The 71,392-nt window shown below is 47.7% G+C and overlaps 3 protein-coding genes across 3 annotated transcripts; 1 reads left to right on the top strand and 2 right to left on the bottom strand.

Moving 5' to 3' along the window:
- Positions 1 to 13,805: 13,805 nt before the first annotated feature.
- znf668 (zinc finger protein 668) lies at positions 13,806 to 31,032 on the top strand. The gene is made up of 2 exons (XM_072272036.1): positions 13,806 to 13,857; positions 27,069 to 31,032. Exon 2 carries the CDS (start codon positions 27,110 to 27,112, stop codon positions 29,441 to 29,443), a length of 2,334 nt encoding a protein of 777 aa, XP_072128137.1. The 5' UTR covers positions 13,806 to 13,857; positions 27,069 to 27,109; the 3' UTR covers positions 29,444 to 31,032.
- Positions 31,033 to 31,608: 576 nt separating this feature from the next.
- Positions 31,609 to 45,413, bottom strand: LOC140204990 (apoptosis-associated speck-like protein containing a CARD). Its single transcript, XM_072272035.1, has 3 exons — positions 45,089 to 45,413; positions 32,887 to 32,925; positions 31,609 to 32,038 (listed from the first exon to the last, which is right to left on the bottom strand). The coding sequence occupies exons 1-3, from the start codon at positions 45,369 to 45,371 to the stop codon at positions 31,782 to 31,784; spliced, it is 579 nt and encodes a 192-aa protein (XP_072128136.1). The 5' UTR covers positions 45,372 to 45,413; the 3' UTR covers positions 31,609 to 31,781.
- A 567-nt stretch (positions 45,414 to 45,980) lies between these two features.
- Positions 45,981 to 51,361, bottom strand: LOC140205469 (apoptosis-associated speck-like protein containing a CARD). Its single transcript, XM_072273077.1, has 4 exons — positions 51,069 to 51,361; positions 50,301 to 50,339; positions 48,126 to 48,158; positions 45,981 to 46,604 (listed from the first exon to the last, which is right to left on the bottom strand). The coding sequence occupies exons 1-4, from the start codon at positions 51,343 to 51,345 to the stop codon at positions 46,345 to 46,347; spliced, it is 609 nt and encodes a 202-aa protein (XP_072129178.1). The 5' UTR covers positions 51,346 to 51,361; the 3' UTR covers positions 45,981 to 46,344.
- Positions 51,362 to 71,392: the final 20,031 nt, after the last annotated feature.

Raw genomic sequence — 71,392 nt, 5'->3', positions numbered from 1 at the left:
GAGGGAGTTGTATGAAATGTATAGGAAACAGGGGGTAAATCAGGTGCTTGAGGAGTATAAGAAGTGCAAGAAAATACTTAAGAAAGAAATCAGGAGGGCTAAAAGAAGACATGAGGTTGCCTTGGCAGTCAAAGTGAAGGATAATCCAAAGAGCTTTTACAAGTATATTAAGAGCAAAAGGATTGTAAGGGATAAAATTGGTCCTCTTGAAGATCAGAGTGGTCGGCTTTGTGCGGAACCAAAGGAAATGGGGGCGATCTTAAATAGGTTTTTTGCGTCTGTATTTACTAAGGAAGCTGGCATGAAATCTATGGAATTGAGGGAATCAAGTAGTGAGACCATGGAAACGGTACAGATTGAAAAGGAGGAGGTGCTTGCTATCTTGAGGAAAATTAAAGTGGATAAATTCCCGGGACCTGACAGAGTGTTCCCTCGGACCTTGAAGGAGACTAGTGTTGAAATTGTGGGGGCTCTGGCTGAAATATTTAAAATGTTGCTGTCTACGGGTGAAGTGCCGGAGGATTGGAGAGTGGCTCATGTTGTTCCGTTGTTTAAAAAAGGATCGAAAAGTAATCCGGGAAATTATAGGCCGGTGAGTTTAACGTCAGTAGTAGGTAAGTTATTGGAGGGAGTACTAAGAGACAGAATCTACAAGCATTTGGATAGACAGGGGCTTATTAGGGAGAGTCAACATGGCTTTGTGCTTGGTAGGTCATGTTTGACCAATCTGTTGGAGTTTTTCGAGGAGGTTACCAGGAAAGTGGATGAAGGGAAGGCAGTGGATATTGTCTACATGGACTTCAGTAAGGCCTTTGACAAGGTCCCGCATGGAAGGTTAGTTAGGAAAATTCAGTCGCTAGGTATACGTGGAGAGGTGGTAAACTGGATTAGACATTGGCTCGATGGAAGAAGCCAGAGAGTGGTGGTAGAGAATTGCTTCTCTGAGTGGAGGCCTGTGACTAGTGGTGTGCCACAGGGATCAGTGCTGGGTCCATTGTTATTTGTCATCTATATCAATGATCTGGATGATAATGTGGTAAATTGGATCAGCAAGTTTGCTGATGATACAAAGATTGGAGGTGTAGTAGACAGTGAGGAAGGTTTTCAGAGCCTGCAGAGGGACTTGGACCAGCTGGAAAAATGGGCTGAAAAATGGCAGATGGAGTTTAATACTGACAAGTGTGAGGTATTGCACGTTGGAAGGACAAACCAATGTAGAACATACAGGGTTAATGGTAAGGCACTGAGGAGTGCAGTGGAACAGAGGGATCTGGGAATACAGATACAAAATTCCCTAAAAGTGTCGTCACAGGTAGATAGGGTCGTAAAGAGAGCTTTTGGTACTTTGGCCTTTATTAATCGAAGTATTGAGTATAAGAGCTGGAATGTTATGATGAGGTTGTATAAGGCATTGGTGAGGCCGAATCTGAAGTATTGTGTTCAGTTTTGGTCACCAAATTACAGGAAGGATATAAATAAGGTTGAAAGAGTGCAGAGAAGGTTTACAAGGATGTTGCCGGGACTTGAGAAACTCAGTTACAGAGAAAGGTTGAATAGGTTAGGACTTTATTCCCTGGAGCGTAGAAGAATGAGGGGAGATTTGATAGAGGTATATAAAATTATGATGGGTATAGATAGAGTGAATGCAAGCAGGTTTTTTCCACTGAGGCAAGGGGAGAAAAAAAAACAGAGGACATGGGTTAAGGGTGAGGGGGGAAAAGTTTAAAGGGAACATTAGTGGGGGGGCTTCTTCACACAGAGAGTGGTGGGAGTATGGAATGAGCTGCCAGAAGAGGTGGTAAATGCGGGTTCTTTTTTAACATTTAAGAATAAATTGGACAGATACATGGATGGGAGGTGTATGGAGGGATATGGTCCGTGTGCAGGTCAGTGGGACTAGGTAGAAAATGGTTCGGCACAGCCAAGAAGGGCCAAAGGGCCTGTTTCTGGGCTGTAGTTTCTATGGTTCTATGGTTTCTATGGTCTGTATGTGAGTGTATGTCTGTCTGTCTGTGTGTGTCAGTGTGTGTGTGTCAGTGTATGTGTGTGTGTCTGTATGTGAGTGTCTGTCTATCTGTGTCTGTGAGTGAGTGTGTGTGTGTGTGTGTGTCAGTGTATGTGTGTGTGTGTCTGTATGTGAGTGTGTGTGTCTATGTGTGTGTTGGTGTATGTGTGTATGTGAGTATGTGTCTATGAGTGTGTATATGCATGTCTGTATGTGAGAGTGTGTCTTTGAGTGTGTGTGTGTGTGTGTGTCTGTGTATGTGTGTGTCTGTATGCCAGTGTGTGTCTATGTGTATATGTGTGTGTGTCTGTGTATGTGTGTGTCTGTATGTGAGTGTGTGTCTATGTGTGTGTGTCTGTATGTGAGTGTGTGTCTGTGAGTGTGTTTGTGTGTCAGTGTATGTGTGTCTGTGAGTGAGTGTATGTGTGTCTGTATGTGAATTTGTGTCTGTGTATGTGAGTGTGTGTCTGTATGTGAGTGTGTGTCTGTGAGTGAGTGAGTGTGTGAGTGTGTCTGTGAGTGTGTGTGTCTGTATGTGAGTGTGTGTCTATGTGTGTGTCGGTGTATGTGTGTATGTGAGTGTGTGTCTGTATGTGAGTGTGTTTCTATGTGTGTCTGTGTGTGTGTCAGTGTATGTGTGTATGTAAATGTGTGTGTGTGTGTCTGTATGTGAGTGTGTGTCTGTGAGTGAGTGAGTGTGTGAGTGTGTGTGTCTGTATGTGAGTGTGTGTCTATGTGTGTGTCGGTGTATGTGTGTATGTGAGTGTGTGTCTGTATGTGAGTGTGTTTCTATGTGTGTCTGTGTGTGTGTCAGTGTATGTGTGTATGTAAATGTGTGTGTGTGTCTGTATGTGAGTGTGTCTATGTGTGTGTGTGTGTGTGAGTGTGTTTGTGTGTCTGTATGTGTGTGTCTATGTGTGTCTGTGTGTGTGTTTGTGTATGTGAGTGTGTGTGTGTCTCTCTCTATGAGTTTGTGTGTGTGTATGTGTATGTGAGTGTATGTGTGTGTGTGTCTGTGAGTGTGTGTGTGTGTATATCGGTGTATGTGTGTGTGTCTTTCTGTGTGTGTATGTGTGTCAGTGTATATGTTTGTGTGTCTGTATGTGTGTATCTGTGTCAGTGAGTGTGTCGGTGTATGTGTGTATGTGAGTGTGTGTCTGTGTGTGTGTCTGTATGTGAGAGTATGTCTGTTAGTGTGTGTGTGTGTCAGTGTATGTGTGTCTGTGTCAGTGTATATGTGTGTGTGTATGTATGTGAGTGTGTGTCTATGTGTGTCGGTGTGTGTGTGTTGGTATATTTGTGTATGTGAGTGTGTGTCTATGTGTGTCTGAGTGAGTGTGTGTGTCAGTGTATGTGTGTGTATCTGTATGTGAGTGTGTGTCTGTGTCTGTGAGTGTATCAGTTATGTGTGTCTGTGAGTGAGTGTGTGTGTGTCTGTATGTGATTGTGTGTCTATGTGTGTCTGTGAGTGTGGGTGTGTGTGTTTCGGTGTATGTGTGTATGTAAGTGTGTGTCTATGTGTGTGTGTATGTGTGACTGTATGTGAGTGTGTGTCTATGTGTGTGTGTGCGTGTCAGTGTATGTGTGTGTGTCTGTCTGCGTAGTTCAGACGCTCTCCCTGTGACCGTGGGGGGTTTCCCCCGGTTCCTTCCCACATCCCAACGTGAGGGGACAGTGGGGTAATCACTCGCTGTCAATCTCTCCTGTGTATGGGTGGGGGTACAATCTGGGGGGGGCAGATGTTTGGAGGAATAAGGGGAAAATAAATGGGATTAGATCTGATCACGGGGTTCTGCATTTGTTGGAAATCTAATAACAAAAATTCTGGATGAACACAGCAGGTCAGGCAGCGACTATGGAGGGGATGTTTCAAAGTTGTGCTCATTTTCAGGTGAACTGCTATGTATGTACGTGACGCGTAATGGAAGTCCTGCGTCAGCCTCATAGGCACAGGGCTTCACGTGAAAAATACACATTATGGCGAGGTTCCGGCGAGAGTCAGGGGTCAGATGTACCCACACTGTCGTGCGTTGTTCCCGCCCAGGAAACTCGAAGCGGTGATGAGTGAGATCTGTCCCCGGCCTTGGTCTCGGAAACCTGGCTGAGCCGGTGACTTTGGGCTCTGACTCAGAGCGGGTGTGAAATCCGGCTGACTCAAAGCCGACTCCTGCGCCGCATCACATCCCGGCTTCAGCCCCGAACTACCCCTGACGACAACGAAACCCTACACCTCCCTCTGCATCTGCAAGTACGGTCCAGCGTGTTGTACCAAACTAAATTGCCAGTCAAATGTACCCAGTCGCTTTACACAGTTAAACAAATCTTTTCTGCTTACACAGTTCATTGCCCTGCATTCTCTGCACATCCACGTGCCCACGAGCCTCTTGAACACTTCTCTATCATATCTGCCCCGTCCTCCACATTCCAGGCACCATCATCATCGGTGTAAAACATTGCCACGTACATCTCCTCTGAGGTTTCCATTTCCCATCTCAAATGCGTACCACGTACAGAGTTGTGGACACGGCTCAGCACATTCACGGAAACCAACCGGTCCGCACTTCCTGCTGCCCCGGCAAAGCAGCCAGCAGAATCAAAGACCTCGCCCACCCCGGACGTTCTCTCTCCTCCCCCTCCCCCTTCCCCCTTCCATCGAGCCTGAAAACACGTCCCACCTTCTACCCCGCTGTTTGAATGTCCCCTAGATTGTAAAATGGACATTCGACCTCACAATCTACCACGTTATGATCTTGCGCCTTATCGTTTACCTGTACCGCCCTTTCTCTGCAGCTGTTACACTTAATTCTGCATTGTTATTGTTTTAGCTCAATACACTGTGAAATGATTTGACCTCATCCAAGACAAGCTTTTCACTGCAGCTCAGCACACATGATAAAACTATCCCAATTTTAGGAATAGAAATTTCAACCGTAGGGGAAGGGATACTGCCTGCCTACTCTATCTGTTCCTCCCATAATCTTACAAACATGCATCTCTGCGCAGCCTCCCCCCATCCAGAGAAAACAACCCAGGTTTGTCCAACCTCTCCTGATAGCTCATGCCCCCTCCCCCGTAAAGCAGGCAGCATCCTGCACCCGTTCCAAAGCCCCCACGCCTGTAACAAGATGGCCAGAACTGAATGCAGTACTCCGGGGGCAACCTGACCAGAGCTATATGAAGCTGCAAGTCATCTCTCAACTCTTAAAGTTGCCTACTTGGCCAAAGAAGCTAAGCATGCTACACACCTTCTGAATCAGCCCTATTAAACTGCACAGTCACACTCAGGGAGCTGTGAACTTGGACCCCTACTCCAATTGATTAAACTTCATCCACTATACAAAAAGAAAAATTAATGCAAGCATTTCTAACTCCCACACCTCATCTAAACATCTCTTCTTAGTCTCCCAGTTCAACCCCTTCATGTTCTAAGTTTGACCTATTACCTCAACACATCTCTTGCTCCCCCTGCTAAGATAGATGGACACCAAGCCGAGGTCATTCAGTGAAAGCCCCAGCCTGCACCATGTCCAGTGTCTGACAAAACATGTACACTGACAGGACACACCATGATAGAAGTTACACAGTGAATGGTAGAGCACTGAGGAGTGCGGTAGCACAAAGTGATCTAGGATAGAGATACATCATACCTTGAAAGTGGCACCTCTGTGGATGGTGTCATAAAAGGGTCTTTTGGCACATAGGCCTTTATCAAAGTGTTGAGTACAGGAAATGGGATGTTATGTTCAAACCGTATAAGACATTGATGAGGCCCAATTCGGAGTATCGTGTGCATTTCTGGTCACCTACCTACAGAAACAATATCAATAAGCTCGGAAGAGTGAAACAAAATTTACATGTATGTTGCTGAGACTTGAGTTCCTGAGTTGTAAGGAAAGTTTGAATGAGGAGAGATCTTAATGAGGTATACAATATTATAAATAGAGAGAGTAAGTACATGCAGGGCTTCTCCTTCTGAGGTTGGCGGAGATTAGAACTCGAGGCCAAAGGTTTAGGGTGAAAGTTGAAGTATTTAAAGGGAACCTGAGGAGGAAATTCTTCATGCAGCGAGTGGCGCCAGTGCGGAATGACCTGCTGATGGGAGTGGTGAATGGTGAATGCAGTTCACTTGTGACTTGGACAGGACATGGACGGGAGGGGTATGGAGGGATATGGTCTGGGTAGATCAAGCTGGCATGAATTTTATGGGCTGTAGGGCCTATTTCTCTGCTGTAGTGCTCTACGTCTCAGACAGTGGAGAGCATTCTGACCAGTTGCATCCCGGCATGATATGGGAACTCCAACCGACAGGAATGCATGAGGGTACAGCAAGTGGTGGAACTCTGCAGCCAGCTCCATAAGGGATAGAGCTCTCCCTACCCTCCAGGAATATCTACATAAGGTGATATCCCAGGAAGGCAACATCAATGATCAGGGACCTCCACCAACTGGGCCCTGCACTCTTTTCAATGCTACCAGCAGGAGATGAAGACCCACACTTCAGATTTCAATAACTGCTTCTTTCCCAGTGCCTACAGGCCTTAAACCAACTTGAAAATCCGTAATTCCACCTCAGACAATGTTTCCCTCAACTTATACCAACGTCAATATGCTTGACTTTATTGCATAATTTATGTTGAGGTAGTTAATATTCGTCATGTACTGCTGTAATGTAATGGGGTAGTAGAGAAGATTAAAGAACACTTACCCTATTTGTCAGGACATTGAGTACAAGAGTCATGAAGTTATCTTGCAGCTTTATAGAACCCTGATCAGGCCCATCTGGAGAACTGCATTTAGTTCTGGTCGACCCATTACAGGAAGGGTGAGGGGGTTTTGGAGAGGGTGTAGAAGAAGTTCACCGGTATGCCACCTGGACAGAGGGCATGAGCTATAAGGAGAGATTGGACATATGTAGGTTGGTTTCTCTGGAACGGCAGACACTAAGGGGGGAAATGATGGAGGTTTATAAGATTATGAGAAGTACAGATAGATTAGACAGCCAGTACCTTTTACCCAGGAATGAAATGTTTAAATTTCAAAGTAAATTTTATTATCAGAGACCATTTATGTCACCACATACAACCCTGAGATTCTTTTTCCCGAGGGCATACCCAGCAAATCTACAGAATAGTAACTAAAACGGGATCAATGAAAGATCAACCAGAGTGCAGAAGACAACAAACTATGCAAATGCAAATATAAATAAATAGCAATAAGTAACAAGAACATGAAATAGCAAGATAAGGTGTCCTTAAAGTGAGATCATTGGTTATGGGAACATCTCAGTGGATGGGCAAGTGAATGTAGTTACCCCATTTTGTTCAAGGGTGTGATGGTTGAGGGGTAGTAACTGTTCTTGAACCTGGTGATGTGAGTCCTGAGGCTCATGTACCCTCTACCTGACGGCAGCAGTGAGAAAAGAGCACGGCCTGGATGGTGTGAATCTCTGATGATGGATGTTGCTTTCCTATGACAGCATTTCAAGTAGAGGTGCTCAATGGTTGGGTTTTTCCCGTGATGTACTGGGCAGAATCCACTAACTTCTGTAGGATTTTCTGTTCAAAGGCATTGGTGTTTCCATACCAAACTATGATGCAGCCAGTCAGTACACCCTGCACTACACAGGTATAGACGTTTGCCAAGATTTTTGATGACATGCCGAACCTCTGCAGAGTTCTGAGGAAGCAGAGGTGCTCTCGTGCTCTCATCGCAAATATATTTATATGATGGGTCCAGGACAGGTCCTCTGAGATAGTAACACCCAGGAATTTAGTTACTGATCCTCTCCACCTCTAATGAGGACAGGCTCATAAACCTCTGGTTTCCCCCTCCTGAAGTCTACAATCAGTTCCTTGGTCTTGCTGATATTGAGCGAGAGACTGTTGCTGTGACACCACATTTTTTAATCTTCCTCCTAAAAGCTGAGTCATTACCATCTTTGGTGCAGCCCACAACAATGGTGTCATCAGCAAATTTGAATATGGTGTTGTTGCTGTGCTTAGCCACACAGTCATAGGTGTAAAGCGAGTAGAGCAGGGGGCTACGCATAGAAACTTGTGGTGAACTGCGCTACTGCAGATCATGGAGGAGCTGAACTGACCGGGGAAAACAAGGGAGGAAAACTAGGATCCAATTGCACAAGGAGGTATTAAGACCAAGGTCCTGGAGTTTTTTGATTAGTTTTGAGGTGATCATGGTATTAAATGTTGAGCTGTAACCAATAAAAAGCATCCTGATGTATGCAACTTTGCTGTCCAGATGTTGCAGAGTTGCATGAAAAGCTAATGAGATGGCATCTGCCGTGGATCTGTTGCTCCAGTTGGCAAATTGGAGAGGATCCAAGTTGCCTCTCAGGCATTAGCTGATAAGTTTCATCACCAACCTCCCAAAACACTTCCTCACTGTGGAGGTAAATGCAACTGGGCTTTAGTCATTGAGGCAGCTCACCACACTTTTCCTGGGCACTGGTATGATTGAAGCCTGCTTGAAGCAGGTGGGTAGTACACACTGCCAAAGCGAGAGGTTCAAGATATCAGGGAACATCAGTGAATCTGAGGGAAGCATTTAAGATGAGAGAGTTAAGTTCAAAGGAGCAATGAGAGGCAAGCTTTTGCACAGAAAGTGGAGGGTGCCTGGACTGTGCGAATATGATAGAGGTGTGGTGAGAAGGGAGTGACATTCTGTGGGAGGGGTTGGAGTCATCTGCAAACATGTAGACAGAGTTAGAGTAGAGCGCTAAGTGTGGTAGTCATCATGGAGGAAGTGTTGCTGCTTGTCCTCAATCTTTGTGTCTGCTGGTCAGGAGTTGTAGAGGGAGTTTGTTTGGAATTAAAGTATTGAAGCAGAGCTTGTAGTCTAACATAGGTGTCTTTACTATCCAGATGCTCCATAGATGAGTGTAGGGCCAGGGAGGTGGTGCCTGCATTTCACCTGCTCCAGAAGTAGGCAAATTGCAGTGGGTCAAGATTGCCTGGGAGACAATGTGCCATTTCCAGCCCCACAAACCCACAGGGTTTTATCCCAATCCAAAAGGTTTTACCCCAAATCTATAGTGATTTACCCCAATCCACAGAGCATTACCCCAATCCAGTGTTGCACCCCAAATCCAAGGGCTTTACCTCAATCTACATGGCTTTACAGCCAATCTACAGGGTTTACTCCAATCCACACCTTTATCCCAAAACTACAGTTTTAACCCAAATCCATAGGACCTTACTCCAATCCACAGGACCTTACCCCAATCTAGGTTTTAGCCCAAATCAGAGGGTTTTAATCTAATCTACATGGTTTTACTCACAATCTACCATGATTTCCCCCAATCCACTGAGGTTTACTGCCAATCCACAGAGCTTTACCCTAAAACTACAGAGGTTTAACCAAAACTACAGGGTGTTACCCCAATCCACAGGGCTTTACCCTCCATCTATAGGAATTTACCCGCAATCTACATGGTTTTACTCTGAACCTACAGGGATACCACCCAATCTACAGGGTTTTTGACCAATTCACGTGGTCTTTCCCCTAAACCACAGGTCTTTACCCCTATTCCACAGAGTTCCCTCCAACGTACAGGGACTTATCGCTAAAAAGGAATGTGCTGGCACGTGGCCAAGTGGTTAAAGCGTTCGTCTAATGATTTGAAGGTCGCTAGTTCGAGCCATGGCTGAGGCAGCGTGTGTGTCCTTGAGCAAGGCACTTAACCACACATTGCTTTGCGACGATACTGGTGCCAAGCTGTATGGGTCCTAATGCCCTTCCCTTGGACAACATCGATCGCATGGAGAGGGGAGACTTGCAGCTGGTCTTCCATACAACCTTACCCAGGCCTGCGCCCTGGAAACCTTCCAACGCACAAACCCATGGTCTCACGAGACTAACGGATGCCTATATGTCCCTAAAAAGACCTTAAGACATAGGAGTAGAATTAGGCCATTTGGCCCATTGTGTCTGCTCTGCCATTTAATCGTGGCTGATCCTTATTCTCCCCTCCTCAGCACCACTCCCCGGCTTTCTTCCCATAACATTTGATACCGTGTCCAATCAAGAACCTATCAAGCTTTGCCTTAAATACACCCAACGACCAGGCCTCCACAGCTGCCTGTGGTAATAAATTCCACAAATTCACCACCCTCTGGCTAAAGAAATTTCTCCACAGCTGATTTAAATGGATGTCCCTCTATTCTGAGGCTGTGCCCTCTTGTCCTAGACTCCCCCACATGGGAAACATCCTTTCCACATCTACTCTGTCAAGTCCTTTCAACATGTGAAAGATTTCAATGAGATCCCCCCCCAATCATACTAAATTCCAGCAAGTACAGACCCAGAGCCATCAAATGTTCCTCATATAACCCTTTCATTCCCAGAATCATCCTTGTGAACCTCCTCTGGACCCTCTGCAATGCCAGTACTTCTTTTCTTAGATGAAGAGCACAAAACTGTTCACAATACTCGAGGTGAGGCCTCACCAGTGCCTTATAAAGCCTCAACATCACATCCCTGCTCTTGTATTCTAGACCTTTTAAAATGAATACTAACATTGTATTTGCCTTCTTCACCAACAACTCTACCTACAAGTTAACCTTTAGGGTGGTCTGCACGAGGACTCCCAAGTCCCTTTGCATCTCAGATTTTTGGATCTTCTGTCCATTTAGAAAATAGTCTGCACATTTATTTCCACTACCAAAGCAAATGACTATGCATTTTCCAACATTATATTTCATTTGCCACTTTCCTGCCCATTCTCCTATCTGTCCAAGTCCTTCTGCATCCTACCTGTTTCCTCAACACTACCTGCCTCTCCATCAATTTTTGTATCATCTGCAAACTTGGCAACAAAACCATCTATTCCATCATCTAAATCATTAATATACAGCATAAAAAGAAGTGGTCCCAACACCAGTCCCTGCGGAACAACACTAGTCACTGGCAGCCAAAAGGATCCTTTTATTCTCACTCGCTGCCTCCTACAAATCAGCCAATGCTCTAACCATGCCAGTAACTTTCCTATAACACTATGGGCTCTTAACTTGGTAAGCATCCTCATGTGTGGCACCTTGTCAAAGGCCTTTTGAAAGTCCAAATATACAACATCCACTGCATCCCCTTTATCTATCCTACTTGTAATCTCCTCAAAGGATTCCAATAGGTTTGTCAGACAGGATTTTCCCTGAAGGAAACCATGTTGACTTTGTCCTACCTTGTCCTGTGTCACCAAGTACTCCATCACCTCATCCTTAACAATTGTCTCCAATATCTTCCCAACCACTGAGGGCAGGCTAACTGGTCTACAATTTCCTTTCTATTGCCTTCCTCCGTTCTTAAGGAGTGGAATGACATTTGCAATTTTCCAGTCCTCTAGCACCATGCCAGAGTCCAATGAACTTTGAAAGATCATTACTAATGCCTCCACAATCTCTACCGCTACCTCTTTCAGAATCCTAGGGGGCAGTTCATCTGGTCCAGGTGACTTATGTACCCTTGGGTCTTTCAGATTTTTGAGCACCTTCTCCCTTGTAATAGTAACTGCACTCACTTCTCTTCCCTGGCACTCTTCAACAACTGGCACACTGCTAGTGTCTTCCACAGTGAAGACTCATTTTCTAGCAGTCCTGTATCCACATCATCTTTATTTTATTTTTTACATACTTGAAGAAGTTTTTACTACTGTTTTTACTATTGTTTGCTAGCTTGCTTTCATATTTCATCTTTTCCCTCCTAATGATTCTTTTAGTTGACAAAGTTTTACCCCAGGAACCACGGGGTTGTACCACCAATCTACAGGGATTTCCCCCAATAGAACATAGAACATAGAAATCCACAGCACGTTACAGGCCCTTCGGCTCACAATGTTGTCTTGACCATGTAACCTACTATAGAAACTGCCTAGAATTTCCCTACCACATAGCCCTCTATTTTCCTAAATTCCATGTACCTATCTAAGAGGCTCTTACAAGACCCTATTGTATCTGCTTCCACCACTGTCACTGGCAGAGCATTCCACACACCCACCACTCTCTGTGTGAAAAACTTACCCCTGACATCCCTCTGTATCTACCTTCAAGCACCTTAAAACTATGCCCCCTCATGTTAGCCATTTCAGCCCTGGGAAAAACCCTCTGGCTATTCACACAATCAAAGCCTGTCATCATCTTATACACTTCTATCAGGTCACCTCTCATCCTCAGTCACTCCAAGGAGAAAAGGCCAAATTAACTCTACCTTTTCTCATAAGGTACACTCTCCAATCCAGGCAACATCCTTGTAAATCTCCTCTGCACTCTCTCTATAGTATCCAAATCCTTCCTGTAGTGAGGTGACCAGAACGGAACACAGTACTCCAAGTGGGGTCTAACTAAGGTCTTGTATAGCCGTAACATTACCTCATGGCTCTTGAACTCAATCCCACGGTTAATGAAGGCCAACACACCGTACACCTCCTTAACAACACTGTCAACCTGCACAGCAGCTTTGAATATCCTATTGACATGGACCCCAAGATCTCTCTGATCCTGCACACTGCCAAGAGTCCTACCATTAATACTATATTCTGTCTTCAAATTTGACCTACCAAAATGAACTACTTCACACTTACCTGGGTTGAAGTCAATCTGCCTCTTCTCAGCCCAGTTTTGCATCCTATTGCTGTCCCACTGTAACCTCTGACAGCCCTCCACACTATCCACAACACCCCCAACATTTGTGTCATCAGCAAACTTACTAACCCATCCTTCTAGTTCTTCATCCAGGTCATTTATAAAAATCATAAAGAGAAGGGTTCCCAGAACAGATCCCTGAGGCACACCACTGGTCACCGACCTCTATGCAGAATATAACCCGTCTACAACCACTCTTTGCCTTCTGTGAGCAAGCCAATACTGGATCCATAAATCAAGGTCTCCTTGGATACCATGCCTCCTTACTTTCTGAATGAGTTTTGCATGGGGAACCTTATCAAATGCCTGAGTGAAATCCATATACACCACAATCTACGGGGTTTCCTGGTTTCTCCCAATTGACTGGGTTCTACCTTAATCTACAGGCTTTACCCAACCTATCCACAAGGTTTACCCATCTAAAGAGGTTTTTACCCCAATGTAGAAGATTTACTCCCAATTTACGTGGATTTACACCAATACACAGAGGTTTGCTTCCAACTGTCAGAGCTTTACCCTCAACCCACAGGGTTTTAACCACCACTCTACAGCGTTTTACCCCAAAACTACAAGGTCTTATCCTAAAACTACAGGATTTTACCCCTAAGTACAAACTTATCACCAATCCACAGGATTCTACCCCAATACACAGGATTTTACATCAATCTTCAGGATTGTACCTAAAATCTACAAGAAGTTATGCCCAATCCATGGGGCTTTTAAAACACAGGGTTTTATCCCTAAAATCAACAGTGTTTTACCGCAATCTACAGTGTTTTACATACATTCCACTGGATTTTTACCTCAAATCCTAAATTTTACCCCAATCCACAGAGTTTTATCCAAATCCACGGGGCTTTACCGCAATCTACAGGGGTTTACCCCTACCCACAGGATTTTACCCCGATCCACAGCTTTAACCGCAATCCATAGACTTTTATCCCAAGTGAAATTCTTTACCGCAGTCCACAGTTTTACCCCAATCCACAGAATTTTAACCCAATCTACAGTGTTTTGCCCCCAGTCCACAGGATTTTACCCCCCAATATACAGAGTTCTGTCCCAAATCGACTGGGTCCCTGCGTCTTTGTGCCGATGATCTCCTCCCCGGAACGTTGCTTCGTGGAACTTTCGTGCTGCGGCGATGAATTGCCGGGAACATCCGGTTTGCGGCTAAGGAGGCGGTGGAGGGAGAGAACGGTGAGTGAGGGGGAGGAGGCAGAGAGTGGAGTAGAGGGAAGCAGGGGGTGGAGTGGATAAAGAGGGCACGGAGGAGATGAAGGAGAACGGTGGTGGTGGGGGTTTCGAGAAATGAAAGCGGAAGGAGGGAGGGAGGGAGGGAGGGAAAGTGTTATGAGGGAGTGGGGTGACGTAGGAGTTGGGTAGGGAGGGGTGGTGTAGAGAGAAAGAGAGGAAAGGGGGAGCGGGAAGGGGAGGGATGGGGTGGGCAGGAGAGAGCAGGAAGGGAAATAGGGGGTGAGGTGGAAGAGAGTGTTGGGAGGGAGGGGTAGGAAGGGCAGCGGTGGGGGAGGGGGAAGAAGGAGGAAGGGGAGGGGTAGGAAGGGCAGGGGTGGGGGAGGGAAAGGAATTAGGGGAGGGGTGAGGGGAGGAGGTGGAGGGAGGAAGGGGAGGGTAAGGAGTTCAGGGGAGGGGAGGAGGGAGGGGTTGGGGAGAGGTGGGGTGGGAGAGGAGTGGGTGGAGGAAGAGGAGGGGTGGGAGGGGGAGATGGGGTGGGGAGGGGGGAGAAGGGGAAAGAGGCGGGGGAGAGGGGAGAGGAGGGAGTGATGGACATGTGGAAGTAGTAAAGGTGATGAAGGAGGGGTGTGGGGTGGATGTGAGTGGGAGGGAGGGAAGGAAGGTGGGCAGGTGCATACAGTGAGCGAGGTTGCGGAGGCAATGAATGGGGGATTGTAGGGGTGGGACTGAATGAGGGATTGTAGGGGGTGGGACCTGATGAGGAAGGGGAGAGCAGAAGGGAAAGGAATAGGGAGTGGAGATGAAAGAAAGGTGATTTTGGGGTGAGGGGGATTGAGGGGTGTGGGGTGGGAATGAGGAGAGGAGTGTGAGATGTGGAGAATGGAGGAATGGGGAACAAATGAATGAGAGATAGTGGAGGGTGAGAGGGAAGTGGAGTGAGTTTGTTGGTGAGGGGGTCAGTGTTTGATAAGGGGGATTTCCATGAAATTGTGGCGAGAATGGGATGTGTGTGTGTGCGCTCAGTGGCAGGGTAGGGTGCCACTCTGGGACAGGAAGCTACCATCACTGATTTTTCGTTGTCCTCTGTACTGTGGAAAACTTCTGTCTGCCTGCCATCCAGGCAGCTCCGTCCATACTGAGGTAGTGGCCTAGCTGGAGTGAAGGGTGGTGGACCAATGGAAGGAGCTCGAGTGGGGGAGAGTGGAGTTTGAGACACGTTGTGGGTGATAGGTGGAAGCCAAGAAGGAAGGAGAGAAAGGATTAAGGAAAAAATGACAGAAGGAGTCAGTGGTTGAGAGATGAGGTGCAGGTTCTGGGGTCTGGTAAGGACAGTGGCTAATGGAACCAGATACGAGGGGTTGGTGGGGATAGGAAAAGTGTATTGGTGATGATGGACATTATCTTGGAATTAGTGCCAATTTCAAATTGACATTTATTTATCAAATGTACAGAAACATCCAGTGAAATGCACTGTTTGTATTAACAACCAACACACCCAAAGATGTACTGGGGCGGCCCACAGGAGTCACCACACATTCTGGTGTCAAGATAGCATGCCCAAAATGTTCACCAGAACAACATGCAGCCAGCAACTCACCCAGCCACCCACACAGACAGACAGACCCCCAACCCCAGGACAGGCTGATTCCAGTACTTGACCAGAGAGCAAGTTAAGTACAACAGCAATGACAAGAACAACAAAGCAAGCCCCTTTCCCTCCCACCCACACAGACAGATCTCCAACCCAATACTTGGATGGCATTAACCAAACAGACAAACTTTACAAGAATGTTGTTGTTACCTCACAGTGCTGAGAGCCTCATTCAGAATAATCACACTGTACTGATGTGAGACCAGGGTCCTGCAGATCCTGCTGATGCAAAGAACCATTGGCCACGTACGAGTGGTCATTATAGATGGTGGGACGACGAGCCTGTTTTCATGCTGGATGACTGAAGCAAAACAGAATTCAAATCTAGTGTTACCGCTGCAAAGAAATTGCAGCTTGAAAAATAAGGTGCCGGGGCCACAGTGAGGTGATTGGAAGTTCACATCTGAGGGATCCACTCAGGAGTCTGATAACAGCAGAGCAGAAGCTGAACTTGAGCCTGGTGGTACTTGCTTTTGTACCTTCTGCCCGAGAGGTAGGAGAGGGCCTTGATTATGCCGGCTGCTTCCCCAAGGCAATTTTAATTGTAGATGGAGTTGAGGGAGGGGTGGTGGACATCTGTGTCCACAACTCCCTGCAGTTTCTTCAGAGATACAGAACAACACAGCATGGGTATACGCCCTTCTGCCCAACCAGTCCCTGCTAACCACTCAGTCCCAATTTTGTGTGTTCAGCCCATATTGTCCTAGGCCCCACCCATCCAAGTATTTCATAAATTACCCTATTGTACCTGCCTTGAGTACTTCCCCTCATATATACTCTACACCCTCCGCATGAAAAGTTTGCCCCTCAGGCTCCTTTTAAATCTTTCCCCTTTCACTCTAAATCCATGCACTAGAGTTTTGGAATCCCCTACTCTGAGGAGAAGACTGTTACCATTCACCTTAACTGTGCCTCTTCTAACTTTAAACACTTTGGTAAGGTTGTCTCCCATCCTCCTACGCTCTTAGGTATAAAGACCCAGTCTGGCCATAACTCAGGATCTCTAGATCCCCCTATATCTTGTGTGCCCTCTTTTCAGTTTTGCCATGTGTTTCCTATTAGAGTAAAACTACGCAATTCTCCAAGTGTGGCCACACCAACAGTTCATACAACTGTAACATAATGTCCCAACTCCTATACTTAATGGACTGGTAATGCTGCCCAATCCGCTACATTGACAACTGCATTGGTGCTGCTTCATGCACCTGTGCCGAGCTCATCAATTTTGTCAACTTTGCCTCTAACATCCACCCTGCCCTCGAATTTACTTGGTCCATCTCCGACACCTGTCTCCCCTATCCCTATCTCTCTGTAGTCTGTCTACTGATGTCTTTTATAAACCAACTGACTCACACAGTTATCTTGACTGTACCTCTTCCCACCCTGTTACTTGTATAAATGCTACTCCCTTTTCTCAGTTCTTCCTCTTTGCCGCACCTGTTCTCAGGATGAATCTTATCATGCTTGAATATCTGAGATGTCCTCTTTCTTCAAAGGATGGGATTGCTGCTCCTCTGCCTTCACCCGCATCTCCGCATTTCCCAGACATCCTCCTGCCACCATAACTGTCCAATATCCACTCTTGCCTCCCTTTTACTCTTTATAAATCTGAAAAATATTGTGGTATCCTCTTTTATATTATTGGTTAGTTTGCCTTCATATTTAATCCTTTCTCTCATTGCGTTTTCCATTGCCTTCTACTGGTTTTTAAAAGCTTCCCACTAATTTTTGCTATATTATATGCCTTCTCTTTTACTTTTATGCTGTCTTTGACCTCCTTTGTCAGCTATGGTTGCCTCATCCTCCCTTTTGAATACTAGTTCATCTTCGGGATGAATCTGTCCTGCAACTTCCCAGAATTGTTCCCAGAAACTCCAGCCATTGCTGTTCTGCTGTCATCTCTGATAGTGTCCCCTTCCAATCAACTTTGACCAGCTCCTCTCTCATGCCTCGAATTCCATTTGCTCCACTATAATACTGATACATCTGATTTTAGCCTCTCTCTCTCTCAAGCTGCAGGGGGATTTCTATCATATTATTATCACTGTCTCCTAAAGGTTTCTTTACCTTAAGCTCCTTAATCAAATCTGGTTCACAGCACCTGATCCCCTGGTGGATTCAGCCACAAGCTGCTCTGTTGTAGGCATTCTACAAATTTCTTCTTGGGATCCAACACCAGCCTGATTTTCCCGATCTGCTCACATATTGAAATCCCCATGACTATCACAAGTTTGTGCTTTTTACCTGCCTTTTCTATCTTCTATTGAAATTTGTACCCCAGATCCTGGCTTCTGTTGGGATGCCTATATATAACTCCCATAAGGGTCTTTCTACCCTTGCAGTTTTTTAACTCACCACAAGGATTCTGATCCTATGTCTCCTTTTCTAAGGATTTGACTCTTTTCCTTAACCAACAAAGCGCCCCACCTCTCCCCCCCCCGACTACTCGCCTTTCAGTAAAAATGTGAATGGTAAGTTCCCAAGTATGATCTTCTTTCAGTCATGACTCAGAAATGCCCACAATGTTGTACCTGCCGAACTCTAACTGCGCTACAAGATAATCTACTTTATTCTGTATACTGTGTGCATTCAAATATAACATCTTCAGTTCTGTGTTCATCACTTTGTTTTTTTAACTTTGCCCCCATGTTACCGAAAGTTTAATTCTTATACATTTCTAAACTTGTGGGTTTTTCATTCTGGAGACTTTGTAATCTCTCCAGCACTCTCCTTCCATTTCACTGTATCCTCAATTTTCCAAACGGTTGATCGTTCTATTTAGTTTAAAGACACACTTCAACCCATCCCACTGGCTGCCTATCCTTACTGACAGTCTCAGTACACGCTGCATCTCTTTGTATACCAACTGCCCCTCTTCCATGGGTTCACTCTCCGGAACACTAATCTTCCATATACAATGCTGACTGAGCAAGCTAGGGTTTTTCTCTTTAAGGTGAAGGAGACTGAGAGGTAACCTGATAGAAGTGTGTAAGCTGATAGGAGGCATAGATAGAGTGGATAGCCAGTAGCTTTTTCTACAGGGTGGCAATGGCTAATATAAGAGGGCATGATTTTAAAGTGATTGGAGGAAAATATAGGTGATGTCAGAGATAGTTTTTTTATATTTAGATCTGTGACTGCATGGAACAGGCTACCGAGGGTGATGACAGAGGCAGATACATTAGGGACATTTAAAACACTCGTAGATAGGCACATGACTTGGCTGTGTCATCCCACTGAGAAGCACAGAATGCATTAAGCTCATCGGGGAGCTATACTGCCCAACATTGCTCTGTAAACTGTTACAGTACACCTTTGAGGATTATGTGGTTAGTCCGGGACTCTGGAACTCCAGCTTTTCTTTTGGCATCTCTACAGGTTTTGAGAAGGAAGTGAAGACATTACAGTACAGCACCAGGACATGCCCTTCGGCCCACCATGACCTGCTGAACTAATGACCAGAGGCATAGGAGCAGAATTAGGCCATCAAGTCTCCTCTGCCTGATTTATTTTTACTCTCAATTGCTTTTTCCTGCTGTCTCCCCATAACCTTTGACGCCCTGACTAATCAACCTGTCACATTCCACTTTAAATATACCCAATAACTTGGCCTCCAGAGCCGTCAGTGGCAATGAATTCCATAGATTCAGCACCCTCTGACTAAGGAAATTCCTCCTCATCTCAGTGTGAGTCATACTGTCATAGAAACAACACTGCCCAGAAACAGGCCCTTTGGTGCGTCTAGTCTTTGCAAACGATTAATCCATTAGTCCCATCGACCTACACTGGACCATAGCCTTTCATAACCCTCCCAGCCATATACTTATCCAAACTTTCCTTAAATGTTGAAACTGAATTGCATCCACCATTTGTATTGGCAGCTCCTTTCACACTCTCACCATCCTCTGAGTAAAGAACTTCCCTTAAACATTTCAAGTCCTCCCAAAGTGTAATACCTCAAACTTGTCTGCATGAAATTTCATCTGCCATTTTTCAGGCCAGTGTTCCAGCTGGTCCAGATCCTGCTGTCCGCTGCACCCCCAATCCTGGTATCAGATAGTTGATGTAGATGACGAACATCAGTGGACCCAGCATCCATGCAGCACACCACTAATCACAGCCTCCATTTAGAGAGGCAACCATCCAATTCCTCCCACAAAGCCAATGTTGAATATAATTTACAAGGGACTGTACCTTCTTGACCAAGCTCCCATGCAACACCTTGTTAAAGACCTTGCTAAAGTCCACGTATACAATAGACAATATCCATTGCCTTTCCTTCATCAACTTTCAGGGTAACCTCCTCAAAAAAGCTCTATAGGATTGGTTTGACTTGACCTACCATGCTGCCTATCCATAATCAGTCTCTGTCTATTCGAATACTTACATCCTGTATATCTTCCTTTAGAATGTCCTCCAGGCTCACCGGCCTATAATTTCTCAGCTTATTCTTAGAGCCTTTCTTAAACAACAGAACAACATTAACCATCCTCCAATCGTCTGTCACCTCACCTGTGGCTAAGGACTTTTTAAATACCTCTGCTAGGGCCCCTGCTGTCTCTGCATTAGCCTCCCAAAGGTCCAAGGGAACACCTTCTCAGGCCCTGGGGACAGCAAACACCTACTCCTCCGCAAACTGTATACAGTCTATGACTTCACTGCTCTTTTGCCTCACTTCTATAGAATTCGAGTCCGTCTACTGAATAAATACAGATGCAAAAATTACTTTTAATATCTCCCCCATCTCTTTTGGTTAAATCCGTAGATGACCACGCTGATCTTCAAGAGTACCAATTTTGTCCCTTTCTATCCTTTTGCTTTTAACATATCTGTAGGAGCCCTTAGGATTTTCATTCACCTTGTCTGCTAGAGAAACCTCATGCCTGCTTTTTGCCCTTCTGATTTCCCTCTTAGGAGCACCCTCTGAGTCCTGCTAAAGGGTTTCGGCCCAAAATGTCAATTGTACTTTTTTCCCATAGCTGCTGCCTGGCGTATTGAGTTCCTCCATCATTTACTGTGTGTTTCCCTCAGGTGTTTTCTTGCATTTCTTATACTCCTCAAGCACCTCATTTGTTCCTACCTGCCTGTACCTGCTATGCACCTCTTCCTTCTTAACCAGGGCTTTAATATCTCACCGGAACCAGGGTTCCCTGAACATGTTAGCCTGGCCTTTTATTTTGACAGGAACATATAAACTCCGTACTCTCAAAATTTCACTTTTGAGGATGTTCCACTTATCAGACATACTTTTGCCAAAAGACAAACCATCCCAATCCACAATTGCCAGATTCTTTCTGAAACTATTAAAATTAGCCTTTCTCCAATTTAGAATCTCAACCCATGAACCAGACCTATCCTTTTCCTTAGTTATCTTGAAACTAATGGAATTATGATCACCGGATCCAAAGTGATCCCCCGCACAGTCTTGATCTGACTTGATCTGTCTTGTTTTCAACTAGGAGATTCAGTATTGCACTTTCTGTCATTGGGACCTCTTGTATATTGATTAAGGAAACTTTCCTGAATACATTTGACAAACTCTTCCCCATCTAGTCCTTTTATAGTATGGGAGTCCCAGACAATATGTGGAAAGTTAAAATTACCTACTATCACAACCTTCTGTTTCTTACAACAGTCTGCGATCTCTCTCCAAATTTGTTCCTCTAAATCCTACAGACTGTTGGGTGGTCTATAATATAATCCCATTAACGTGGTCATACCTTTCTTATTCCTCAGTTCCACCTATATAGCCACACTAGATGAGCTCTCCAGTCTGTCCTGCCTGAGCACTACCATGACAAGTAATGACTACCTGATGAGGAATGCCACCTTTGCCCCTTTAATTCCTCCCACTCAATCATGTCTAAAACAATGGAACCTTGGAACGTTGATCTGCCAGTTCTGCCCCCCCGCCCCCCGCAACCAAATCTTACTGATGGCTATAATGTCATAATTCCATGTGCTAATCAATGCCCTAAGCTCATTTGCCTTTCCTATAATACTCATTGTACTGAACTAGACAGCTCAGAACATTATTCCCACTGTGCTCAACCTATCCACTCCTGTCTTTGTATGTAGGCTTAACATCTTTCCCCACAATCTCACTATTTGCCCTGTCGCTCTGATTCCCATCCCCTTGCGACTCTAGTTTAACCCTCCCTGCCCATGCAGCACTAAGCAAACCTTCCCAATAAGGTATTAGTCCCCCTCCAGCTCATTTGCAAGCCATCCCATCTGTGCAGGTCCCCCCTTCCCTGGAAGAGAGCCCAATGATCCAAAAATCTGAAGCCCTCCCTCCTGCACCATCTCCTTAGCCACGTGTTAAACTGTATGATCTTCCCATTTCTGACCTCACTTGCACGTAGCACAGGTAACATTTCTGAGATCACAACCCTGGAGGTCCTGTCCTTTAACTTAGCATCTAACCCCCTGAACTCACTGCAGAACCTCGTCACCCTTCCTGCTCATGTCTTTGATACTGATCCAGACCATGACCTCTGGGTGCTCAAGAATGCTGTGGACTCGATCTGAGATGACCCTGGCACCTGGAAAACAACATACCATCCAGGAATCTTGTTCTTGTCCACAGAACATCCTTTCTGCTCCCCTAATCAATGAATCCCCTGACTCAGTGCCAGGAACTTGACCACTGTGGCTTTCCTCTACTAGGTCACCTCCCCATTAGTATCCAAAGCGATTTGCTTGTTATTGAGGGGAATGGCACAGGGAATGGTTACCCTGCACTGACTGCCAATCCCCCTTTCCCCCCTTCTGGTGGTCACCCATGGTCGTGCATCTTAGGTGTGCATTTGTTAATCAAGCCCACAGCCTCCCGAATGATCTGAAGTTCATGCAACTCCAGCTTCAGTACCCTTACATGGTATGTAAGAAGCTGCAGTGAATGGTCTCTGCCTTCACACATCGCATAAGAGGAGCGTTGAACTATCCTGCCTGGCATCCCGAATGTTCTCACTGTGCAATGAGAAAGAAATTAAGCTACCTGGACAATCTACCGAGAGCCTCTGTGTCTCCTCGCCAAAGCTCTAACACTGGCCCACTCACACAATGGCCGGTCCACTAAACTTAACTTTTATTGGCCTTTGCCATGTGCTGATTTAACCCAGGATCTGCGACCTGCAGAATGTCTCGAAAGGCAGCTGTCCCCCAAATCTTGCCCCCAGTACACAATCTGTGGTGTTCTAAAGGGACGTTCTTCTATTCTGTAGCTGTGCCTTCAGGTCCTAGATTCTCCCACTGGAGCTATAGGAAACATCCTCTCCATGTCAATTCTATCTAGGTAAATATACGGTGTGTTTCAGTAAGATTCCCCCTCATTCTTCCTCATACGTTAACACTTTCATTCCTAGTGTCATGACACCCAATTCCTTCTCACAGGCAAATCGTACCAGTTTGGATCTCCTGGTCAGCACAGTTGTGTTGGGCCGAAGAGCCTGCTTCCTGCAGTGTAGTGACCTGGACTCAGACAGTGGTATTGGTTTACTTCTGTCACATGTATCATGATACAGTGAAAAGCTTGTCTTGCATATTGTCATACAGATCAAAGCATTACACAGTGTATTGAGGTAGAACAAGGTAAAATAACAATGCAGAATGTAAAAGGTACCGAAAGGTACATACAGTGGATGTAAAAGATAAAAATGGAAGATTATAACGAGTTAGATTCTGAGGCCAAAAGTCCATATTATTGTACGCAACGTCAGTTCAAGAATCTGATAATAGTGGCTGTCCTTGTGCCGTTACAGTGCCAACAAAAAGTATTCACCCCTCTTGGAAGTGTTCATCTTTTATTGTTTTACAACATTGAATCACAGTGGATTTAATTTGGCTTTTTTTTTTACATTGATCGACAGAAGACGACTTTTGTGTCAAAGTAAAAACAGATCTCTACAAAGTGGTCTAAATTAATTACAAATATGAAACACTTGGATAAGTATTCACCCCCTTCAAGTCAGTATTTAGTAGATTACCTTTAACAGCAATTACAGCCTTGAGTCTGTATGGATAAGCTTCTCAGCTTTGCACATCTGGATGCTCCAATTTTCCCCCCATTCTTCTTTCTAAAACTGCTTAAGCTCTGCAGCTCTGTCAGATTGCATGGGGATTGTGAGTGAACAGGCCTTTTCAAGTCTAGTCACAAAATTTCATTTGGATTGAGGTCTGGACTCTGATTTGGCGTCTCCAGGACATTGTTGTTTTTAAGCTATTTCTTGTGTAGTTTTGGCTTTATGCTTGAGGTCATTGTTTTGCTGGAAAACAGATCTTCTCCCAAGTCACAGTTCTCTTGCAGACTGCATCGGGTTTTCCTCCAGGATTTCCTTGTATTTTGCTGCATTCATTTTACCCTCTACCTTCACAAGCCTTCCGGGTCCTGCGGTAGCCACCACCATGTTTCACTGTACAAAAGGTGTGTTTTTGATGATGTGCCAAATTTTGATTTATGTCAAATATAGCGTTTAGTCTGATAGCCAAAATACTTAGTTTTGGTTTCCAGCTGACTTCAGAGTCTCCCACGTGCTTTCTGTTGTTGCATGTGCATTCTCTCCCTTCTCAACCACCGAAGCTTGTAACTCCACCAGAGTTGTCTTGGCCTCCCTCATTAGTCCCTTTCTTGCATGCTCACTCAGTTTTGGGGGACTCTGCCATCCTAATTCTTCTTGACCTCAGCGCAGGATTCGATACTGTGGATCACACCATTTTAATAGACTGTCTTCAGTACAGGGTTGGTGTTGATGGCACTGCCTTGAACTGGTTTATATCCTACCTCAAAAATAGAAGCTCCTCCGTCAACATCGGCAAATTTTCTTCTTCTCCAGCTCGTCTCTCCTGGGGGGTCCCACAAGCTTCCATCCTAGGTCCCATTCTTTTTTTCTCTCCTCTCCTCTGCCCTCCCCCTCCCCTATTTATATATAATATTTTATATACTTCCCCCTCAGCCAAATCATTCAAAACTACATTTCTTTCCACTGTTGTGCTGATGACACACAGCTTTATCTCCTCCTCAAACCAAACGACCAGTCAAATCTAGTCAGCCTCATGAACTGACTTGAGGACATAAAGTGTATGGCACAAAACTTTTTACAGCTGAACGAAGGCAAGTCTGAAGTTGTCCTATTTGGCTCCCCTGACTCCATCAAAGTGATTACCAACAGTCTTGGTAACCTGTCCACCCTTGTAAGTCCCTTGGTGTGATATTTGATTCCACCTTTAAGTTTGACAAGCAAGGTAATGCAGTACTAAAAGCCATTTTTTTCCAGCTTTGTATTATTGCCAAAATCAAGCAGTTCTCTCTTTCAAAGATCTCGAGAAAGTCATCCACACCCTTATATCCTCCCACTTGGACTACTCCAATTCCCTGTATACTGGGATTAGTCAGTCGTCCCTGTCCCGTCTGCAACTGGTCCAGAATGCCGCAGCCAGGCTCCTGACAGGTGCCCGGAAGGAGGACCATATTACTCCTATTCTGGCCTCCCTCCACTGGCTGCCAATACGGTTTAGAATTGATTTTAAGATTCTCCTGTTTGTTTTTAAAGCCCTAAATGGGCTGGCTCCCCCTTATATCACAGACCTTCTAACCCCTTATTCTACTTCCGGGTCCCTCAGGTCGGCTGACTGTCCTGCGATCTAAACTTAAGCTCAGGGGTGACCGCGCTTTTGCTATCTTTGCCCCTAGACCGTGGAACAGCATTCCCCTCCCTATCAGATCTGCCCCCTCCATCGACTCTTTTAAATCCAGGCTCAAATCTTACTTTTATTCACTAGTGTTTGAATCCTCCTGATGTGGCTGATTTTTGACTTGTGCCTAGGCCCTTGTGTTGTTTCTTTTGTGCCTATAAGCTGCTTGCCTTGTTGGTTATGTCTGCGTTTCTCGTATTTGTAATTTTAGCTATTCTGCTGTGATCTGTACAGCACTTTGGTCAAGGTGGGTTGTTTTTAAATAAATAAATTTGGCTTGACTTGACAGCTTGCTCTAGGCAGATTTACAGCTGTACCATATTCTTTCCATTTCTTGGTGATTGACTTACCTGTACTCCAAGGGATATGCAGGGACTTGGAAATTTTTTTTGTATTCATCTCTTGACTTGTACTTTTCAATAACATTTTAGTGGAGTTGCTTGGGGCGTTCTTTTGTCTTCATGGTGTAGTTTTTGCCAGAATACTGACTCATCAGTGGCTGGGCCTTCCAGATACAGGTGTATTTTTACAATAATCAATTGAAACACCTTGACTGCCCACAGGTCTCCAAAAACAGATCTCCATTTAACTAATTATGTGACTTCTAAAACCAATTGACCTCACCAGATATGATTTGGTATATCATATTACAGGGGATGAATTCTTACACAATCAATTATTTTGTGTTTTATATTTGTAATTAATTTAGATCACTTTGTAGAGGTTTGTTTTCACTTTGACATGAAAGAGTATTTTTTTGTTGATTAGTGTCATAAAAGCCAAATTAAGTCCACTTAATAAAACATGATAACTTCCGGGGGTGGGGGGGTATACTTTTCATAGGGTATGTATGTGCTTTCAGGCTATTGTATATTCTGCCCAAAGGGAGAGTGGGAAAGGGACAGTATCTAAGGTGGGTGGGGTCTTTGATTATTTACTTATTGATGAAGCGTGGAATAGGCCATTCTGGTCCTTCGAGCCATGCTGCCCAGCAACCCCTGATTTAATCCTAGCCTAATCACAGGACAGTTTATCCTACATCTTTGGACAGTGAGAGGAAACCAACGTGGTAGTGGGGAGGATGTGCAAACTCCTTACAGCCAGCAGCATGGTGTATAGTGCCCCAAGTTACGATGGCTGCTTTACAGAGGCAGTGGGAAGTGTAGGACAGAGTCCATGGAGGGTAGGCTGATTTCCGTGGTGTGCTGAGCTAGCGTTCCGGCACGTTGGGATTGCTGTACCGGACCATGAGGCAGCCAGTCAGGATAGTACAGCTGTCAGTGTTTGGTGATGGGTGTCAGGCAGTGATTCTGGGGCATTGTGGTGTGTCTGAGTGTGAGTGCGTGCACACATTGTCACTGTGTGATGCTGGGGATATCGCGAGAGAAGTGGATTGTTCACGTTTTTGTTAGTCTGCCCATTCCCTCTCCCTTCCCTTCCCCTCCCCCTGTCTGTCTCCTCCTCCCCTTACACATTCCCTCCTCCCCGTCTCCCTAGCCACTCCACCCTGATTCACTGCACCCCTTCATGTCCCACCGCCCTGTCCCCGTCCCCTACAAAGCCCAGGCCCTTCCCTTGTCCCTTACTCCATTCACCCCAACCCACCTGCCCAATCCCTCCTCCCTGTTTGCCCCTCCAGCTTTCCTCCTACGCATATCACCTCCCTTTCCATCACCCTCCCCTCTCCTCAATCTCTTCCCGTTCCCCATCTATCTACCTTGCCACGTTCTCCCTCCCACCTTCCTTGCCACTCTCCACTCTGCTTCTCCCACACTACATCCTCCCTTCCCCCCTTCCCATTCTTCCCCCATCCTCACTCCCCGCCCTGTTTTGCTGACCAGCTGACCTTTCTCTTTCCAACCCCCTACAGGTTTCCCGTCGCCCCTGTCCCTCCCCCCACCAGCCAAAGCCATGGCCTTGGATGGGCAGGAGGCTGCTGCAAGCCAGGAGCCCGGGAGGAGGAACCGGAGGCGCGGCCCCTATGCCTGCCCCGAGTGCGGTGAGGTCTCCTCCTCGCTGGCCCGCCTCCGTTCACACACACGCAGCGCCCACCGGCCCCCGGGACCCCCCGCCAAGCCACTGCTGCGGGGAGGAGGTCGGGTGGTGGCCAAGCGCAGCATCAGGGCAAAAGCTGAGGGAATCGCTGCAGAAATCACCAGGACAGAGGCCGAGGAAAATGCCAGGGGAGACGGCGAGCCAGCGGCAATCGAGCGCAGTGCGGAAAGAGGACCGGCAGTGGCAAAGCGAGCCTCCAGGGGCCGACCCAGGAAGGTGGCTGCACTGAGCTCCCAAGCAGAGGCCAATAGTGAGGGCCAGGCGAGGGAAAACAGGACGGTCACTGTGAGTGACAAGGTCATCACTGTGGGCAACAGGACAGTCACTGGGGGTGATGAGACCCTCGCCATGAGTGACAAGATTGCCATTGTCACTGTCGATGCTGGGGCTGAGGATGTGGCAGCAATTGCCGGGGGCGAGGAGATGGCTGCAATGGGCCTCAAGATGGTGGCCATGGGCAACAAGATGGTGGCCATGGGTGACAGGGTGGCCGCCTGCCTCGCCGGGGGCGATGAAGTGGCTGAAATGGGTAGCAAGATGGTCGCCATGGGCACCAGGATGGTGGTAGGGGCCGACAGGCTAGTCACCGGGGGTGATGGGATGGCTGCCATCGGTGATGAGCCAGTCGCTGGGGGTGACGAAACTGCTGCCAGGAGTGACGAGATGGGTGGCGAGTCTGTTGCTGGGGACAACAGGATGGTTGCTGGTGCTGACAGGACAGTCCGTCGCTTTTCCTGTCCGCTGTGCCCCAAGGCGTACCGGACTGCGTCAGAGCTGCGGGCCCACGGTCGTTCGCACACGGGTGAGAAGCCCTTCCCCTGCGGCGAGTGTGGCAAGGCTTTTGCTCGGCCTGTCTGCCTTCGGGTCCACGCTGCCCAGGCCCACGGCCCCGGTCCCGGCCGGGCCTGCCTCTGCGCCCACTGTGGCAAAGCCTGCGCTAGCCCGGCCAAGCTGCGGGTTCACGAACGCCTGCACACTGGAGAGCGGCCCTACGCCTGTCCTGATTGCGGCAAGGCCTTCGCTGACCCGTCAGTGTGTCGCAAGCACCGGCGGGCACACGCTGGCCTGCGGCCCCACGTCTGCCCCGCCTGTGGCCAGCGCTACGCCGAGCTCAAGGACCTGCGCAATCATCAGCGCCGGCATACGGGTGAGCGACCCTTCCTCTGCGCCGCCTGCGGCAAGGCCTTCGGCCGTCTCTCCTCGCTTACCTGTCACCAACGCATTCACGCCGCCGACAAACCCCACCGCTGTGCCGACTGCGGTAAGTCCTTCACCCAGCGCTCCTCCTGGCGCAACCATCGCCGTACCCACTCTGGCGAGAGGCCTTTTCTCTGCCCCGCCTGTGGCCGCCTCTTTGCCGATCCCTCCTCCTTCCGGCGTCACCAGCGGGCCCACGCCGGCCTGAGGCCCCACGCCTGCGACCGCTGCCCAAAGCGCTTCCGCCAGCCTGCCGACCTGGCCTTGCACCGCCGCGTGCACACCGGCGAGCGGCCGCATCCCTGTCCCGACTGCGGCAAGGCCTTCGCAGCCTCCTGGGACCTGAAGCGGCACCGGCTGGCCCACAGCGGCCTACGGCCCCATGCCTGCCCTGACTGCGGCAAAGCCTTCGCTGAGCGGGCTGGCCTCACCAAGCACCGGCGCACCCACACTGGTGAGAGGCCCTACCGCTGTGGCCGCTGTGACAAGGCTTTTGGTGTCTCTTCGGGCCTGCGTAAACACCTGCGCTCCCACGCCCAGGAGCCCTGCCCCATTTGCCCCGCTGTGCTGGAAGGCCGGGCCGCTCTCCGCCGCCACCAGCGGGAGCACCCGCCTCCCCCACCCTCGGATGGGACGCCGGCCCCCCTGCCCTCTGCCTCTTCCCCCTCCAGTACCGCGGCTCCCTGGCGCTTCCCCTGCCTCCTCTGCGGCAAGGAATTCACCAGGCGCTCGGGCCTGCACCGACACCAGCGAGCCCATGCCGGGACGGAGGGTGAGAGGGAGGTGCAGCGAGGAGGAGAGGGGGGAGAGGAGGCAGAGAGGGATGTTCCGCAGCAGGTGTGCCAGGAGGTGGAGGAGGGGGCTACTGTCTCCCCCCAGGTCAAGGAAGAAGAGGAGGAGCAGGGCGAGAGGGGGCACTGGCCAGAGGAGGAGGGGGAAGAGGCGAAGGTCCAGCTGCCGGCTGGGGCTGGATTTCAGGGGGAGGGATGTTGAACCTGAGGGTGGTGTGTAGGAGGAGGAGCCTCTTGTCATCAATTCATCCAGTTGTCCCACCGGCCTCTGCTCTCTCCCCACAGTACCCCGCTCTCTCACCTTGTCTCCACTCCGCTCTCTCCCCACAGTGCCCCCTCTCTCTCTCACCTTGTCTCCACTCCGCTCTCTCCCCACAGTGCCCGCTCTCTCTCCCTACAGTACCCCCCCCCTCACCTTGTCTGCACTCTGCTCTCTCCCCACAGTACCCCACTCTCTCTCTCATCTTGTCTCCACTCTGGTTCTCTCCCCACAGTACCCCCTCCCTTTCTGTCACCTTGTCTCCACTCTGCTCTCTCCCCACAGTGCCCCCTCTCTCTCTCACCTTGTCTCCACTCCGCTCTCTCCCCACAGTGCCCGCTCTCTCTCCCTACAGTACCCCCCCTCTCACCTTGTCTGCACTCTGCTCTCTCCCCACAGTACCCCACTCTCTCTCTCATCTTGTCTCCACTCTGGTTCTCTCCCCACAGTACCCCCTCCCTTTCTGTCACCTTGTCTCCACTCTGCTCTCTCCCCACAGTGCCCCCTCTCTCTCTCACCTTGTCTCCACTCCGCTCTCTCCCCACAGTGCCCCCTCTTTCTCCCTACAGTACCCCCCCTCTCCCTACAGTACCCCCCTCTCACCTTGTCTGCACTCTGCTCTCTCCCCACAGTACCCCACTCTCTCTCTCATCTTGTCTCCACTCTGGTTCTCTCCCCACAGTACCCCCTCCCTTTCTGTCACCTTGTCTCCACTCTGCTCTCTCCCCACAGTACCCCCCTCTCTCTCTCATCTTGTCTCCACTCTGCTCTCTCCCCACAGTGCCCCCTCCCTTTCTGTCACCTTGTCTCCACTCTGCTCTCTCCCCACAGTACCCCCCTCTCTCTCTCATCTTGTCTCCACTCTGCTCTCTCCCCACAGTGCCCCCTCGCTTTCTGTCACCTTGTCTCCACTCTGCTCTCTCCCCACAGTACCCCCCTCTCTGTCTCATCTTGTCTCCACTCTGCTCTCTCCCCACAGTACCCCCCTCTCTCTCACCTTGTCTCCACTCTGCTCTCTCTGCCCAAAGTCCCCTCTCCTCCTGCTCCCCTCACTGCCCTGTCCCCATCTCTCTCCTCCCTCTTCCTCCGTCTTTTGCAAACCGCTCTCCCCGTAGAGCCCTCTCCCCTCCTCCAGCACCCCTATCGACTATTTCCACCTCTCAGTCCCCCTCATCTCCCTCCTTTTGCGCACTTGTCACCCATTCCCCTTCATTTCCCTCACACTCATATACCTGTCTCGGCCCTCCCGTCTAAACTCTCTACACCGCCCCCCCCCCCCCGTTGGTATGTAGGACGGGCTGCTGACAGGTTCTGACACTCAGCGGGGTACATTACGGTGGCAGCTCCCCTCCCGCCAAGGTGCTCTGAAGTGTAAATCTCTCTCGGTAACGGGAGAGGTACGTTGTGTTTGTATCGGGATATGTATTGGTGTTGAACCTACCTTATGCACTTGACACTCTTCTCTAACTTTGCTGTATATTACCGAAAAAAATCCCATGTACATAAGGCATAAATTTGCATTTGCATCTGTTTATTATTTGCCAGTTTCTCCGCTAACGTCATCCAGTTTTTTGACACTTGAACTCAGTGGTTTTGTGTCCCAGTGCATCGATCGCGCCGTCCTCATTAACCCCTTCCCTCTTCCCATCCTCTCTCCGGACACACCATGCTTAACCCCTTCCCTCTTCCCATCCTCTCTCCGGACACACCATGCTTAACCCCTTCCCTCTTCCCATCCTCTCTCCGGACACAGCCTGCACTGTGGAGGGGGTCGCTGGAGAGGGGGTCCAAAGGAGGTTTAGGCGCACTGCCGGCAATGAAGAGGTTAACCGACGAGGAGCTTGTACTTGGAGTTCAGGAGGAGGAAGATCTCATTAAAAGCTCCAGTAATTGAAAGGCCGGATCCGAGTGGATGATTTCATTAGGAGAGTCTGACGTACCGTCCTTCCCACCCGAGACCCGGCGCCGGACACACCGTTCTCTCTACCCCCCCCCCCCCCCACCACCACCACCACCACCCCCCCGGCCGGGAAACCAAGTATCAGACACATAGCCGTCTCTTCCCCCATCTGAGCATTGGGCACACACCAGTCAAATAATACATGCAATAAGTATAAAAGTTTTTAATTGGTTTAAAAAAATGTGATTTTTAAAAAATCTTCCGGGAGCAGTTGGTGCTAGTGTGGGGTGAGACGTGACCCAGAGTCCCAGAGGTGAGCATGTTCCTCACAGTCCCCGCCTGGAGACTCACGGAGATGTGAAGATTCACGGGGGCAGAGCGTCACTGCCCGGTCAGACTTTGGGTGAACATCGCGTCCTCTGATTCCATGTTCCGCCATAGCTGTTCCTTCGCTTCCCTCCCCTTGTCCCCCACAATGCGGAGCAGCGCCCGGTTTTTCTCCGTCCGAGTGGGCTGTGCCCGGGCGAGATCGTACTGCTCGGCCGTGAGCGTTCCGCTGCTGAGCAGCCGGTCCAGCACGCAGTCCGCCGAGTGGAAACGCTGCACAATCTCGTAGTGGTAGAGGTCCACGGGGTGTGCTGAGAAGAGAGGGGAGAGTCGATGAACGAGGAGCCAGTGGAGTGAAGGGAGAGAGGTGAGGGAGGGGCGATGAGGGGGCAGAGGAGTAATGCTGCAAATTGGGAGGCGAGGGTGAGAAGTAGGGTTGGATGAGAGGGATGTAGGAGAGTGAGTGAGCTTAGGGAGGGGAAGGCTGAACGGGGAGGAGGAGCGCCAGCAACGCGACTGTGGTTATAAAGCACCGTGGACCTGCACCTGTGAGACTGCTCTCCCCTTCCCACCGCTCTAATCCCCTCCGCACTCTCTGTGAGACTGCTCTCCCCTTCCCACCGCTCTGATCCCCCCACTCTCTCTGTGAGACTGTTCTCCCCTTCCCACCGCTCTGATCCCCCCACCCTCTCTGTGAGACTGTTCTCCCCTTCCCACCGCTCTGGTCCCCTCCCCACTCTCTCTGTGAGACTGCTCTCCCCTTCCCACCGCTCTGATTCCCTCCGCACTCTCCGTGAGACTGCTCTCCCCTTCCCACCGCTCTGGTCCCCTCCCCACTCTCTCTGTGAGACTGCTCTCCGCTTCCCACCGCTCTGGTCCCCTCCGCACTCTCTCTCTCTCTCTGAGAGACTGCGCCTCCTCTCCCCCTTCCCACCGCTCTAATCCCCCCCCTTCTCTCTCAGACTGCTCCCCCTCCTCTCCCTTTCCCCACACTCTCCCTTGAAACTGCTCCGTCCTCCTTTCTCCCTCTCTACCCTCCCTCCCTTCCCCCACTCTCCCCGCCGCTCTTTCCCCGACTCTCTCAACCCCTCTCTCCGCCACCCTCATCCTCTTCCTCCACTGTCCAAATCCCTTCTCCCACCCCTCCATACTTACTCACCAGTACTGCCGCGGGGTCCGGTTCCTGTTGCCTGTCGCTCTGCCAAATACATAGGAAATGAGAGGCGTTAGTGTTAACCCAGCGGTGGGAGGCTACACACCGTGGTTTCTCTACCTGGGCTCCCCCAGTCACTCCCAACTCCCCAGGCCCAGTGTAACAGGCCCTACCACCACTCTGTTCTTCACCCACCACAGGTTATCCTAACGTCTGATGCACATAAATCATCTCTCTCTCTTTCTCTCTCACTCACACACACACACACGCGCGCGCACATTACACACTCATGCACACCACTCCTCTTCTTCTCAGTCTTGTTTTATGGCGGTTGGCACCCAGTTTAATGGTACATTACCGCCACCTTCTGCTCCGGAGTGTAATAGACTTACATTCTAAATCCCTTCACCCAATCACACACACACACACATACCCTTTATCCTCCCATCTTTGGCCATCCTAGTACCCTGTTCCTGCTTATCCATCATATCCTATTAAAAAAAACCCTGTACCCCTTAATAAAGCTAAAAATACCCTCTCGTGCTTTCTCACCCATGCCCAGCAACCCTTTTAATGTGAATTCCTGCACCCCCAGTTGCCTTAGATTAATTTTCATCTCTCTCTCTCTCTCTCTCTCTCTCTCTCTCTCTCTGTATCCCATACTTCCTACAACTTAAAACTACATGTTCTACTGACTCCTCTTCCTGACATTCCTCACACAATCCTGTATGGTGTTTCCCTATCATTTTCAATGTTTTGTTTAATGCACAGTGCCCCAGCATTAACCTAGTCCACACAATCTCCTCTCTTCTGAATCCACTACCTACTCTAGTACCTGCATTACTCTTTTGATATAAATGCCTCCCTTTCCCCTCCCTGTCCCATCTTTCTTGCCACATTTGGTTGATTTTTTTTCCCCAGATTACACACTTAACCTCTGCTTTACTAATACTAATGTGCATTTCTACATTTTCTTTCTTTAACGCCCTCTTTGCCAACTCATCCACTCTCTCATTCCCCTTCACCCGTACATGTGCTGGAATCCATAGAAATTTTACCTGACCTCCCTGATTTGCAATTCTTGTGACTGACTGAAGGACTTCATAAAGTACATCTTGCCGACTGTTTGAGTGAAAAGACCTTAAAACTCACTAGAACTGAGGATGAATCTGAGCATATCAACACTTTGACTTGTCTAGCTTTCTCCACCCATCTCCACAACGCAAACAACACTGCCAGCATCTCCACTGTATACACCCCTAACTTATTGGATGTTCTTCTGCGGATTCCAATTTCTTTTGCTGGTATAGCCACCCCCAACCCTGTCACTCCTGTTTCAGGTTCCTTAGCACCATCCGTATAAATCTAGCTACAACCGGATAAACTACTGACGAACTTATCCTTAGATCAAATTCTAATCCTTTAGCAAAATCATTCCCTACCCGACTAAAGTTATCCCAATGAAACCTCCCATTTTCCCCCCACTCCTGCAACACTCCCTTTGCAGGGTGAGAATCATTGTGCCCCTGCAAATTAGCCCAGTAGTTTGCCATCGCACGCCACTCATACACCCGCGACCTACGTACGCGTCCCAAGTGCACACGCACTGTGCGTGTACACGACTGCGCACACACAACGCCCATATAAACATCATCTCTCTGCCGCTCTCTCACCCCCTCCCCCCGCACGTTCTATCTCTCTGTCCTTCCCTCACTCTCCTCCGCGCGGTTTTTCTTTTCTTCCACACACTCAAAATCCCCCTCTCTTATATCCGCGACGCAATATCTCACATAGACAATTTCATACAACCGAGATTACAGTCTCAGTCTCTGACATACAAACATTCTCCTTTTCTCCCTCACGCACACAGACACAACTGGAACTGGCCTTTCGACCCACCATAGCTATGCTGACCATTGTGGAACAATGATTCGCGTTCCTCCATTCCCTGCCTGTTCACGTGACTTCCTCTATCGTATCTGCCCCCAACACGACCCCTGGCAACCCATTCCAGGAACCCGCCACTCTGTGTGTCCCACGCATCTCCTTAAAACTTTACCCCTCTGCCGTCTAGTACTGTATTTGAGATTTCTGTGCGGGAGTGGAGGAAAGACTCTGGCTCCGTCTCTGATCATCTTATAAACCTCATTCTCTGCTACTCCAGAAAAAAAAACAACCCACGGTTATCTGACCCTGCTTCTAACCAATTGTCCCTGTACTAGGCTGCATCCTGTTTAAACTCCTCTCTGCTTTTTCTAAAGCCTCTACATCCTTCCTGTGACTATAACTACAAACAATCCCCCAAGTGCAGCCGGGCCAAGTTTTATAAAGTTGCAACCTGGCTTCCTGATTCTTACCCACAAAGCCTGAATGATGAAGACAAGTGTGTCATAAGCCTTTTTACCACCCTATTTACTGTATTGCCATTTTTACACAACTGTGGACTTGGACCCCAAGATCCCTCTGCACATCAGCACTGTTAAGGACCCTGCCATGAACTGTGTCCTGTCCTTTGAACTCCCAAACTGCAACACCTCACACTTGCTGAAGTAAACTCCATCTGCCATTTCTCCGCCATATCTGCAAATAATCAGTCCCATTATATCCCTTGGCTCTCTTCTAACCCACCCACAAAACCACCAATTTTTGCATCTTCTGCAATCTCTCTCCACATACTCACACACAGAATCATTCCCTTACACACACACTATCTGTCCACAAGACATAGGAGCAGAATTAGGTCATTCAACCCAATGAATCATCAAAGGTTACGGGGAGAAGGCCGGGAACTGGCATTGAGGAGGAGATTAAAAAAAGGGATCAGCCATGACTGAATGGCAGAGCAGACTTGATGGGCCAGATGGACTAATTCTGCTCCTATGTCTAATGGTCTTATGGAATCTGCTCGGCCATTCCATCATGGTTAATTTATTATTCCTCTCAACCCTATTCGCCTGTCTTCCTGCCATAACCTTTGATGCCCCTTACTAATCAAGAACCTTTTGAAGGGTGCAGAGGAGATTTACAAGGATGTTGCCTGGAATGGGGAGCATGCCTTATGAGAATACACAGAAAGAGGAAACATACAGCACAATACAGGACCTTTGGCCCACAAAGCTGTGCCGAAAATGTCCCTACCTTAAAACTACCTAGGCTTTACCCATAGCCCTCTATTTTTCTAAACTCCATGTAGCCATCCAGGAGTCTCTTAAAAGACCCCATCATTTCCGCCTCCACCACCACCGCCGGCAGCCCATTCCATGCACTCACTACTCTCTGCATAAAAAAACTTACCCCTGACATCTCCTCTGTACCTATTTCCAAGCACCTTAAAACTATGCCCTCTCATGCTAGCCATTTCAGCCCTGGGAAAAAACCTCTGACTATCCACATGATCAATGCCTCTCATTATCTTGTACACCTCTATCAGGTCACCTCTCATCCTCTGTCGCTCCAAGGAGAAAAGGCTGAGTTCACTCAACCTATTCTCGTAAGGCATGCTCCCCAATCCGGGCAACATCCTTGTAAATCTCCTCTGCACCCTTTCTATGGTTTCCACATCCTTCCTATAGTGAAGCGACCAAAATTGAGCACAGTACTCCAAGTGGTGTCTGACCAGGGTCCTATATAGCTGCATCATTACCTCTCGGCTTCTAAACTCAGTCCGACGATTGATGAAGGCCAATGCACCATATTTCTCCATAACCACGGAGTCAACCTGCGTAGCAGCTATGAGTGTCCTATGGACTCAGATCCCAAGATCCCTCTGATCCTCCACACTGCCAAGAGTCTTACTATTAATGCTGTATTCTGCCATCATATTTGACCTACCAAAATGAACCACCTCACACTTATCTGGGTTGAACTCCATCTGCCACTTCTCAGCCCAGTTTTGCATCCTATCATTGTCCCGTTGTTGTCACAGTCCGGTCCGTTGACTCCTCATTTTCTTTTAATTACCTTGTCCCCATGTTCTACTGGGCTCCTTGATTAAGGCACCTGATTCTCATCTGAACTGGCAGCATAAAAACTCCATCTTACATCTACTTCATTTGTAAGGCCAGTGATGTTGTGGGGATGGAACTGGACTCTCTCACGGTGGTGTCTGAAAAGAGGATGCTGTCCAAGTTGCATGCCATCTTGGTCAATGTCTCCCATCCACTACATAATGTACTGGGTGGGCACAGGAGTACATTCAGCCAGAGACTCATTCCACCGAGATGCAGCACTGAGCGTCATAGGAAGTCATTCCTGCCTGTGGCCATCAAACTTTACAACTCCTCCCTTGGAGGGTCAGACATCCTGAGCCAATAGGCTGGTTGTGGACTTATTTCATAATTTACTGGCATAATTTACATATTACTATTTAACTATTTATGGTTCTATTACTATTTATTATTTATGGAGCAACTGTAATGAAAACCAAGTTCCCCCGGGATTAATAAAGTATGACTATGACTATGACTATGACTACTCAGGGCTGGACCGTCACCTCAGTCAGTGCAGCAATGCACGTTCCGGGCCGCCGAGAATGGTGGATGCTAAGTTGCTTCGGTGCCTGGGGTTGCTTCGGGAATTCCGTCTCTTCATGTCCAGCTAAGTGATTGCCGGCTGTTTGCCACTTCACGTGCTACTCCGAGTCAAGATACGACTTGCCTGCTGTTTGTCTGCGCTATTCTGTGTCGAGATAAGGATTGCCAGCCATTTACCTTTCCAGTTAATGCTCCATGGCAGAGGAGTGTTGCCTGCTGTCTGTCTCCAGTTAGAAGACCAGCTCCACCAATGCCCGGGGTCAAGAAGAGTTTGGCCTGCCTACTACTCCTCTGTCCACCCGCGCTGTTTGCCTGTGTTTACGCCGTCTCTTGACTGCTCAGTGTTCTATATTCTAAGTTCCATTCCTGCGCCAGTTGCCTGTGTTAATTTCCCCCCGTGTTAATAGGAGCAGGGCATTCCGCTCTCTGATCTTTCCCAGCCACACTCATCCCCTGGTCCACATCCCTGCTCCATCTAAGTCTCGCCACTAAATGCCAGGGTCTTGCTGTAGTGACCCAGGTTCGATTCCCGGACCAGCCTTGCTCACTCCCTGGCGCCCTCGGCCTAATCCTCACTCCCTGGACTTCCTTGCAACTATCAATAAACACACTTCTGTTAAGGCTATTTATGTGTCGGTGTCCTGCACTTGGGTTCGCTTCCCACGCCGGTGTAACAGTTGTAACCTCTGCCAGCCCTCTACACTATCCATAACACCCCCAACCTTTGTGTCATCAGCAAATTTACTAACCCATCCCTCCACTTCCTCATCCAGGTCATTTATAAAAATCACAAAGATTAGGGGTCCCAGACAGATCCCTGAGGCACACCACTGGTCACCAACCTCAATGCAGGATATGACCCATCTACAACCACTCTTTGCCTTCTGTGGGCAAGCCAGTTCTGTCCCCTTAGATCCCATGTCTCCTTACTTTCTCAATAAGCATTGCATGGGGTACCTTATCAAATGCCTTGCTAAAATCCATATACACTACATCTACGGCTCCACCTTCGTCAATGTGCTTAGTCACATCCTCAAAAAATTCATTCAGGCTCATAAGACACGACCTGCCTTTGACAAAGCCATGCTGACTATTCCTAATCATATTATGCCTCTCCAAATATTCACAAATCCTGCCTCTCAGGAACTTCTCCAGCAACTTACCAACCACTGAAGTAAGACTCTCTGGCCTATAATTTCCTGGGCTATCCCTAGTCCCTTTCTTGAATAAGGGAACAACATCCGTAACCTTCTAATCCTCCGGAACCTCTCCCGTCCTCATTGATGATGCAAAGATCATTGCCAAAGGCTCAGCAATCTCCTCCCTCACTTCCCACAGTAGCCTGGGGTACATCCCGTCTGGTCCCAGTGACTTATCCAACTTGATGCTTTCCAAAAGCTCCATCTCATCCTCTTTCTTAATATCTACATTCTCAAGCTTTTCAGTCCACTGTAGCTCATCCCTACAATCGCCAAGATCCTTTTCCATAGTGAATACTGAAGCAAAGTATTCATTAAGTACCTCTGCTATCTCCTCCAGTTCCATGCACACTTTTCCATTGTCACACTTGATTGGTCCTATTCTCTCACGTCTTATCCTCTTGCTCTTCACGTACTTGTAGAATGCCTTGGGGTTTTCCTTAATCCTGTCCGCCAAGGCCTTCTCATGACCCCTTCTGGCTCTCCTAATTTCATTCTTAAGCTCCATCCTGCTAGCCTTATAATCTTCTAGATTCATATCATTACCCAGTTTTTTGAACCTTTCGTAAGCTCTTCTTTTCTTCTTGACTAGATTTACAACAGCCTTTGTACACCACAGATCTTGTACTCTACCATCCTTTCCATGTCTCATTGGAACATACCTACTCAGAACCCCACGCAAATATCCCCTGAACATTTGCCACATTTCTTCCGTACATTTCCCTGAGAAGCAACACACATCAAAGTTGCCAGTGAACGCAGTAGGCCAGGCAGCATCTCTAGGAAGCAGTACAGTCAATGTTTCGGGCCAAGACCCTTCGTCAGGACTACAGAAACGTCGACTGTACCTCTTCCTAGAGATGCTGCCTGGCCTGCTGTGTTCACCAGCAACTTTGATGTGTGTTGCTTGAATTTCCAGCATCTGCAGAATTCCTCGTGTTTGTGTTTCCCTGAGAACATTTGTTTCCAATTTATGCTTCCAAGTTCCTGCCTGATAGCCTCATATTTCCCCTTATTCCACTTAAACATTTCCCTAACTTGTCTGTTCCTATCCCTCTCCAGTGCTGTGGTAAGGGAGATAGAATTGTGATCACTATCTCCAAAATGCTCTCCCACTGACAGACCTGACACCTGACCAGGTTCATTTCCCAATACCAGATCAAGTACAGCCTCTCCTCTTGTGGGCTTATCTACATATTGTGTCAAGAAACCTTCCTGAACACACCTAACAAACTCTACCCCATCTAAACCCCTCACTCTCGGGAGATGCCAATCAATATTTGGGAAATTAAAATCTCCCACCACAACAACCCTGTTATTATTACTCCTTTCCAGGATCTGTCTCCCTATCTTCTCCTCGATGTCCCTGTTACTGTTGGGTGGTCTATAAAAAACACCCAGTAGAGTTATTGCTCCTTCCTGTATCTGACTTCCACCCGCACTGACTCAGTAAACAACCTCTCCATGACTTCTTCCTTTTCTGCAGCCGTGATACTATCTCTGATCAACAGTGCCACGTCCTCACCTCTTTTGCCTCCCTCCCTATCCTTTCTGAAACATCTAAAGCCTGGCACTTGAAGTAGCCATTTCTGCCCCTGCACCATCCAAGTCTCTGTAGTGGCCACAACTTCATAGCTCCAGGTGCTGATCCACGCTCTAAGCTCATCCGCTTTATTCATAATACTCCTCGCATTAAAATAGACACATCTCAAACCATCGGACTGAGTGCGACCCTTCTCTATCACCTGCCTATCCTCCCTTTTGCACTATCTCCAAACTTTCTCTATTTGTGAGTCATACTCCCTTTCCTCCATCACTTCAGTTTGGTTCCCAGCTCCCCAGCAATTCTAGTTTAAACTCTCCCCAGTAGCCTTAGCAAACCTTCCTGCCAGGATATTAGTCCCCCTCGGATTCAAGTGCAAACCATCCTTTTTGTACAGGTCACACCTGCCCCAGAGGAGGTCCCAATGATCCAGAATAGGTTGAGTGAACTCAGCCTTTTCTCCTTGGAGTGACAGAGGATGAGAGGTGACCTGATAGAGGTGTACAAGATGATAAGAGGTATTGATTGTGTGGATAGTCAGAGGCTTTTTCCCAGGGCTCAAATGGCTAGCATGAGAGGGCACAGTTTTAAGGTGCTTGGAAGTAGGTACAGAGGAGATGTCAGGGGTAAATTTTTTACACAGACAGTGGTGAGTGCGTGGAATGGGCTGCTGGTGGCGGTGGTGGAAGCAGAAACGATAGGGTCTTTTAAGAGACTCCTGGATGGCTACATGGAGCTTAGAAAAATAGAGGGCTATGGGTAAAGCCTAGTTAGTTCTAAGGTAAGGACATGTTCGGCACAGCTTTGTGGGCTGAAGGGCTTGTATTGTGCTGTATGTTTTCTATGTTTCTACTTTATGTCTTAGCCTCCACAACCATCTGTGGCAATTTGCTGCCCTCTGACTAAAGAAATTCCTCCTCATCTCTGTTCTAAAGCGATATCTTTATATTCTGAGGCTCTGCTCTCACCACCCCACCCCACCCACACCATCGGAAACACATGCACTCTATTTAGGTCTTTCAATATTTGTTAGGTTTTACTGAGATCCCACCCTAATTTTTCTAAACTCCAGCGAGGACAGGCCCACAGCCATCATTGCTCCTCATACATTAACGCATACATTAATGTTTTCCTGGGATAATTTTCACAAAAAACATTTGGACCCTCTTCAATGCAGCATATCCTTTCTTAGAGAGCAGGCCAAAAATGCTCACAATGTTTCAAGTACAGTCTGACCACTGGCTGTCTCGCACAATCTTTCTCTCTTACACACAATCACTCACACTCACAATCTCTCAGAATCAGGTTTAATATCATTGTCACATGTGAAATTGATTGTCTTTGTGGCAGCAGCACATTGCAATACATAATAGAGAGAAAACAGAGAATTACGATAAGGGTGTATATATAATATTTAAATAAGTAGTCCAGAAATACAAATAAAAACATAGTGAGGTCATGTTCATGGTTTCAATGTCCATTCAGAATTTGCATGACAGAGGGGAAGAAGCTGTTCCTGAATCGTTCAGTGTGTTCCTTCAAGCTTCTGCACCTCCTTCCTGATGGTAGCAATGAGAACAAAGCATGACCTGGGTGATGGAGGTCCTTAATGGTGGACATCACCTTTTTCAGTCATTGTTTCTTGAAGATGTCCTGGATACTGCAGAGGCTAGTGCCCATGAAGAAGCCGACCAACTTTACAACTATCTGCAGGTTATTTCAATCCTGTGCAGTAGCACCCCTCCTCCCCCCCCCCCCCCGCCATACCTGATAATGATGCAGCCAGTTAGAATGCTCTCCATGGTATACCAGTAGAAATTTGCAGGAGTCTTTGGTGACATACCAAATCTTCTCAAAGTCCTCATGAAATAGAGCTGCTGTCGTGCCTTCATTGTAGCTGCATCAATATGTTGGATCCAGGTTAGATCCCCAGAGATACTGACACTATGGAACTTGAAATTGCTCACTCTTTCCACTTTCGACCTCTTGATGAGGACTGGTGTGTGTTCCCTTGTTTTACCCTTTCTGAAATCCCCATTCAGTTCTTTGGTCTTACTGACAGTGAGTGCAAGGTTGTTACAGCGGCTCCACTCAACTAGCTGTTATATCTTGCTCCTCTACACCCTGTCATCACCATCTGAAATTCTGCCAAAAATGGTTGTATCATCTGCAAATTTATAGATGGCATTTGAGCTGTGCCTCGCCAAACAGTCATGGACGTAGAGAGAGTAGAGCAGTGGGCTAAGCACACATCCCTGAGATGCGCCAGTGTTGCATGTCAGAGAGGTGGAGATGTTATTTCCAAACAGCACACACCACGGTCTTCTGGTTAAGAAGGCAAGAATCCAGTTGTAGAGGGAGGTATAGAAGGCCAAGGTTCTGGAGCTTTTCAGTAAGAACTGTAGGAGTAATTGTGTTAAATGCTGAGCTACAGTCAATAAACAGCATCCTGACATAGATATTTATATTGTCCAGGTGATGTATGGTCACGTGAAGAGCCAATGAGATCGTATCCTCCGTAGACCTATTGTTGCTATAGCAGATTGCAGTGGGCCTGGGTCCTTGCTGAGGCAGGAGTTAACCCTAACCATAACCAAGCTCTCAAAGCATTTCATCACCACAGATGTGAAGGCTAATGGGCAAGAGTCATTAAGGCAGCTCACCCTGCTATTCTTGGGCACTGGTGTAATTGTCGTCCTTTTGAAGCAGGTTGGAAGTTCTGACTGTGGCAATGAGAGATTGAAAATGTCTTTGAACACCCTTGCCAGTTGGTTGGACCAACCAGCTATAGCATCGGGGCCTGTTGGTTTTCACTCTCTTGAAAGATAGCCTGACATTGGCCTCCAAGACAGATCACAAGGTCACCAGGTCTTGCAGGGATCCTCATACCTGTAGTTTTATCCTCCCTTCCAACATGTACGTAAAAGGCATTGAGCTCATCTGGTAGTGACGCATTACTGCCAGTCATGATGTTAGGGTTTATAGGAAGCAATGCTGATTCCGCCTCCAACCTCATTCAGAATTGCTCCCTTGCTTTTGAGATGGCCCTCCACAAGTCATACCTGGTTTTCTTGTGCAGACCTGAGTCACTAGAATACCACAAATCTAGCCCTCGGCAGACTTCAGACATCCTGGTCCATCCATGCTTTTGATTTGGGTATGTTCAATATGTTCCTGTAGGCACACACCCTCTCTCTTACAGATACAAAACCTCTCTCCCACACACACAACCTCTCTCCCACACACACAACCGCTCTCCCACACACACACAACCTCTCTCCCACACACACCTCTCTCCCACACACACACCCCCTCTCTCCCACACACACACAACCTCTCTCCCACACACACAACCTCTCTCCCACACACACACCCCCTCTCTCCCACACACACACAACCTCTCTCCCACACACACACAACCTCTCTCCCACACACACAATCTCTTCCTCACAAACACAATCCCTCCCTCCCACACGCACAATCTCTCTCCCGCACGCACAATCTCTCTCTCCCATGCACACAATCTCTTTCTCACAAAGACAATCTCTCTCCTACATGCACACAATATCTCTCTGCCACTCACAATCTTTCTCACACACACCACTTTCTGTCACACTCTCATTCACACACTCACACAACATGCATTCTTTCTCCACACTCTCATGTGTATATCATCTTTGTCAGATGCACACCATTCCTTGCAAGCACACCACAAGGTTTGTGGTAAATCTTTCTAACCACTCATTGTTCATGCTTAATTCTGCCTGACTCGCACTTCCATGCACACATACCTGCTTGCAGACTCACAGCAATCAAACCCTCTCTGCCTGCTGTCTACACTTGCCACTGCTGTGACTATTTTGTGAACTCACTTTAAGATAACTTTGCACATTCATTCCATGACTGGCTTGCAGCGTAGTACCACCTTTGCCTTGTATACTCACTGGACAGGCTTTGCGCTATCACACTCACTGTGCAAAGTCACCCACCACCTTGGCAGCATTGCCACCTTGTTCTGCAATCTATGCGCTCTGAGCTGACTCTGCGCACCTTTGCACACCCACACAGGCTCATGTTGCACAGTGACTCTGCCTGTGCAGTTGCACACACATCTCACTTGCCTTGTACACTTGGCCTCATTTTGCACACCAACCCTTACCATGCACCCCACCATATACAGAAACACCCCTTATAATCCTCCCACATTTGCACGTCCTGTTTTTGCATACACACTCACTCTTACCTTTGTGTACACTATACCCTTGTTCACTAGTCTACACCTTGCATTCTCACCGTTACATGCTCAGTAATCTTGCACACTCAGCCTCACCTGTTACACTAACATGACCTTTCACACTTTGCCCACACAACATATACGTTGGACTCCACGCTGTCTGAAACCCTCCACAAGTGTGCACTTTGCACACCCATCCACGACGTGCCTGCCAGCCTCTGTAAACCTTCACACAAATACCTCGCACATTCGATCCAATCACAGATCAGACATGTCTCTGCAAGCCTTCGCACACTACTGTTGAACACTCTCCCTGTCTTGCACAACAATCGTTCTCTGAAAGCGTTCACACAAACACACACTTGGAATTTTCACCCCCACTTTTCACGGGTCGATTCCGTCACTTGCACACCAGCAGCCTCTCGCTGAAAGCCTTCACACACAGTTTGTACATTCGCCCTAAATTTGCATACCAGCCCTCTCTCTCTGCAAGTCTACACACGCACACACACACAGACACAGAGACACACACACACACACACACACACACCCGCCAACTGCACAGGCATCCCACACCTTGCACACCAGCCCCTCTTGCTGCAAACCTTCAAACACACTTTCCACGCTTCTCGCAACACGGATCTGCAAGCACTGCACACAAGGGTGCGCTGCTTTGCCGGGGCTGCCAAGAACAACTCACCGTCCGGGACGAAAAGCGAGCGGCGCAGCGAGTCGGCCACCTCCCGCTCCGGCAGCGCCTCCAGCACCTGCAGCGTCAACTCGGCCGCGTAATCATCCCGGTAGGTGCCGACCAGGAGGCGGCCGAGGTCCAGGGCATCGGCGCCTTCCAGCCGGCCCCGGGGGATGGCACTGAAGCCGGGCCGGTACTGCACCTCGGACAGGTCCTCCTTAAAGCGCCGCAGCTGCGACTTGCCCAGGTTCTCCAGCGCCTCGACAATGCACTGGCGCACTGTTCGGGGCATCGCCGCGTCCTGAGCACAGATGTAAAGGCAGGAGGAAGTCCCCTCGGTTCGGCCCGCCCAGGAAGTGCCGCACAGTCCCCAATCCTCCCATCCCTGACTCTGCACACTCCCCACTGCCCCCGGGAGTTTCCCACTTTCCCATCCGTCCCCCAAGAGTTTCACATTACCCCATTCCCGACTCCTCGCTCTCCTTTTCCTGGAAGTGTATGGTCATGCACTCTGTCAGAAGGTATAAAGTTCCTCCAGGATTCTGTGTGTGTTGCTCGGATTTCAGGCATCTGCAGATTTTGTCTTGTTTCTGGTTGGAGCACTGTGGGCTGTTTTGGGCCCCTCAGCTAAGAAAGTAAGTAGTGGCATTGGAAAGAGTCCGAGGAGATTCACAAGAACGATTCCGGGAATGAAAAGGTTAACGTTTGATAGCTCTGCGCCTGTACTCTCTGTAGTTTAGAAGGACGAGGGAGGTAGGTATCAATGAAACTTACCGAATATTGAAAGGCCTAGCTAGAGTGGGAGAGGACACAGCCTCCGAATAGAGGGACGTCCATTTAGAACGGCGATGAGGAGGAATTTCTTCAGCCAGAGGTGGTGAATCGGTTGAATTCATTGCCACAGGCACAGGCGGCCAAGTTATTGGGTATATTTAAAGCAAAGATCGATAAATTCTTGATTAGTCAGCACGTCAAAGGTTACAGGGAGAAGTTAGGAGAATATGCTTGAGAGAGATAGTAAATCAACCACGATGAAATGGTGGGACGACTAGATGGGCCGAAAGGTTTTATGATCTTAGGCTAGGAGGTGTGTGTCGGGTTGTGCGAATCGATTACAGCCGTTACTGCGTTCAATAACTCAGACGTCTGACTATAAATTCCTTATTTTATTGTCGAGAGGCATCACGTAGTAGAACGGGAATCTCCCGCGGACGTCGGGTGGGATTTAAGCCCCGAATCCGCTCTTGCTGGAACCCGGGACGTTCTCACTGCCGGGTCACGTTTCCGACGAAGTACGGGTCGGCCTCACTCATGGCGCTCCAGAGCTGCTCCTTAGCTTCGAGCCCCTGCCCGCGGATGAAGAGCAGCAGCTCCCGGTTCTTCTCCTGCCGCGGGGCCTTGACGCGGAGCCGGTCGTAGTGTTCAGCAGTGAGAACGCCTTTGCCCAGCAGCTCGTCCAACACCATGTCCGTGGAGTGAAACTGCTGCACAATCTGCGCGAAGTAGCGATCCACCGGGTGGGCACCTGCGGGGCGAGAGCCAGGGAAGAGAAGCGTGTCGCTGAGTCAGGGAGAGCAGGGCAGAAAAGGCGGGTGAAGGGAGAGTGAGAGAGGAGGGAGGAAGGGCGAGGGGTGAGTGAGTGAGTAAGGGAGAGAGAGAGGGTGGGAGTGTGGGAACTGGAGCGGAGAGAAGGAAGGCAGGAGTGTGTAGCACAGGGCAGAGTGAGGGAAAGGGGAGTGACAGTCGATGGGATGCTCTCTAAGATGAAGGAGGGAGGGAGTGGGATGAGGGAGTGACGTTTGATAGGGTTACCTGCAGGCCGAGAGGGGGATAGTGAGTGAGGGAGGGAGGAGAGTGAAAGAGAGGAGGGGAGAGAATGAAGGGATGGGGATTACTAGGGAGAGGGGGAATAAGTGGAAGAGGTGTGAAGGGGATGTTGGAGGGGAAGGAGGGAGAAGGGAGGAATGAAGGTCCTCGAGTGGGAGTCCCTGAAGGTTAATTTGCAGGTTGAGTCAGTGGTGAGGAAGGCAAGTACAATGTTAGCATTCATTTAGAGAGGACTAGAATATGAAAACAATGTTGCAACGATGAGGGTGTATAAAGCACTGGTGAGGCCTCACTTATCTAATAAAGGATGTGCGGATTTTGGAGAGCTTTCAAAGGAGGTTCCCGAAAATGATTGCGGGATTTATAAGGAGCGTTTGGTGGCTCTGGGCCTGGAGTTCGGAAGAATGCCGGGTGACATAAAGCTATCGAATGTTGAAAGGCTTCGACAGAAGCAGGGATCTGTGAGATGCAGGAGCAGGGGGAGAGCCTGCAGAGGTAGCTGAGACGTTTCCTATGGCGAGGGAGTAGAAGACTAGAGGACACAGCCTCAGAAATGGGGCGTCTGCTTAGAACGGGGATGAGGAGGAACTTCTTCAGCCAGAGCGTGGTGAATCCGTGGAGTTCGTTCCCTCAAGCAGCTGTGGAGGTCAGGTCAGGTGTACGTCAGCCGGACGTTGATGGAACCTTGAGTAGTCGGGGCATGAAAGGTTGCGGGGAGAAGGCAGGAGAATTGGGGCGGCCATGATGAAATGGTGGAGTAGACTCGATGGGCCAAATGGCTTTATTCTGTTACTATTTCTTATAGTCCTATGGAGAAAGGAGATAGCGAAGGAGAGGCAAGAGATAGAAGGGTGGCGGTGAGAGAGGGGAGGGAGGAGAAGTGAGCCAGGAGTAGGAAAGGGGCAGTAGATGGGAATGAATATCGGAGGGGATGAGATTGTTGGAGAGAACTGGACAAAATGGAATCCTCCTCCCTCCATCCCCTTCCCCTCCCCATCATTCCCTCCCCACACTTTCCCTCCTCTCCTTCTCCAACTCCCCTCCCCTTCTTCCCCTTCCCCTCCCCGTCTGTTGCCCCTTATTCCACCCATTACCCCCTCCCCTTCTCCCCTCCCAGATCTCTTCCCTTGTCTCCCCATACTCCTTGTCTCTGTCCTTCCCTTCACTGGCGCCTTCTTTCCACGCTCCCACCTGTGAACCCCGCCATACTCACCACCACTCCCGCAGGGTCCGGTTGCCGCGGCCCGTCCCCCTGTCGAAACAAAGGAAATTGGAGAGGTCGGCATGAACCCAGCGGCGGGAGGGGTTACAGACCCCGACCCTTGTACCTGGGCTCCGTCAGAGAAGGCGCCCCACTACCCCACATACCCCTGGTGAGTGAAGTGGATTTCACTGCCTCGGGCAGAAGTCGGTGAGATACAGGGACAGAGGGAGGGTCCGCAGAGGTCGGCTAAGATACTGAGACAAAGGGAGAGGCCGCAGAGGTCGGTGAGATACGGGGATGGACGGAGAGCCCGCAGAGGTCGAGTAATATACAGGGACAGAAAGAGAGCCCGCAGAGGTCGGCTAAGATACTGAGACAGAGGGAGAGGCCGCAGAGATACAGGGACAGAAGGAGAGCCCGCAGTGAGCCTGAGACAGAGGGAGAACCCGTGGAGATCGGTGAGATACGGGGACGGACGGAGAGCCCGCAGAGGTCAGTGAGCCTGAGACAGAGGGAGAACCCGTGGAGATCGGTGAGATACGAGGACGGACGGAGAGCCTGCAGAGGTCGGTGAGCCTGAGACAGAAGGAGAGCCCGCAGCAACCCCACAGGACGAGCAGAATGAGTCAGTCAGGTTTATTATCACTAACAGATGTTTTTTGACAGCACCCCAGTGCAAAACATAAGATTTTCTATGATTACAAAAAAGGTCAATAAATAAATAATGCAAAAGGGAATATTGAGGTCATGTTTGTGGACCGTCCAGAAATCTGACGCAAAGGGTGAGAGGGTTGCAGTCCTGTTTGAGCCCTCTGAAGGGGCGACTCCTCCACGGGTTTCGCTCGCACTTCACCCCGCGCTCCCTATATACGGGCGAGTCACCCCGTAAGGAAGGGGCCAGTCGCTCGGAGGATTTACTGCTGGGCTTGCCCCTGGGCCCGGCCAAGATGGCCATTCACCGGCCCAGAGACTGCCAGGCCCGTCTGCCTGCCCCTTTTCGAGAATACGTTCGTGCGCGGCTGTCTTTGGAGAGGGAGCGTGGGTACAGTATGGGATATCCGGGAGCGGTGGAATTGACTGTTTTATAGACAGTAACGATCATTTAATTTGAGTTTATTCACTGTCTTGTAAATACTTGATATTTGTATTTTGTGTATTGTTGTGTCAGTAAACTTTTGTAGTTTTGATAATTAAAAGATGTTCCTGACTCTTGTGTGGGCCTTCAGACTCCTGTAGCTCCTCCCTGATGGAGAAGAGGGCATGTGAACCTGCATTTGGAGTATTGGGTTCAGCTTAGGTCACTAGATGATAAGAAAGATGTCATTACACTAGAAAGAGTGCAAAAAATATTTACTGGGGTGTTATCTGGACTTGAGTGACGAGGAGAGGCTGTGTAGTTTTCGAACTTTATTCCCTACACTGTATGAGATTGAGGACTGGCCTGATAGGCTATATTGGAATTGGTTTATTATGCCCGTTGTACCGAAATGCATTGAAAAGCTCGCCTTGCCTACTGCTCATATGGTCAAATCATTACACAGTTCACTGAGGTAGAACAGAGCGCAAAAACAGCTACAGCGCAGGTACAGTTCAGGCAGACCATACGGTGCAAGGTCACTACGAGGTGAAAAGTCTATCTTATCCAACTATTCAATGGTCTTACGACACAAATCAAAATCAGCTTTATTATCACCGATATACGCCGTGAGATCTGTGGTTTAGTGGCAGTACATTGCAAGATCCCAAATTACTATAAATTACAATAAATAGGACTGACGAGGAGTAGCGAGGGCGTGTTCATGGGCTCATGGACCATTCAGAAATCTGACGACGGAGAGAGACAGTGCCCAGGATATGAATGACACACAGAACACACACACACACACACACACACACTCACAGAGTCTTGCTGAAAATACAAAAGCCCGGTCGGAGGCTAAGGTCGGCTGAAGAAGTGGGCTCCTGGAGGGAGGGGAGGGAGGGGACTGTGTGTGGGGTGGGGGGGGGGCGAGGAGGTTGTTGGAGAGGATCAGCCACCTGGAGTCAACCTTTTTCTCCCCCTCCTTCCCCTCTCTCCCCTCTCTTCCTCTTCTCACTCCTCCTCTTTCATTCCACTCCTTCCCTCTCCCTCCCTCCTCCCCTCTCTTTCCTTCCCCTACTCTGCCCGCCGGGAGACCCTTCCATACTCACCGGCACTCCCGCTGGATCCAGTCTTCGGGGCCTGTCCGCCTGCGAACAAGAGCGGTCAGCGTTAAGGAGGGGTTGCCGCTGTATCTGGCTCACTCGCAGAGGGCTTTCCCCTAATTCCCCACCCCGACTTCTTCACATCTCCCGCTGTTGCGGTGTAACCAGCTCTGGTGAAGACAGGACGCAAATCCTCTCACCTCTAGTGCGGGCGTGAGGCGTTGCCGAACCCCAGATTCTCCCTGGTCACAGACACTGCCGTCCAGTCACTGTTTTCACTCCCTGGATATTACGGACTGAAGCGCGAACAGGTGCACACAGCGCACTGCCCACTCACTTCCACACCCACACCGACACGCCCAGACTCAAATACACACTCGCTTCCAATCTTACACTTCCCCTCATATTTTTACACTCATTCCCATTCTCACTCCCATCCATTCACTCGCATTCTCTCTCACACTTTCACACGCACTACCACTCTCATTCTCAGTCTCACATTTGCACTCCCATTCTAACGCTTTCTCTCACAATCCCACTCTCTCGCTCGTCCACTTACACTCTCACTCGCTCTCTCTCCCACACCAACTCTCTTACACATTCAGACACTAACTTTAGCACTCCCACTGTTTCACACGATCAAAGGCTCTCAATTTCAGCCACATTTACACACACAATTACAGTCTCTCGCACGGCTCACGGGCGCCCTTGCCCTCAGCAAACTGAGCGCGCAGGACCCCTGAAACAAATCCACGCAGTCCCGGGCATACTCACCGGCCGGCAGATTGTGACGCAGCGAGTCGGCCACCTCCCGCTCCGGCAGCCCCTCCAGCACCTCCAGCGTCAACTCGGCCGCGTAATCATCCCGGTAGGTGCTGACCAGGAGGCGGCCGAGGTCCTGGGCATCGGCGTCCTCCAGCCGGCCCCGGGGGATGGCACTGAAGCCGGGCCGGTACTGCACCTCGGACAGGTCCTCCTTAAAGCGCCGCAGCTGCGACTTGCCCAGGTTCTCCAGCGCCTCGACAATGCACTGGCGCACTGTTCGGGGCATCTCTGCGGTCCTGATCCCAAGTAAAAAAGCAAGAGGGAAGGGCGGGAAGATAGTTCGAAGGAGGAGATGCCTCAACTCCGTCACACATTCCGCCCAGTGTGAAACTCTCGGGAGGAGGAGTGATGTAGGTTCAGGGATAGGGGGAATATGAAACTCCACCCAGGAGTATATGGGATTGGGGATGGGGGGAATGTGAAACTCCCGGAAAGAAGAGTGTGTGGGATTGGGGTTGTTGTCATGGGGGATTTCAGCTTCCCTAATACAAAGTATAAATTGGCACCTTCTTCGTGAAAGGGGTTAAGATGAGGTAGAATTTGTTAAGTGTATCCTAGAAGGTTTCTTAAATCACTATGCGGACGATCCAACGGGAGGAGAGGTCATATTGGACCTAATGCTGGGTAACGAGCCTGACCAGGCGACCGACCTTTCAGTGGGTGAGCAGTTAAGGAGAAGTGACCAGAACTCCTTAACATTCAGGATAGTTGTCGATAAGGTTAGATATGGTCCTGGCGGAAGAGTTTCAAATTGGAATAGGGCAAATTACGAGAGCATTTGGCAGAAACTAAGAAGAGTTCATTGGGAAAACTTCTCCTCTGGCAAGCCCATGTCAGACATGTAAGGGTGTTTAAAGATCAATTGCACAGATTACGGGAAAGTTACAGTGTGTTCCCATCAGAAGGAAGGACGGGAATGGAAAGGTAAGAGAACCTTGGATGTCCAGAGAGGCGATGGATTTAGTCAGAAGAAAAAGAACAAGTATGTAAAGCTTTGAAAGTCAGAGTCTAACAAAGCACAGGACAAGAGTGCAGAAGAGGTACCAGGGCGCTATTTGTTTAGAGGATATGTGCTATCATAAACGTGGGCTGTTTTCTCTGGAGATTCGGAGGCTGAGGGGAGATCTGATTCAGGTTTACAAGATTATGAGAGGCAGAGATAGAGTGGATGGGGAATATCTGTTTCTCAGGGACCAAAGGGCATGCATTGAAGGTGAGAAGGGGGCAAGGGGGATGTGAGGAGGTAAAATTTTTACTCAGAGAGTGGTGGATGCCTGGAATGTACTGCCTGGTATGGTGACAGAGGCAAATACACTAGAGGCTTTTCAGAGAGCTGGATAGGCACATGGATGTGAGGAAGTTGGAGGGATATGGACATGGTGTAGGTAGGAGGGATTGGTGTTTGGGTGTTTTTGATTTGCTTTTTAGTTGGTTTGGCACAACATTGTGGGCCGAATGGCCTCTCCCTGTGCTGTTCTGTTCTGTATCCTGCACTTCAATATCTTCTCCCAGCAGGTAGCAGAAACAAAAGGGCCCATCGCTCTCCATAAACTCTGCCTCCTCCAATGAGATTCCACCACCAAGCACACATTTCCTTCTTCCCCACTCTCTGCTTTCCCCTAGGATCACTCTCTATGTCACTCCCTTGTCCACTCGTCCCTCACCACTGATATCCCTCCTAGCACTTAACCCTGTAACCATAACAAGTGCTACACCTGCCCCAACACTTCCTTCCTCACACACCTTCCATGTGAGGCAATTCTCCACCAGTTAGTCTGTCAGGGTCATCTATTGTACATAGTGCTGGTGAAATCCAACACAGTTTAGAGAATCACTTTGTCAAGCACCTTCACTCCATCTGCCACAGAAGTCAGGCTCTCCTGGTGGATACCTATTTCAGTCTGACTTCCCATGCCCATTCCGACATGTCTGTCCACGGCCTCTTCTACTGCCGTGATGTGGCCAAACTCAGTTTGGAGGCTACCCAGACCAAATATGAGGTGTTGCTCGTCCAACCTTAACATCAATTTCTCTACTTTCTGGTAAATATTGCACCTTCCCTGCTTCTCTCTTTTTTTCATTCTTCATTCTAGTTACCCTCCCACCTCTTCTCTTTTCCTCTCCTGCCCAACACCTCCCTTTCTTTCCCCTCCTCTGTCCCTTTCTCCCGAGATCCACAATCTTCGACTAGATTCCTTCTTTTCCAGCTCTCTACTTGCATGACAGTTCTCCCTTGCTGAGTAAATGTTAGAATCTTTGGGAGTGTTGGGGACCCAGTGGTACATGGCAATTGCTCCCCGAAAGTAGAGACACAAATAGACAGGGTGGTGAAGAAGCTGTTTGGCACGCTAGTCTTCATCAGTCAGGGCACTGAGTACAGAAGTTGGAGCATTATGTTCAAAGTTCAAAGTATATTTATTATCAAAGTACATATAAGTTCGGGTGGCAGGGTGGAAGTACATCTCTACCATAGGAGGTGTAAGGCACACGTTCCCTCTGTCAGGCTGCAGGTCACCCTTGGGCAAGGTGTAGCACCTGCTTAACCCCCGATCACGGTCATGTGAAGCTATGGGGCAGGTGGTGGATGGTCATAAGAGCAGCTGGTGCATATCACAAGTTCTGGTTAGGTGACCACTGATGCCAGGCAGACAATCTCTGAAGAATATTGGCAACGGCTGGGGTCACCCATCTTGTAAAGACACTGTCCAGAAGAAGGAAATGGCAAGCCACTTTAGTAGAAAATTTACCAAGAATAAACATGGTCAAAGACAATGCTCACCCACATCATATGACATGGCACATGATGACAATGACATACGTTACCATATACTACCCTGAGATTAATTTTCTTGCAGGCATTCACAGTAGAACAAAGAAATACAATGGAATCAACAAAAACTACACTCAAAGACTGAAAAACAACCAATGTGCAAAAGACGACAAACCTTGCAAATAAAAATATAACACTGAGAACGAATTGTAAAAACTCATTGAAAGCGAGTCTGTAGATCGTGGAATCAGTTCAGAGTTGAGGTGAATGTAGTTAATCACACCGGCTCAGGAGCCTAACAGTTGTATTATAACTGTGCCCGAACCTGCTGGTGTGGGACTTAAGGCTTTGGTGCCTACTGCCTGATGGTATTAGCAAGAAGAGAGCTTGGCCTGGATGGTAGGGGTCCCTGACGATGGATGCTGTTTTCCTGTGGCAGTGCTCCATGTATATGTGCTCAGTGATGGGGAGAGCTTTGCCCGTGATTGACTGGGCCATGTCCACCCCATCTGTAGCTTTTTTTCTGCTTCTAGGCATTGGTGTTTCTACATAACGGTACTGGAATTGAACCCCGACCTCCGGAACGCCCCGAAGTGTAAAAGCATTGCGCTAACCTCTACAAAGCTATTTCAATTACTTCAATTGGAAAGGTTTAGAGGAATAGAGGCCAAATGTGGGCAAGCCTTTCAGAACGGGGAAGTCAGGAGAATACACACCAATCCTCACTGAGGGGTCAGTGGTGGAAAGGGTGAGCAGCTTCAAGTTCTTGGGTGTCAACATCTCAGAAGATCTATCCTGCGCCCAACACGTTGATGCAATCGAGAAGGAGGCATGCCAGTGGCTCTACTTCATTGGGGGTTACAGCAAGTTTGGTATGTTACCAAACTCTGGCGGATTTCCACAGATGCACGGTGGGCAATTTTCTGAATGGCTGCACCACTGTCTGGTATGGAGGCTGCAATGCACAGAATTAGAAGAGACTTCAGAAGGTTGTAGATTCAGCCAGTTCCATCCCTCCCCACCATTGAGGGCATCTTCAAGAGGTGGTGCCATTGAACCTGAGGGGCAACATCATCACTGAGATTATGGTCCATGTTTAGGCCATAGAACAGTACAGCACAGATCAGGCCATTCAGCCAACAATTTTGTGCTGAACCAGATAAAAAAGCAAATCAAAAACACCCAAACACTAATCTCTCCTACCTATACATGTCCATATCCCTCCATCTTCCTTACATGCATGTGCCTATCTAAATGTATCTTAAATGCATTTGCCTCTACCACCATACCAGGCAGCGCATTCCAGGCATCTGTCACACTTTGAGTAAAAAACTTACCCCTCACATCCCCCTTGAACCTACCCTCTCACCTTCAATGCATGCCCTCTGGTATTAGACATTTCATCCCTGGGAAACAGATACACCCTGTCTATTCCATCTACACCTCTCATAATCTTATAAACCTCTATCAGATCTCCCCTCAGCCTCTGGCGCTCCAGAGAAAACAACCCAAGTTTATCCAGCCTTGCGTGATACCATGAGCCCTCTAAACCAGACAGTATCCCAGTGAACCTCTTCTGCACCCTCTCCAAAGACTCAACTTCCTTCCAATAGAGGGGCAGCCAGAACTGTACACAGTACTCCAGATGTAGCCTAAGAAGAGTTATATAAAGTTGCAAATATACCTCCTGACTTTTGAACTCAATGCCTTGACTAATAAAAGCAAGCATTCCATAAGCTTTCTGAACCTCCCTATCGATCCTTGTAGCCACTTTGAAGAAGTTATGAACTTGGATCCCAACATCTCTCCGCTCAGCAACTCTGTTAAGGATCTTGCCCTTTGCCCTTTACAGTGTACTGTCTCCTTGCATTTGCCCTACCAAGGTGAAGCACCTCATATTTTTCTAGATTAAACTCCATCTGCCATCTCTCTGCCCATTTCTGCAAATGATCTATATCGTACTTTTTTCTTTGCCAGACTTCTACACCATCCACAACTCTACCAATCTTGGTATCATCCACAAATTTACTAACCCACCCATCTATATTTTCATCCAGGTCATTTATATACATTACGAACAGCAGAGGTCCCAGTGCAGAACCCGGCAGAACACCACTAATTACAGACCGCCAGCTTGAATAAGTTCCTTCAGCCACGACACTCTGTCTTCCATGGTCAAGCCAGTTCTGGATCCAGACAGCCAATTTGCCTCTGGTCCCATACATCTTAATCTTCTGTATGAGCTTCTCAGGAGGGACTTTGTCAAATGCCTTACTCAACTCCATGTAGAAAACTGTCCTACCCTCATCAGTCCCTCTTGTCACCTTGTCGAAAAACTCAATCAAGTTGGTAAGACACGACTTGTCTGCACAAAGCCATGCTGGCTCTCCCTAATCATGCCATAGGTTTCCAAATACTTGTATATCCTATCCCTAAGAATTTTCTCCAGCAGTTTCCCTACAACTGATGTGAGACTCACCATTCTATCATTCCCAGGAATTTCCCTTGTTCCCTTCTTAAACAGAGATTCAACATTAGCCACTCTCTGGTCCTCTGAGACCTCGCCTGTGGCTAGGGAGGACGCAAAGATACTGGTCAAGGAACCAGCAATCTCTTGCTTCCTTCAATAGCCTGGGGTAAAGCCCATCAGGCCCTGGGGATTTATCCACTAATACTCATTAGGAGGCTCAGCTCTTCCTCATCCTTGACCTCTAAATGCTCTGAGTGTATTTATACGCTCAGCACTGGTCCTCCGGTCTTTCCTATCCTTTTCCTTAGTAAATACTGAAGCAAAGTACGCAGTAAGTACCTCACTCACATCCTCTGCATCCAAGCAAATATTCAAATATCTACAGCTGTCCTGAAAGTTAAGGAGTTGTGATCACTGTTCCCTAACTTCTCACCCACTGAAATATCAGTCACATAGCCAGGCTCATTACCCAACACCAGGTCTAGTATGGACCCTCCTCTTGTTGGACCAGCCACATATTGATTTAAGAAACCTTTGTGGATACGCTGAACAAATTCTGCCCCATCTAAGCCTCTTGAACTAATAAGGTCCCTGTTTTATATTAGGAAAGTTGAGATCCCCCATGACAACAGCCCTATTATTTTCAAGAGTGTCAAGGGGCAGAAGTGAGTATGTTTGCTATTACTACAGAGGTGATGTTTGGGGAAACTGAAAAGTCTGAAGGTAGATAAGTCACCTGGTCCAGCTAGACTCAACCCCAGGGTTCTGAAAGAGGTGGCTGAAGAGACTGTGGAAGCATTAATAATGATCTTTCAAGAATTACTAGATTCTGGAATGGTTCCAGAGGGCTGGAGAATTGCAAATGTCACTCCACTCTTCAAGAAGGGAGGAAGGCAGAAGAAAGGGAATTATAGGCCTATTGGCCCAACCTCAGTGGTTGGGAAGATATTGATGATTGTTTAAGATGTAGTTTTGGGGCACTTGGAGGCACATGATAAAATAGGTCGAAGTCAACATGGCTTCCTCAAAGGAAAATCTTGTCTGACAGATTTGTTGCAATTCTTTGAAGAACTAACAATCAGGATAGACAAAGGAGAATTGGTGGGTGTTGTTACTTGGATCTTCAGAAGGCCTTTGACAAGGTGCCACACATGAGGCTGCTAAACAAGGTAAGAGCCCATGGTATTACAGGGCAGATACTGGCATGGATAGAGCATTGGCTGATTGTCAGGAGGCCCTTTTGGATTGGCTGCTGGTGACTAATGATGCTCCTTGCTTCCTCAACACTATCTGTCTCTCCACCTATCTTTGTATTGTCCACAAACTTGGCCACAAAGACATCAATTTCATCATCTGGATTACTGAAAAACAGCAGACCCAACACTGACCCTATGGGATACCACTAGCCAACCAGAAAAGACCCCCTTTATTCCCACTCTTGTGGTTGAGTGGTTGAGGCAGTGACATTAACAACGTCTTAAAGGCATTAAGACACTCGGAAAGTCTCAGAGAGATGCGATCAAACAGGGGCAAATGGAACAATCTGAGATTGGATTAGATTTGCTTTATTTGTCACATGTACATCAAAACATAGAGTTAACTGCATCGTTTGCATCAATAAGCAACACATTGCAAGGATGGGGGGCAGTCTGTAAGTGTCGGCACACTTCTGGCACAAACATGGCATGCCCACAACTCACTAACCCTGATGCGTACAGCTTTGGAATGTGGGACGTACATGGAGCATGGGGAGGAAAGCGTATGGTGAGAGGAGGAGAGGAGCAGACAGGCAGCAACAGGGTTCGATTCCTGAGTGCTGGTGCTGTAAATTGATTGCGCTAACCGCTGTGTTGCTGTATTGCGTCTGGGTCAGCACAGATAGACTGGGCAGGAGAGATCTGAACAACCGGGGACTCCACAAGTACCTGGGTGTTTATTGCTCTCAGCAGGATGGTGCTGGCAGAGAGGGAGGCGGGACCTGTCCTCACACCCAGCCCTCCTCAGATAAGCACCTTCTGATTCCTGGAAAAGTCCAAGGGTTACGTTGTCTCAATGGCCCAGTGTGTTTCGCCTCTGCTTCTTCCCGGAGAGAGAGGTAGTAAATGATGGGTGAGGCTCTGCCTCTCCCCCAGTGCCTGTGATCAGGAGGGAGACACGGAGCACCACAGCACAGACACCCACACACAGCCCCTGATCTGAGTCCTGGCGTCCAAGCCCTGAAGTCAACTCGTGTGGGTGTGTGGTAGGGGGAGAGGAAAGGGGTTTGTTTTGCCATTGTTATCACTGGAATAATGTCGATATTGTTCAGCTAGACATGGTGGGCATGCTAGGTTGGTGCTGGAATACGTGTGTTGGCACTTGCTCTGCCCTCAATGGACTGTGTGCTCATCAGACATCAGAATCAGGTTTAAAATCACCGGCATATGTCATGAAATTTGTTAACTTTGCGGCAGCAGGACAATATGATACATGATAATATAGGGAAAAAATAAGTAAATCAATTTCAGTGAATATATATGTATATTAAATTGTTAAATTAAAAATAGCGTAAAAACAGAAACAATAAAAGTGAGATAGTGTTCATGGGTTCAATGTCCATTCAGAAACCAGACGGCAGAGGGGAAGAAACTGTTCCTGAATCGCTGAGTGTGTGTCTTCAGGCTTCTGCACCTCCTTCTTGATGGTAACAGTGAGAAGAGGGCACTTCCTGGGTGGTGGGGATCTTTAATGATAGACGCTGCCTTTCTGAGACATCGCTCCTTGAAGGTGTCTCGGATACTTGGAAGACTAGTACCCAAGATGGAGCTGACTAATTTTACAACTTTCTGTAGTTATTTTCAATCCTGTGCAGTAGCCCCTTGCCCCCCGCCCAGCCCCCCATACCAGACAGTGATGCTCTCCATGGTACATTTGTAGAGTTTTTGAATGCCTTTGGTGACAAACCAAATGTCCTCAAACTCCTAATGAAATATAGCCGCTGTCTTGCCTTCTCTATGACTGCATCGATACGTTGGGTCAAGGTTAGATACTCAGAAATTGCTCACTCTCTCCACTTCTGATCCTTCTATGAGGACTGGTTCCCTCGTCCTACCTTCCTGAAGTCCACAATCATCTTTTGGTCTTACTGATGTTGAGTGCAAGGTTGTTGCTGCGATACTACTCAGCTAGCTGGTATATCTCACTCCTGTACGCTCTCTCTTCTCCATCTGAGATTCTGCCAACAATGGTTGTAACATCAGCAAATTTATAGATGGCATTTGAACTGTGCCTAGCCACACAGTCATTGATGTACAGAGAGTAGAACAGTGGGCTAAGCACACACCCCTGAGCTGCCAGTGTTGATCGTCAGTGAGGTGGAGTTATTCATACCAATCCACACAGATTGTGGTAGAAACATAGAAAACCTACAGCACGATACAGGCCCTTTGGCTCACAAAGCTGTGCTGAACATGTCCTAACCTTAGAAATTACCTAAGGTTACCCATAGCCCTCTATTTCTCTAAGCTCCATGTACCTGTCCAGGAGTCTCTTAAAAAACCCTATTGTATCTGCCTCCACCACCGCTGCCGGTAGTCCATTCCACACACTCACCACTCTCTGTGTAAAAAACTTACCCCTGACATCTCCTCTGTACCTACTTCCAAGCACCTTAAAACTGTGCCCTCTCGTGCTAGCCATTTCAGCCCTGGGGAAAAGCCTCTGACTATCCACAAGAGCAATGCCTCTCATTATCTTGTTCACCTCTTTCAGGTCACCTCTCATCCTCCATCGCTCCAAGGAGAAAAGGCCAAGTTCACTCAACCTATTCTCATAAGGCATGCTCCCCAATCCAGGCAACATCCTTGTAAATCTCCTCTGCCCTCTTTCTATGGTTTCCATATCCTTCCAGTATTGAGATGACCAGAACTGAGCACAGTACTCCAAGTGGGGTCTGACCAGAGTCCTATACAGCTGTAATATTACCTCTCAGCTCTTGAACTCAATCCTACGGTTGATGAAAGCCAATACACCGTATGCCTTCTTAACCACAGAGTCAACCTGCATGGCAGCTTTATGTGTCCTGTGGACTCGGACTCCAAGATCCCTCTGATCCTCCACACTGCCAAGAGTCTTACCATTAATACTATATTCTGCCATCATATTTGACCTACCAAAATGAACCACATCACACTTATCTGGATTGAACTCTATCTGCCACTTCTCAGCCCAGATTTGCATCCTATCAATGTCCCGCTATAACCTCTGACAGCCCTCCACACTATCCACAACACCTTCAACCTTTGTGTCATCAGCAAATTTACTAACTCATCCCACCACTTCCTCATTCAGGTCATTTATAAAAATCATGAAGAGAATAGTCCTGGTTAGGAAGACATTTCACAGTATATCCCAATGTGCTTGTGATTAATACATAAATCTAAATCTAATGACAATTTAAATCTAAATTGGTGCAGAAGGGGGGGGCTTCAGATTTTTGGATCAATGGGCTCTCTTCCGGGGAAGGAGAGACCTGTACAGAAGACACGGTTTGTAACTAAACTGGAGAGGGACAAATATCCTTACAGAAAGTTTTATTAGTACTGCATGGGGGTGTGAGTTAAGTTAGAATTGCAGGGGGTTGGGAACCAGAGTGCCTGAACAGATAATGAGGAGGTTGTGGAGACAGATGTTAGGAATAAAAGAATGAGCCTGGTGGGACTAATGTTCTGAACTGTGTATATTTCAGTGCAAGCGGTATTGTTGGAAAGGCACGTGAGCTCAGGGCATGGGTCAACACGTGGAATTATGATATTGTAGAGAGACTTGGCTGCAGGAGGTACAGGACTGGCAGCTCAGTATTCCGGGGTTCTGTCATTTTAGACACGACAGAGCGGGAGGGATTAAAGGGGGAGGGGTGGCGTTACCAGTCAGGGAAAATGTCATTGCAGTGCTCAGTCAGGACAGACCAGAGAACTTGCCTAGTGAGGCTTTATAGATGGAACTGAGGAATAAGAGATGTATGACCAAGTTAATGGGGCTATGTTATAGACCACCAACAGTCCTAGAGAGTTAGACGAACAAATTTGCAGAGATCACAAATGTTGCGAGAAACATGAGGTTGTGATAGTAGGTGATTTTAACTTTCCACATATGGACTGGGAATCCCATACTGTAAAAGGACTAGATGGGGCAGAGTTTGTCAAATGTGTTCAGGAAGGTTTCCTTAATCAGTACACAGAAGCCCCAACGTGCAATACTGGATCTGCTAGTAGAGAATGAGACGGGGCAGGTGACAGAAGTTTGTGCAGGGGAACACTTTGTATCTAGTGATCACAATGCCATTAATTTCAAAGTAAATATGCAAAAAGATAGGTCTGGTCCACTGGCTGAGATTTTAAATTGGAGAGAGGCCAATTTTGATGGTATCACAAAGGATCTGGCATTGGGACTGGCTGATTTCTGGCAAAGGTGTACTTGGTAAGGGGGGGGCCTTCAAAACCGAAATTTTAAGACTAAAGCTTGTATATGCCTGTCAGAATAAAAGGCGTGGATACCAGGTTTAGGGAACATTGATTTTCAAGAGATATTGAGGCCCTGGTTAAGAAAAAAATAAGGAGATGCACAGCAAGTATAGGCAGGTAGATGTTGAGGTACATTTAAGAAAGCAATCAGGAGGGCTAAAAGCTTTCAAAGGTACATTTAACGTCAGAGAAATGTATACAATATACATCCTGAAATGCTTTTTCTTCACAACCATCCACAAAAGCAGAGGAGTATCCCAAAGAATGAGTGCCAGTTAAATGTTAGAACTCCAAAGTCCCCCCCCAGCTCCCCTCCCTCCCGCGTGTAAGCGGCAGCAAGCAACAATCCCCACCGGCAAAAAAATCATCAGTGCCCGTCACCGAGCACTCAAGCGTGAGCAAAGCAACAGTAAAGACACAGACTTGCAGTTACCCCAGAGACTATGTTATTCACCCAGCATTCAACATACCACAGGCTCTCTCTCTCTCCCTAATAAAGGGGAAGAGATGGCTCCTTTTTCACAGCAAGCGGGGAGACATAACAAATAACTCGCTGGTTTACAATGTTAAAAGCCCGTTACGTCGGTTTTTTTTTAGCTGTGTGCCCAAAGATCTCGAGTCCCTGGACACACAGTCGTAGATATTCCGATTCCCCCGACGACACATGGGTCTCCTGTCATAACACCGACCTTTGATCTGCCCATCTCCAGAGCCACAAGATCCTAGACCTCCAAAGGTGAGCAGAATTCTCAGGCCAAACCCTTGGCGTGCCGAACAACGGCCAGTTATGGAACCCCAAGAGTGGGTCCCCTTCCCGCAAAGAACCGAAGTGAGCGTGTAACTCCAGGTCAGGCTCTTCAAAAAACCCTGACAAGGAAAAACAGAGATATTAAAGATGGAAATAGAGCTGTTTCCGAAGATGCAAACAAAGGAGTTGCCATTTAGCGCCATCATCACTCGGCTGAAGGCATGAAGTTGCCCTAGCAGACAAGGTGAAGGAGAGCCCTAAGGGATTCTACAGATATGTTATGAGCAAAAGGATTGCAAGAGACAAAATTGGTGCTCTGGAAAATCAGAATGGCAATCTATACGTGGAACCAAAAGAGATGAGGGAGATATTAAATGGATTTTTTGCATTGTATTTATTTGGGAGATGGGCACAGAATCTATAGAAGTGAGGCAAAGCAGTAAGGTCATGGACTCTATACAGATTACAGAGCTGGAGTTGTTTGCTGTCTAGAGGTAAATTAGGGTGGACAAATCCCCAGGGCATGACAAAGTGATCCCTCAGACCCTATGGAAAGCAAGTGCAGAAACTGCTGGAGCCCTTGTGGAGATATTTAAATCATCCGCTGTTTAAAAGAGGCTCTAAGAATAAACTAGGAAATTATAGGCTGGTCAGTCTGACATCAGTAGTAGGAAAGTTATTGGAAGGTATTCTAAGGACCAGATACATAAGTGTTTAGACAGGAACTGATTAAGGATAGTCAGTGTAACTTTGTGCGTGGTAGGCCTTGTCTAACCAATCTTATAGAGATTTTCAAGGAAGTTACCAGGAAAGTTGATAAAGGCAAGGCAGTGGATGTTGTTTACCTGGACCTTGGTAAGGCATTTGACAAGGTCCTGCATGAGAGCTTGATCAAGAAGATTCAAGATGAGGTGGTAAATTGGATTGGATATTGGCTTTGTTTGGGAAGCCAGAGGGCGGTAGTAGATGGTTGCCTCTCTGACTGGAGGCCTGGGAGTAGTGTAGTGCCTCAGTGATCGGCATTGGGTCCGTTGTTGTTTGTCATCAATATCGATGACCTGAATGATAATGCGGTTAACTGGATCAGCAAATTTGTAGATGACACTAAGATTGCGGGGTGTAACTGACAGCGAGGAATACTATTGAAACTTACAGTGGGATCTGGACCAGCTGGAAAAATGGGCTGAAAACTGGCAGATGGAACTTAATGCAGACAATTGTGAGGTGTTGCACTTTGAGAGGACAAACCAGGATAGGGTTTACACAGTGAACGGTAGGGCACTTCAAAATTTGGTAGAACAGACGGATCTGGGAATACATAATTCCTTGAAAGTGACGTCACAAGAAGATAGGGTCACCAAGAAAGCTTTTGGCACATTGACCTTCATAGGTCAAAGTATTGAGTACAGGGGATGGGATGTTATGTTGAAGTTGTATGAGACATTGGTGAGGCATAATTTGGAGTTTTTGGTCATCTACCTACAGAAAGATGTAAATAAGATTGAAAGAGTACAGAGAAAATTTACAAGGATGTTGCCAGGACCTGTGTAAGGAAAGATTGAACAGGTTAGAAATTTATTCCCTAGAATGTAGAAGATTGAGGGAAGACTTGATAGAGGTATACAAGATTATAGGATACGAGGGGTGATTGATAAGTTTGTGGCCTAAGGTAGAACCATAGAAACTACAGCACAGAAACAGGCCTTTTGGCCCGTCGTGGCTGTGCCAAACCATTTTCTGCCTAGTCCCACTGACCTGCACACAGACCATATCCCTCCATACACCTCCCATCCATGTATCTGTCCAATTTATTCTTAAATGTTAAAAAAGAATCCGCATTTACCAAACAACAGGAATTCTGCAGATGCTGGAAACTCAAGCAACACACATCAAAGTGGCTGGTGAACGCAGCAGGCCAAGCAGCATCTCTAGGAAGGGGTACAGTCGACGTTTCAGGCCGAGACCCTTCGCGAGTCCTGACGAAGGGTCTCGGCCTGAAACGTCGACTGTACCTCTTCCTAGAGATGCTGCCTGGCCTGCTGCATTCACCAGCAACTTTGATGTGCGTCGCCCGCATTTACCACCTCATCTGGCAGCTCATTCCATACTCCCACCACTCTCTGTGTGAAGAAGCCCCCCCCCCCTAATGTTCCCTTTAAACTTTTCCCCCCTCACTCTTAACCCATGTCCCCTGGTTTTTTTTATCCCCTTGCCTCAGTGGAAAAAGGAGATGAGTTATACAGCTCTCGTTACATGCACATGCAGGTCAACTCTTTGAGCAATTATGCAGAAAGTTTGAAGTTAATAACTCATCTCCTCCTACCTTAGATTAGATTAGATTCAACTTTATTGTCATTGTGCTGAGTACAGATACAAAGCCAATGAAATGTATTTAGCATCTGACCAGAAATGCAAAGAACAGTGTTATTTACAAATAACTGAGAATAAAAAAAGTGCTACAGCACACAAATATAAAAGTACTGAGACAGTACAATATAGATGCAATACTGCTTAGCACTGTGATGTGAGGTTCAGCGGTGTCAGAGCCTCAGGGAAGAAGCTCTTCTTGTGCCTGCTGGTGCGGGAGCAGAGACCCCTGTAGCGCCTACCGGATGGGAGGAGAGTAAAAAGTCCATGGTTAGGGTGAGATGCATCCCTGATAATGCTTTTTGCCCTGCCCAAGCAGCGTTTATGGTAGATGTTCTCAATGGTGGACAATTGGGTGCCGATAATCTGCTGGGCAGTTTTCACCACACGCTGGAGTGCTTTGTGGTCTGATACAGGACAATTGCCGTACCACACTGAGGTGCAGTTGGTGAGTATGCTCTCAATGGCACAGCAGTAAAAGTCCGTCAGTATCCCAGGACAGAGGTGAACTTTCTTCATGCTCCGCAGGAAATAAAGGCGCTGTTGCGCCTTTTCGATTGGGATAAAGGAGTTCAGGGACCAGGAGAGATCCTCGGAAATGTGGACACCAAGGAATTTGAAGCTTGATACACGCTCCACTACAGTTCCGTTGATGTAGATGGGGATGTGAGTGTGACTCCTGGCATGCCTGAAGTCCACAATGGTCTCCTTGGTCTTCTGGGTGTTAAGGGCCAGATTGTTGTTGGCACATCATGCGGCCAGGTGCTGGACCTCGTCCCTGTAGGCCGTCTTGTCATCCCCTCTGATCAGACCAACCACTGTGGTGTCGTCTGGGAACTTGATTATGGAGTTAGAACCATGTACAGGAACGCAGTCATAGGTGAAAAGGGAGTACAGAAGAGGGCTCAGCACACAGCCTTGAGGCACGCCAGTGTTCAGGGTGAGAGTGGAGGAGGAGAGGTTGTCTAACTTAACTAATTGGGGTCTATTAGTCAGAAAGTCTAAGGTCCAGTTGCAGAGGGATACACTGATACCAAGCTGGCGAAGTTTGGTGATCGGCTTGGAGGGGAATCTAATCTAATCTGATCTAATCAGGTTGCTTAACAGACTAAGAGCCCATGGTATTACAGAAAAGATATTGGCATGGATAGAGCACTGGCTGGCTGTCAGAAGACAAAGAGTGGAGCCTTTTCTGGTTAGCTGCTGGTAACTAGTGGTGATCCACAATGGTGTGTGTTGGGGCTACTTCTTTTTACGTTATCTGTCAATGATTTGGATGATGGAATCAATGGCTTTGTGGCCAAGTTTACAGATAATATGAAGATAACTGGAGGGGCAGGTAGTGTTGAGGAAGCTGGGAGGCTGCAGAAGGACTTAGACAAATTAGGAGAATGGGCAAAGAAATGGTAGATGGAATATAGTGTTGGGATGTGTATGGTCATGCACTTTGGTGGAAGAAAGAGAAGTGCAGACTAAATGGAGAGAAAATTCAAAAATCAGAGGTGCAAAGAGACTTGGGAGTCCTTGTGCAGGATTCCCAGAAGGTTAATTTGCAGGTTAAGTTGGTGGTGAAGAAGGCAATGTGATGTTAGCATTCATTTCTAGAGGACTAGAATATAAAAGCAAGGATGTACTGTTGACGATTTATACGGCACTGGAACATAACGTATGCTCTTACTGTATAAGACATAGGAGCAAAACTAGGCCATTCAGCCCATCTGCTCCCCATTCCATCATGGCTGATTTATTTTCCCTCCTAACCCCCTTCTTCTGTCTTCTCCCTCTAAACTTTGATGTCCTTACTAATCAAGAATCTACCAACTCTGTCTTAAATATACCTAATGACTTGGCCTCTGCAGCCACCTGTGGTAATGAATTCCACAGATTCACTACCCTCCAGCTAAAGAAAATCCTCTCCTCTGTTCTAAAGGAACATCCTTTTATTGTGAGGCTGTTCTATCTGTGTCTAGACTCCCCCACTATTGGAACAATCCTTTCAACATCCACTCTATCTAGGCCTTTCAATATCGACCCTATCTAGGCCTTTCAACATCCACTCTATCTAGGCCTTTCAATATCGACCCTATCTAGGCCTTTCAACATCCACTCTATCTAGGCCTTTCAACATCCACCCTATCTAGGCCTTTCAACATCCACTCTATCTAGGCCTTTCAATATCGACCCTATCTAGGCCTTTCAACATCCACCCTATCTAGGCCTTTCAATATCCAATAGGTTTCAATGAGTTCTCACCTCATTCTTCTAAACTCCAGCGAAACACAGACACTATAGTCCATCTGCCACCTTTTTGCCCATTTACAATTTGCCCAAAACTGCTTACAATACACTAACTATGCTCTGACCATTGCCATATATAGCGCCTGCATTACATCCTTGTTTTTACATTCTTTGAATGTTAACATTGTCTTCGGCATCCTTACCATCAGGTTCCTGAACCAGTGTGGATAACTTCAATCACCTCAACACTGAATTGATTCCATAACTGATGGACTCACTTTCAAGGACTCTACAAGTCATGAACTCAATATTATTGATTATTAACTTATTCAGAATCAGCATCAGAGTCAGGTTTAACATCACTGGCATATGTCATGAAATTTGTTGACATTGAAGCAACAGTACAATGCAATACATAATAATAGAGCAAAAACATGAATTACAGTAAGTATACATATATATAATAGTTAAATCACATAAGTAGTGCCAAAATAGAATTTTTTTTTTAAAAAGTAGTGAGGTAGTGTTCATGGGTTCAATATCCATTCAGAAATCAGATAGCAGAGGGGAAGAAGCTGTTCCTCAATCATTGAATGTGTGCCTTCTGGCTTCTGTACCTCCTTCCTGATGGTAGCAATGAGAAGCAGGCATAAACTGGGTGATGGGAGTTCTTAATGATGGAAGCCGCCTTTTTGAGGCATCGACCCTTGAAGATGTCCTGGATACTGCGGAGGTTAGCATCCACGATGGAGCTAACTAATTTTGCAACTCTCTGCAGCTTATTTCGATCTTGTGCGGTAGTCCCCCCTGCCTCAATGACTACAGACCGGTGGTATTGACCTCCCACATCATGAAGACTCTGGAGAGACTTGTTCTGGAGCTGCTCCGGCCTATGGTCAGGCCACACTTAGATCCCCTCCAGTTCGCCTACCAGCCCCAACTAGGAGTTGAGGATGCCATCGTCTACCTGCTGAACCGTGTCTATGCCCACCTGGACAAGCCAGCGAGCACTGTGAGGGTCATGTTTTTTTGACTTCTCCAGTGCGTTCAACACCATCCGCCCTGCTCTGCTGGGGGAGAAGCTGACAGCGATGCAGGTGGATGCTTCTTGGGTATCATGGATTCTTGATTACCTGACTGGCAGACCACAGTACGTGTGCTTGCAACACTGTGTGTCCGACAGAGTGATCAGCAGCACTGGGGCTCCACAGGGGACTGTCTTGTCTCCCTTTCTCTTCACCATTTACACCTCGGACTTCAACTACTGCACAGATTCTTGTCATCTTCAGAAGTTTTCGGATGACTCTGCCATAGTTGGATGCATCAGCAAGGGAGATGAGGCTGAGTACAGGGCTACGGTAGGAAACTTTGTCACATGGTGTGAGCAGAATTATCTGCAGCTTAATGTGAAAAAGGCTAAGGAGCTGGTGGTAGACCTGAGGAGAGCTAAGGTACCGGTGACCCCTGTTTCCATCCAGGGGGTCAATGTGGACATGGTGGAGGATTACAAATACCTGGGGATACAAATTGACAATAAACTGGACTGGTCTAAGAACAGTGAGGCTGTCTACAAGAAGGGTCAGAGCCATCTCTATTTCCTGAGGAGACTGAGGCCCTTTAACATCTGCCGGACGATGCTGAGGATGTTCTATGAGTCTGTGGTGGCCAGTGCTATCATGTTTGCTGTTGTGTGCTGGGGCAGCAGGCTGAGGGTAGCAGACACCAACAGAATCAACAAACTCATTCGTAAGGCCAGTGATGTTGTGGGGATGGAACTGGACTCTCTGACGGTGGTGTTTGAAAAGAGGATACTGTCTAAGTTGCATGCCATCTTGGACAATGTCTCCCATCCACTACATAATGTACTGGGTGGGCACAGGAGTACATTCAGCCAGAGACTCATTCCACCGAGATGCAACACAGAGCGTCATAGGAAGTCATTCCTGCCTGTGGCCATCAAACTTTACAACTCCTCCTTGGAAGGTCAGACATCCTGAGCCAATAGGCTGGTCCTGGACTTATTTCATAATTTACTGGCATAATTTACATATTACTATTTAACTATTTATTACTATTTTCTATTACTATTCTATTACTATTTATTATTTCTATGACTATTACTATTTACTGTGTACTAATAGTAATATTGCTATTACTATTTCTATTACTATTTATTATTTATGGTGCAACTGTAACGAAAACCAATTACCCCCGGGATCAATAAAGTATGACTATGACTATGGTGATGCAGCCAGTTAGAATGCTCTCCATGGTATACCTGTTGAGATTTGCGAGTGTCTTTGGTGACATGCCAAATCTTCTCAAACTCCTCATGAAATATAGCCACTGTCTTACCTTCTTGGTAGCTGCATCGATATGTTGGGACCTGGTTAGATCCTCAGAGATACTGACACCCAGGAACTTGAAATTACTCACTCTCTCCACTTCTGATCCCTCTATGAGAACTTACTCATTATATTAACTGTTTTTCTTTTCCTATTTTCACAATTTGTCTCGTTTTGCACATGGTTTATTTGTCCGACTTTGTTCATTGATTCTATTTTGTTTCCTTGTATTTACTCTGAATGGCCACAAGGAAATGAATCTCAGGGTTGTATATGGTGACGTATATGTACAGTACTTTGATAATACATTTACTTTGAACTTTGTATTACTGACTCGATTTGCAAGTTGAGCTTTAGGAAATCCTGCACTAGGATTCCCAAGTCTGAGTTCATTCCCTGTTTAGAAATAGTCTACGCCTTTATTCTTTCTACCAAAGTGCTTGACCATACACTTCCCAACACTGTATTCCATCTGTCACTTCTTTGCTCTTTCTCCTAATCTGGCTAAATCCTTCTGCAGACTCCCCGCTTCCTCATCTGTAAACATGGTAACAAAGCCATCAATTCCGTCATCCAGGTCATTTGCATACACCGTGGAAAGTAGTGAGCCCAACATGGATCCCTGTGGAACTCCTGTGGAGAGAGAAAGGAATTTCCCAGCAACAGGGATACCGTTAGCCCTCCTGACTGGACGGATGGATGTGGTGAATCCTGCAGACTGTTGACATCTGGTGCACCCCTTTCTACAGCACATCTGTCAAAGTTTGAAATAATCCACGTGGACAGCATGCATGGAGTCATACAGTACAACACTCACAACACGCTGGAGGAACTCAGCAGGTTGGGCAGCATCCATGGAAAAGATCAATCGATGTTTCGCGCCGGAACCCTTCGTCAGGACCCTTCGTATTTTGTGTTTACGAGTCATACAGTACTATAGCACAGAAACAGGCCCTTTGGCCCATTTAATCCATGCCAGCCTCCTTTTATGCCTAGATCCATCTTACCTGCACTGGGACTATATCCCTTCAAACCCCTCCCATCCATGCTACCCAAACTGCTCTTAAATGTTAGAACTGAATTCACATCTACCACTTCCACAGGCAGCTCGTTCACATTCACACCACCCTCTGAGCCAAGAAGTTCCCCATCAGGTCCCCCTTGAATTAAATGTATAGTCTTTGGGGTACTGCAAATCTGTGTCTTCATTGATGGTTTGCTGCACGCTTGAGTGCTCGGTGGCGGGTGCAAACACCTTTTTGCTGGTGGGGGGAGTTGTCACTGTCCTGCTGCTTATGCATGGGAGGGGGAGCTGGGGGGAGGGGTCTTTGGGGTTCTAACATTTAATTGTCATTCATTCTTTGGGACACTCCTCTGTTTCCGTGGATGTTTGCGAAGAAAAAGAATTTCAGAATGTATATTGTATTCATTAATCTGACATTAAATGTACCTATTGAAACCTCTAGTTCTAGTCTCAAGCCAACCTCAGGGTAATAGACTGCCTGCACTTACCCTACCTATACTCCTCATAATTTTGCGTCCTCTATCAAACATTTGCCATTTCTCTTCCCAAATGTTCATCTGCCTATACTATAGCCGTTGACATTTGAGGTCCTAGCTCATCCACCTTCTCCATCATAAGTCCAGTTACTGAACCTGCCGGATCTACTGTTGGCCTTCACTCGTACCCTGAGCAGGAACCCTTGCAGGTGCTACCGTTCTGGGTCAGAGCAACCCCGGGAGCAATAAATGACTAAGGGGTAACTTCACTTTCCCCAAAGCTCTGAAAGTCTCCAATCAGAGCCTCATCACCGGTTGCAGTTTAGAGTCATAC

This window comes from Mobula birostris, chromosome 11 (genome assembly GCF_030028105.1).
Source record: "Mobula birostris isolate sMobBir1 chromosome 11, sMobBir1.hap1, whole genome shotgun sequence".
NCBI classification, from domain to species: Eukaryota; Metazoa; Chordata; class Chondrichthyes; order Myliobatiformes; family Myliobatidae; genus Mobula; species Mobula birostris.
The sequence above is the reverse complement of the archived record's forward strand: the minus strand, read 5'-3'. Positions and strand labels throughout refer to the sequence as shown.

What these genes read in the sequence shown, in the direction of transcription:
- LOC140205469 (XM_072273077.1), bottom strand. Translation starts at nt 51,345, where the DNA reads ATGCCCCGAACAGTGCGCCAGTGCATTGTCGAGGCGCTGGAGAACCTG. An exon ending in GCGTCACAATCTGCCGGCCG is followed by an intron (nt 50,340 to 51,068) that starts GTGAGTATGCCC and finishes TCTTGTTCGCAG; the next exon opens with GCGGACAGGCCCCGAAGACT. An exon ending in TGGATCCAGCGGGAGTGCCG is followed by an intron (nt 48,159 to 50,300) that starts GTGAGTATGGAA and finishes TTGTTTCGACAG; the next exon opens with GGGGACGGGCCGCGGCAACC.
- LOC140204990 (XM_072272035.1), bottom strand. Translation starts at nt 45,371, where the DNA reads ATGCCCCGAACAGTGCGCCAGTGCATTGTCGAGGCGCTGGAGAACCTG. An exon ending in CTCGCTTTTCGTCCCGGACG is followed by an intron (nt 32,926 to 45,088) that starts GTGAGTTGTTCT and finishes TGTATTTGGCAG; the next exon opens with AGCGACAGGCAACAGGAACC. An exon ending in CGGACCCCGCGGCAGTACTG is followed by an intron (nt 32,039 to 32,886) that starts GTGAGTAAGTAT and finishes CTCTCTTCTCAG; the next exon opens with CACACCCCGTGGACCTCTAC.
- znf668 (XM_072272036.1), top strand. Translation starts at nt 27,110, where the DNA reads ATGGCCTTGGATGGGCAGGAGGCTGCTGCAAGCCAGGAGCCCGGGAGG.